We start from the raw sequence: 68,901 nt of genomic DNA, 5'->3' as shown, positions 1-68,901 counted from the left end.
ACTGCGATTCCCCTAGCGTTCACCCAGCCCGAGGTCTCCTGCATTCCTGTGAGCTTTTCTGCCCGGCTCAGTTCTAGCTCCACGTCTGAGTTCTAGCTCCTGTCCGAGGAGAAGGGACTTGCACCCACACACGCATGGACCCCCAGCCCTGTATTGGGCCTTTGGTTCTGTTTCCCATGTGCAGCTGGGGCAGAGGAGATCAGGATGCTAGGAATTCAGGACAGAAGGGGTCCCTTCTCACCCGAGACTGCCTTCTTTCTTTCTTCCCTTGTGCAGGGCCCTGGGGTACCAGAGGGAATGGACACAGCCCAGGCTCTCAGAGAAGCTCCCAGTCTAGTGAGGGCAGGGATCTCCGATCGGGCACTCACAGCCAGGGCACCAGAGGCCGCAGTGGGGAAGCGTAGGGCAGACTCATCTGACGCAGCCTGGGGGAAGCCTGGCTGACTCCCTGTAGAAACTGATGCCTTCATTCCTGCTAATGGTTGTGCCTGGCTCAGTTCTAGCCCCTCGTCCTCCCAGATCCTGACGGAGTCACCCTGTCATATGTGCCCGCCCAGCTCCTGGCTCATGCACAGGGTGCACTGAACAATTCCTGGTGCCTAATCTAGGACCTCATCTCCGTCCAGATAGGGGTGGGTGGATTGGGGGTCCCCCCCTTGGGCTGGGGGCAAGCTTTCTCCTCAGCGGCACACACTCCCTCCTGTCTAGGAATCCACCCTGAGTGATGACTCCACACCCCCCAGCAGCAGCCCCAAGATCCCGAGCGGTCCCCGGCAGGAGGCCAAGTGCTCCTACCCCTATCACACGCTGTCCCAGTCTTCGGATGAGGTGAGCGAGCTCTGGCCTCTGGCTCTGCCTAGTGTGCAGGCCACGGGCTGCATCCTCCTCCTCACCCTCCTCGGTTTCCTCCCCAGTTCCTGGATGAGCCCCTCCCCACTATCCACCACTGGACCAGCCAGCAGGTGGGCCAGTGGCTGCACAGCCTCAACCTGGAGCAATACGCCGCCGAGTTTGCCGCACGGCAGGTGGATGGGCCCCAGCTGCTGCAGCTGGATGGAAGCAAACTGAAGGTGGGTCAGAGTAAGAAAGCCCCAGCCTGGCCGGGGCCTGGGGCAGCCTTCAAGGATTAGGATCCCCTCAGCCTGACCTTGTCACTCCTCTGAACCCACTGCCCCTAACCTCTGACCTGTGGGCAAGGTCCTTGGCCTAATCTGTCCTCTGGCATGGGTCCTCAGTCTGACTTAAAACTCAAGCCCAAGTCTTCAGTTTGACCTTCAAGCTCCAGACCTTGACCCCTAGGACTTGGTATCATCTGACTCTTGACTCTGATGTGTCCTCTCGTCATGAGAGGTGTCCCGGGAAGCAGGCCTCCTCCTGATCACCTTGTCTGAGTCTTAGTCTTGGAGGTGGGTGGCAGTGGGGAGAGGTCAGGGGGGGCTTCTGGCCTCCGTGCTACAAGGTTTCTGGTCGGTTTCTGCCTTCTCCTGGTTGCTTGGGGAAGGAATAGAGAGGAGAGTCCCCCCAAGAAGTCTCCGGTGTGGGGAGGGGCCTCACCAACTGACCAGCCATGTGACTTTGGGCAAGTTGCTCCCCATCCCTGGGCATCGGGGGTTGGCTGGGTATGCCCAAACTGAAGTGAGTACAGGAACGGGAGCCAAGGATTATGGGAAGTGGGAGGTGGTCAGCAGTGGTGGCAAAGGGCCTGGTACTCTCCACTCATCTCCCTCAATGCCTCCCATTCAAATTCTTGCTGAGGGTTCTGATCCACTGGCAGGTCTGGGAGGAGAGGGCAGATAGAGCTCCAGAGAGGGTACAGCTGGGGCACAAAGGACCCGGGTGCTTCTGGGGTGCTTCCCCTCACCCTCGGTTTCCTCCCTTAGAGCCTGGGGCTCAGCAGCTCGCACGACCGGGCACTGGTGAAGCGGAAGGTGAAGGAACTGGCAGCAGCTGCTGAGAAGGAGCGCAAGGCCCAGGAGAAGGCTGCACGGCAGCGAGAGAAGCTCCGGCGCAGGGAGCAGGAGGCCAAGAAGAGCTAGAGGAGAGTGAGGCGGGCACAGCACCCAGGCAGGGGCAGCTTCCGGCTCAGCAGGCACAGGCCTCCCCAGGGAAGCAGGGCCTGGGCGCCCAGCGTGGGCTGGCCTGGCCCCACGCTCTCAGGGGTACTTGCCCTCTCTCACCTTGTCACTCTGGACCAAGATCCCCCAGAAAGGGAGACCCCAGGGAGAGGGCCCAGTAATAAATCAATTTCGAGGACTCAATCAGCACAGAGTTCCTGGGGGAAGTAGCAGATTATGGGAAGAGGGCAGAGAGGCTAGGGCTGAAGCCAGTCTGGGAGCCCAGACGCACCTGGGTTGATCTGACACTCTGTCCTGGGGTCACCGTGGTGTGGGGGCGGGCAGTGAGCTGGGATGCCTGCCTGCCTGCCTGCCAGAGGCCAGGGACCCAGGGCTCAGAGAGGTGGCTGAGCATCTCAGCAGGAGTGGGCGGATGGAGTTGTTTCTCTCCAGCTCTCTAAGGTGGCTGTGTGTGGGGAGAGCTCTGCTCTGTTCCCAGGGAGGCTGGTGGGCACGGCAGCAAGCTGCACTCAGAGTAGACACCCGGACTGCCTCCTCAACAGGAGAGCAGAGGAAGCAGCATGGTCATCCCACTTGGCCTTTGTAGGACTTCAGGAGAAGGGAGAGTGAAACCCTCCTCCTCTTCCCCTCCCCTATCCTGTGGTCCCGACGGTGAGACGACACCCCCAAGGGTCTGCTCTTCCTGGGGCCCCGTCAGGCCGTCAGGCCTGCGCCTTGGCCCACTAAGGCGGGCCCATTTCTCCTCCCGCTGCCCTCAGAAGGTACCTGAGCCCTCCCTGGGAACAGAACTTAGGAGCTGGTAGAGATGAAGGGACCCCCTTCCAATGCACCAATGCACCAATGCCTATGTGGGACTGCACTGAGGAATCCTCACTGGAGTCAGGCAGAGGCAAACCCAGGAAGGGTTCGCCAGCCCTCCCCCACCTGCCCTTCTCCCAGCGGGGTCTCAGTGAGCTTCAGAACTGGAAGTTGCAAGCTCTGACTACAAGGAGGGGTAGGGCCAGCCCCCACCTCTGTGGGCATGGAGTGTATCCCAGCAGCCCGCGGGTGGCATCTGTCCTTGTGGGGAGGGCCAATCAGGTATGGTGTTGGCCGGCAGCTAGCTTCTGGAGCGCTGGCCAGAGTTACCAATGGGGCCTCTGATTAGAAGCCCCCTCCATCTCCTCCCATCAGCCCAGAGCAGCAGACAGGACCCAGTGCATGCTGACTCCCCTCGTTCCTGCCCAGGGCCTGTGGTTTGAGGGCCACCTGTCCCTGAGACCCAGCCCTTTCTTCTTCTTTGCCTTCTGGGCTGGGAGAGGAGCTTTTGAGGGGAACTGAGATAGAGGGAAACTGAGATATGGGGCCACCGGCGTGACCCAGGCCTGGTGGAGGGGCTGGAGGGAAGGTTGGAGGGCACCCAGGTCCTTGCAACTACTAGGAGCCCACGGGTGCCCGCGTGCATGTGAAGGGGGGAGGCAGTACTGAGTTTATTTCAATAAACACTTATGACGTGCCAGTGATCTGTCTGTCTGTCCTAGGCAGGGGCTGGCCTGGGTCGGGACTACGCTGTGCCCCGAGTGTGGCGGGGTGACTGTGCTGTCGGGTGTCCTGAGTGGGCGGCTGTGCTGATGCTGCACTTGTGGTGCTCCGAGTCGGGCCCCGAGCTGCTCTGGGCGTCCTGAGCGCTCACAGGTTACATGCTGGTCACAGGGACCGCAGTCCGCTTACATTGGTCTTTTGTTGTGGGTTCCCCCGCCCCAGGAAGGCAGCCAGGCCAAATGCTCATTGGCTCTCCTCTTTACTGTGGATGTCACTGTCACCATCACAGCCACTGGGAGGGGCACACAACTTCAACCCCCCCTGTGCTAAGGGGAAGGATGGGGGCACTCAGGGCTATAAAACTAGCTATGTACACGGAGCATTCTAGGGAGAGGGCCCTCCCACCCCATGCACGCATGTGTCCGGGCACGGTGGGAGTTGGGGTCTGGCGCTCAGGTGGACGGTGGGGATGTGAGGTGGGCAGGTGGGTGTGTGCACGTTAGGACGTTTGCAGAAGGGCTTGGGGGGCTGCGGAAACACTGCTGGGGCCCCCAGCAGGGCTGCAAGCAGCCCGGCTGGGTGCACGCCTCCCGGTCCTCCCAGGTTCCGTCACGTTAAGGGTGAGGTCCTGATAAGAACTCCCTCCCTCCTAATCTTGACCTGAAGCTCAGAGTGGAGAAAGAGGCTGGCGCACCAGGCCCCTGCCCAGGGTCCAAGGGTGCAGTGCCTACCCCACCGGCGGAGCGCCTCCCTAACTAACACTGACACAGGACCGGGGCTGGGCTGCCTGGGCGCACTAAGGGAGTAAGGCAAGTAGGGGCATCTGTTCGAAAGGCCAGGCTGTGGAGGGCAGTGAGGGGGACCCAGGACCCCTGGCAGAAGAGTGGCAGCGCTGGTCTCAGAGAGGAGGACTGCCATGGAAACGTATCTCTGGGACACCCCAACAGGGTAGAGACACCTCCCAGTCCTCAGGGACTGCTCACAGAGATTGGACACTGGGGAGACCACCTAAGGATCTCCACAGAGACACAGATTGGCACTTAGGGGCCACCACGGACTGGCCACTGCAGTGATTTCCAGTCCGGGGAGTGTCCCCAACCTGGGGTGGGGTGGGGAGGGTAACCATGGTGGCCTGTCCCGGAGACGGCAAACAGTCCATCCTCGCAGCTGCCGAAGAGCAGAGTGACTTCTAACTGACACGGTAGGTGGACGTGTTCTTGGGCTCCGTGCTGGGCACACACCAGTCGCCCGCCTCCTGGATGGTCTGGTAGTGGCGCCAGGCTGACTTGTTGTAGACGGGCAGGCGCTCCACTGAGTCCGTGGACAGAGCCTGGGGAGTGGCAGGCTCAGCCTCTCCCACGGCCCTGTGCTGCCCGCCCCTCAGCACGTCGCCCTGGCCCCTGGATGGGCCGCGGCAGCCCGACGAAGTGCGAGACCCGGGCTGGGACTACCAACCCTGGCCCAGGAAGGCCCTCGAAAGGGTCTGTCCCTCTGAGTCTTGCTCCCGCCCACTCAAGGCAGCTGCTCACTTAAAGGGTCAAGGAAGGAGAGCGAGGAGGCTGGGCGGTGTGTTCCTGAAGGTCACCAACCCTGGGCCTCCATCTCCTCCTGAGCAGAGTGACGAATTCTCTATGGTTCCCCTTCCTTCTGGGTTCCCAGAACAGGGGTCTGAGTCATAGACCATGAACTCCGACATTGCCTGCCAACCAGGGAGCGCCTGTGGCGCTCTGCACCCCAAGGTGGTTGGGGACTGCAGCTCTGCTCTGAGTCTCAGTCTGGAATTGGGAAAGGGTCGCAGGGATGGAGAAGAAATCTGCCAGCAGGCTGACCCTGCCTGACCTGTCAGCAAACCCCGTGGGCCGCAGGCAAGGCCCCTCACCTTGAGATAGATGACGGCGTCCGTCCCAAAGCCCTCCATGGAGAAGAGCTGCAGGTCCCCCTGGAAGTACTTGGCATAGAGGCGGGAAATGGGGAGCCCGTAGCCGAAGCCAGCCTGCAGGGGGCAGGAAGGGGGTGTGATGAGGAGGCTGGCGCTGCAGTGATGGAGTGTGTGGGGGGGGGGGGGGTGCCCAGAACTGGGTGGGGCAGGGGAGAGGACACAAGAAGGGAAGGCTCTGAGGCAAGACGGAGCCGTGGGATGAAGGAGGTCAGTGTGGGGGAGGGGGCAAGCTGAGAGGCACAGTGAGGGTGGGGGGACATTAGCAGGGCAGGGAGAGGGCATCTGGGCAGGTCACGGGCTCCTCTGAGTCTCGATCTCCCAGACCCAGCTCTACTCCTCGGTGAACGGACAGGGAGATGTTAATGAACAACGATCAGTGACTTTGTGGGGAGGGAGGGGAAGAGTAAGGAAAGGTCAGAGACAGACCCCCGCAGACACGTGGGGCAGGGAGGTCCAGCCCGGGAGAGGTGACTGATGCCACACAGACACATGAGAATGGAGAGACCGCAGGAGATAGGAAGCAAGAGATAGGGAAGAGTGACAATTGAAAAGAAGAAATGAAGAGACAGGCGGGCACCCCGCAGGAGGCAGGAAGGGAGTGGGAAGGGAGCCACCTCACCAGCGGGGTCCCCCCAGTGCCAGGCTGGGGGGTGGGTGCTGTGGAGTACATGTAGCTGAAGAGTTGTTCAATCTTCCTCAAGGGGACACCCCCGCCGCGGTCACTCATCTGGGGGCGATGGACACATCAGGGGCTCTCCAGACCTGCATTCCACACAGCTCCACCCCTCAACCCCTTGACCTTTTCCCTGGTTCCCTAACCCTCAGGGTCCTCCCAAGTCCATCTCCTGGCAGGAAGGAAGGCCACCTCCCACCCCGCCACTGCTCTCTGGCCTCCGAAGTCAAGGGCCACATACTTTGATGGACAGATCCTCCTCGCCCAAGGCCACCATGACCTTGACAGGTGGGAGAACGAGGCTGGACTCATGGCTTTCCACAGTCGCTCGCATGGCATTCTGGGGAGGGAAGGAGTAAGAGAGGAGTGAGGGAAGCCCAGCCCCGACTGACTGCCCCGACCCCACCCTGCCCCCTCCACGAAGCACCGTCCCCCGGCCTCCTCACCTTGAAGAGTTCGAAAAGCATGTGGTAGAGGTGGGATGGGACGTAAACCATGTGAATTGGCTGTTTGGAGTCGGATGCTGCCAGGAGTCAAGACCAATGATCAGGAAATTGTCAAGAGGCCAAGAGGCCACCGGTCAGCATTCACTCACTCAGCATCTGGCGCCCAGCACTCAGCCACCATCTATTAGCTACCCATCTGCTCATCCATCCATCCAGCATTCACTCGGCCACTTATGCACTCACTCAGGGTCCATCAACCTTCTATCCATTATACGATGTCCATCCGTGCGTCCATCCATCCACCCATCATGTCCATTCAACATCCATTACCTCCTCTGTCTACCTATCCAGTGTCCATTCAACCATCCAATGGTCCTTCGGACTGAGCATCCGTTCAGACATCTACTCTTACCATCTGTCCATTCATTCAGAGTTGTACCCATGCTTCCATTCATCCACTGTTTATCTATCCATCTATTCACCATTTATACACATTCCAAAAGAGCCTGTCTACACTCTGTCCAGCCCACTAGCATTCAGCGGGACACTAGAATCCCCTGGAGAACTTCTGTGCCTTGGTGGGGCAGAGAGCAGGGGTACTGCACAGGGGATTCTGACCCCTGGCTCCTGCTCCCCAGGACTCGCTCTAGCCTGGAGTTCCTTCGTGTTAGGGACTGTTCCTTCCCAGTGTCTGGCACAGGGCTTTGTAGGCACCAGGAGCTCAATAACTAAGCCATGGATCAGTGAGTGAAGGAGTCTCGAGCCCTGTGCTGGGCAGTGGGGACACAAAGAGAAACAAAATTCAGCCCTGCCCTCTCAGAAATTCAAGTCTAGAAAGTGGCCTGTCTCTGCCCTTCAGTCTTGGTCCCTTGCTCCCTTCAAACAGTGCAACACAGAGGTGCACCTGGGACAGGAGGGCACCCACCTGTCTGTGTCAGACACACGCACACACACAGAGCCTTGCTCACCACTCACCACTGATCTCCTGGATCTCCAGGTCAGGTGAGGCCATGTAATACTTGTCACACAGGAGCTTGGCCATGTCGTAGGCATCTAAGAGGAGAGAGGGGACACTCAGGGAGTGGGGTGGCCCGCCCAGTATGCAGTCCTCTCGGCAGCACCAACAGTAAGCCCATGGGGACAAGGCCCCAACCCGCTGAAGAACGGGCCACCTTCCGGTCGGACACACCAGGGACGGCTTACCTTTCACCACCTCCGAGATGTTGCAGTTGGGGTCAATGCTGCCGATGTGCTTGGGGTGGGCTGGGTTGGTGCTGCCGTCGAAGATCAGGGCTGCGGGGGGGAGGAAGGTGCCACTGCCAGGGCTGCAGAGCCCGCCCCGCTCTCCCTCCACCCCGGGGGCCTCTCCCCTCTCCACTTCTATTTCCAACGCCTTGACCCTGAGTGGCACCACCTGCCCACCCTCCCACTCTCTCCTCTAACCCTGACCCCTCCAATGAGAGCTTTATGACCACCACACGGAACCCTTTTTAAAGAGGGGACACGGTTTTGCATTCTGTCAACAGTCAAAACGGTGGCTTGCAGGCCCGCCGCCCGCTCACTGTGCTGGTTGATGAGCATGCGGATGGAGATGCGGCTGAGGTAGAAGCGGTCCAGGAAGTACTGGATGTTCTGGTTGGACACGGGGTCGTCGCCGTAGGCGTCCTTGTACTCCAGCACGCCCTGCGCCATGGTGGGCACCACGTCATTGTGGCGGTTCCGGATGGTGACCAGGGCCTCGGTGAACCTACGGGGAGGGCAGATGTTGGCCCCTACCCAGGCCCAGTTCTGGGGACGCCCCTCAAACTCTGTTCCACTTCTGACCCCCTCTGCACAGTGTCTTCACCCACTCAGCCCTTCCCAACCCAAAGGCGATCATGCGGCTCCCACCCTGTTCCCCGCCGAGGCCACCTTGACTCTCCCGCCACCTGCCTGAGAGCCTGGGGGCTCCCCAGGGGCAGGGGTCAGTTCTTTCATCTCGATGACACTTCTGCCCCCGGGACTGTGATCGCAGATGCCACTCGCTTACACCTGCCCTCCTGTCCCCGACCAGGGCCCTCACTCACTGGTTCAGGGTATGGTGGTCCTCTGGGTCCTTGTCCAAGAACTCCATGATGTCCAGGAGACTCTGGACATACCTAGGGGCAGAGGGGGACATCACCTCAGCTCTGAGCGGGCCCCCTGCCCACCTGACTCGGCTGCCCTTGCTCTGGCTGGGGCCCTCCTGTGGGCACCGCCCAGAGCTGCACCGGCTGGTCACAAATTCTTTCTCAGTCATCTGTATGTGGGTCTCCCTGGCGACACAGTGAGGCAGGCAAGAAGAACTCCGATGTGTTCATCCCCTAAGAGTGCCCTTGTCCCAGTCGGGGCACATACCGGGGTTGCAGGCCGGTTCCCAGCAGGGGACGCACAAAAGGCAACCACACATTGATGTTTCTCTCCCTCTCTCCTTCCCTTCCCCTCTAAAAGATAAATAAATAAAATCTTACAGAGTGCCCTTGTTTTGGAATCCCAGAATGGGAGTCTTAGAAGGGCCTTGCAGACCATCCCATCCATTGGGTCTCAGGGAGCAGCAGACAGGCCCAGACGGGGCAGGGGACGCTTGACCGAGGGCCAGCAGTGAGACAAGGCCAAGGCAAATCACTCTACCACCCCGAGCCCCGTCAGGGAGACAGATCTCACTACCTGTCCCACAGGCTGTTGTTGCAGGCTGTGGGCACAGCGGGCAGTGTGGCCAGCCCAGGGCTCCCCCAGAGCAAAGGCTCAGGGAGGAGGATGGCAGACCACACCCCTGACTCCGGACAGGGTGGGTTTGGGCTGGGCACTGGGTTAAATGGTAGGCAGGAAGGACCCGGGGTGGGGTGGGCAGGCCCAGCTCCGACAGGCCTGCGGGCTCACTGTACCAGCGGGAACACGCATGCTCCCTGCGCCTCTCCTTCGGGAGGCCTGGTCAGGAGGCCAGCTTCCCCAGCGTCTAGAAAAGAGCTGGCTAACCAAAGGGAGTGCTGGGAAGCCCTGACTCACGGACAGCAGGAGGCTGCCTTCTGCAAGGGAGTCAGGCCTACCCATGGCAGCTGGTGGTAACAACCTGGAGCAATTGTCCCCTGCCCCCCTGAGCCAGGACACCCCCTCTTCCCTGCTAACATGCCCAGCTTGCAGCTTGTCCTACTGTAGAAGGCCGGAGAGCTGAGCCTCTCGGGCAGAAACTTCAGACAACAGGAAGGAGCTGCCGCCTGCAGCCCTGAGCAGGGAGGGCCCCTGGGGCTTACCAGTCTCTCTAGAAAAGGCCCTACCCTCTCTCGGTTTAAGACAGGAGAGAAGAGGGTGAGAGGGCTCCTTTTGGAGCTGGCTCTGCTGGGTGCCACTCCTCGCTCTTCCACCTTGAGCTGTGTGGCCCTGGGTAAGTCATGCAACCTCTCTGGGCCTGAGTTGCCTCAGCAGGAAAAGGGAGGGTTTTAGCCTTACTGTTATCCCTGCTTTTTGGTGAGGACGGAATGTGATCAGCAGCACCGTGCTAGCACACAGTGAGCGCTCTCTAAAAGTCTGCTCTTGTTATGAACAGTGGTTCAAACATTGTCAACAGCTGAGTGCATCCTCCGAGTCCCCAGGTGCATGTGACACCCTCCTCCTGGTTGTACTGGGCATAGGCTCTGAATCACACCATGTTTTATTCTTTTCTAATATATTTATCAATGATGCTATTACGGTTGTCCCGACTTCCTCCCCTTTCCCTCCAGCAGTCCTCATGCCCTTAGTTCACATCCATGGGTCATGCATGTAAGTTTTTTGGCTTCTCCATTTCCTATACTGTTCTCAACATTCCGTGTCTATTTTGTATCTACCATTTATGTTTCTTAATCCCTGCACCTTTTCTCCCATTCTCCCCCTTCCCCCTTTCCCCTCCCAGCTGATAACCCTCCAAATATTCTCCATTTCTGTGATTCTGTTCCTGTTCTGGTTGCTTACTTAGTTTTTTTTTTTTTTTTTACATTTGGTTGTTAATAGTTGTGAATTTGTTGCCATTTTAATTTTATAGTTTTGATTTTTAATTTTTAAAGATTTTATTTATTTTTAGAGAGAAGGAAGGGAAGGAGAAAGATAGGAAGAGAAACATCAATGTGTGGTTGCCTCTCTCATGCCCCCACTGGGGACCTGGCCTGCAACCCAGGCATGTGCCCTGACTGGGAATCGAACCAGTGACCCCTTGGTTTACAGCCTGAGCTCAATCCACTGAGCTACACCAGCCAGGGCTGATCTTTTTTTTCTTAAGTAAGTCCCTTTGACATTTCATATAATGAGGGCTTGGTGATGATGAACTCCTTCAGCTGTATGTTGTCCTGGAAGCACTTTATCTGCCCTTCCATTCAAAATGACAGCTTTGCTGGACAGAGTAATCTAGGTTGTAGGTCCTTGTTTTTCATCACTTCAAATACTTCTTGCCAGTCCTTTCTTGCCTGCAAAGTTTATTTTGAGAAATCAGCTGACAGTCTTATGGGAACTCCCATGTAGGGGACTCTCTGCTTTTCTCTTGCTGCTCTTAAGATTCTCTCTTTATCTTTAACCTTTGGCATTTTAATTATGATATGTCTTGGTGTGATCCTCTTTGGGTCCAATTCGTTCGGGACTTTCTGTAATTCCTGGACTTATATGTCTATTTCCTTCACCAAATTAGGGAAGTTTTCTTTCATTATTTTTTCTAAAAAGTTTTTAATTTCTTGCTCTTCCTCTTTTCCTTCTGGCACCTCTATGATTCAGAAGTTGGTATGTTTGCAAATTGTCCCAGAGGGTACTTACACTATCCTCAGGGTTTTTTTTTTTTTTTTCTCCTTGCTGTTCTGGTTGAATATTTATTTCTTCTTCATGTTCCAAATCATTGATTTGAATCCCAGCTTCCTCCCCTCCACTGATGGTTCCCTGTGGATTTTTCTTTATTTCACTTAGTGTAACCTTTGTTTTTGCCTCTATGTTGTTGCTGTACTCAATGAGGTCTTTGAGCATCCTGATCACCAGTGTTTTGAACTCTGCATCTGAAGGTTGGTTACCTCGATTTTGTCCAGTTCTTTTTCCTGGGGCTTTGTTCTCTCTTCTTTCATTTGGGCCGTATTTCTTTGTGTCCTCAAGTTGGCAGCCTCCCTGTGTTTGTTTCCATGTACTAGGTAGAGCTGCTTTGACTCCCGGTCATAGTAGCGTGGCCTATTGTAGAAAATGTACCTGCAAACTGTGTGGGGCAGAGCCTTAGGTAATCGCCAGGTGGGGCAACCCGCTTCACCACTTCACGGCTCTGTGTTGGGGGAGGGCTGGGAGAGGGGACAGTACCGCTGCCTGGCTTCTGGAGGTTTGCCTGGCACTCACACCATTTCCAGTCACTTGCCCACTTTCCATATGCGGCAGGCACCCTTCCAGCTGTTGCCCTGGTGGCGAATCCCACAGTGGGTGGGTTTGCATATGTTCTAAGCCTGTGCGGGCCCTTTAAGCTGAGTCTCCTGAAAATCTGTCAGTTTCTTCTTCTAGCTTGGGGCTGGGATTGCTTGTTCCCAAGGTATCTCTCCCGATAATTCACCCACCCTACGAGAACGTGGGATCACCCATTCCGCCTCTGCCTCTCCCTGCCACGCAGAGCCTCCACACCTCTCTGCCCATCTCCACGACTCCACCCCTCCTACCCATCCGGAGGAATGTGTCTTCTTTAAATCCTTGGCTGTGTTTGGACTTCCATACAGCTCAATATTCTGATGGCTCTGGGTGTTATTTGTTTTGAGATCTAGTTGTAATTCTTTCCATGGCTGTGCAAGGAGGTGAAGCATGTGTCTACCTACACCTCCATGTTGACCAGTGAATCATACAGTGTTTCAATCCATCATGCTCTGGACAGCCACTGATGTCAGGAATGGCGCTGTCCCGGTCCTGGTGTGCCCTGTGCCTGATGGGGGGGCAGCGCAGTCACTGATGGGGGAAGCTCAGAGAGCAGGCGAGACTGGGTTCCCCTCAGCACCCCCCACCTTCCCTGCAGCCCTAGGCACTCCTAGCACCTCACCTCATGTCCCTGGAGAATAATAACAGCCAATAGTTACATAGTGTCCATTAGTGCCCACCTGTCTCAGAATCTACCCCAGGCCACTCATCTCTGGGTAGTCTTGATCAGCATACAGCCCAGTAAGTCTTCACTTAACGTGGTTACATTGTCTGTGGCTTTAAGTGAAACATGATAGCAAAACCAATTTACCACAGGCTAACTGATGTACGCAAGACTTAAATTCCTACAGCATCTCGTCAATGTTATAATGAAATGACATAGAATGAAGCAATGGCTTTCGAGGACCTGCAGTATGTCCCCCTTTATGCAGACAAGGAAACCAGCTCAGACAGGGAAGGTGAGATGGCCCAGGCCACATACTAAGCAGCTGTACTGGAATTCAAAACCAGGTCTGTCTGATGGCAAGTCTGCAACCACATGGCCAACTGTTCGCCATCTGTGCTGGTCCAAACAGTGATGCTGATGTTGATGGTCCTGTGCTGGTCCAAACAGTGATGCTGATGTTGATGGTCAGGGCAAGCAGCACTTACTGGGCACCAGCCTTGTGCCATGGCTCTGCTCCCTGACTTCCACCTCCACCATTACCCTGTAAGGTGGGTGCTAATGGTAGCCCCAGTTTACATGTGAGGCCTGTTAAGTGAGGATCTCTCTCTCAGGCATGTGTGACTCCTACGTCTTATTCCCTAATCATGCCCAGGATAAAGCTTGTGCTCATGTGATTCTTGGAGGAACAGGGGATTTGGAGAGAGGACCTACAAGTGTGCAATGCTGGGGGCAAGTAGAGAGAGAAAGGGGAGCAGACCAGCTGGGGAGTGGGGGTCCTGGAACCCCTTCCCAAGACCCAGAGGGCCAGCAGAGAGAGAGAGAGCGGTGGGAGCTAGGAGGCGCTGACCAGCTTGGTGATGCCTGGCCAGCTGCAGGGAGCAGGGCGGGGTCAAAGTCCCAACACCCAAGGGTGTGTGTGTGTGATTGTTCTCACTGCCAGCACCGCCCCTCCGTGTCTGTCTAATGAACATAAGAGGACAGAAACAGGGCCTGGTCACATGGCCAGGAAAGTTTAGCAAAGGGCACCAGGGTGGACTGGCAATGGGCAGTGCCTGCCGGTGCAGGTGTGGGGAGAGCTGCCAGCCTCCGCCTCGGGCTCCTGGGCTGTGAAGCAGGGTTTAGGGTCCTGGCCTCCCTCCCTCACAGAGCCATTCCTGCCAGAGAGTAGTTCTGGGTGTCCTCTCGGAAGGGGGAGCAGAGGATGAGAAGGATTTTCCCAGGGACCCCAGTCCTGGCCTGAAGCCCTGCCATGAGCTTGGCATACCCAAGGCTAAGGGCCAGACCTTGGTCGTAAGGGGAGGGCCTCTGGGGCTGGAGCCATACTGATTGGGCGGCATGGCCCCACTGAGGGCCAGAGACAGAACAGAAACGTGGGAGGCCTGAGAGCAGTGGTGCAATGACAGATGAGTCACTTCAGGTTTACTCGCCCTGGGCAGACAGAGCAGGCAGCGGGGCCCTAACACTGTGCATGCGTGGGGAAGGCCTGGGCCAGCCAACCTCACAGTAAGCAAGGCCTCCCAAGGCTCCCTGGGTGAGATCTGGAGCTTCCTCCCACCCCCACCCCCTAAACCCTGCCTTTTGAGACTTTTGAGCCAGTCCAGAGCCCTGCACTGGGGAGGCGGGAGGCGTGGAATTCCGGGACAGAGGAGGAGGAGGGAGCGTGGGCATGTGTGTGTGTGTATGTGCATGTGTGTGTGTAGGAATGTTGGAATGAGTATGCAGTGCGGGGAGGGGGTACGCAGAGGCTTGGACGGAAGCAGGAGGGAGCACTGAGTAACTGGGGGCATGTGTGTAACCTGTGTGCTCACAGGTGTCTGCGAGCGTGTGTGCACCGTGCACCAGTGTCCACGCCACTGGGACAAGGGTGTGGACAAGGCAATGGGGGTACGAGAAGGGGAGAGGTGACAGATGTGTCCTGCATCTGGAAGCCACTCTGTAGAAGGGTGGTGTAGAAGGGAAGGGGACCCTGGGTCAGGCACACTGTGTCCCACAGCTGACCGGGCCCTGAAGAGGCCACTGAGCCACTCGGGTCCCCGTGTGTAAAAAGGGTCCACAGCAGTCGGCGCTCGGCGGAGATGATGCACGTTGCTGGTCTCCACTCTGATTATGTAAGGAGTGGCTGAGGGAGCCAATGGGAGGGTTTGGCTGACACCCCAGCTCTGTGCCTGGCGGAGCAGGCTCCGGACGCCGGGAGGCTGTGTGCAGATGGTGCTTATTCTTCCTAAGGGCAAGGGCTCGTTCCTGCAGGGTGGGGCGGGGGTCCTGCCTGGGCAGGGCTTGGGGTCCACACATCTTGCTGGCAGGTGAAGAAGGCTCCTAAGAAGGTGCCGACCGTGTGATATGGCCCCCCACCCTCTCCCTGCGACCCCTACAAACACTCTTATTAGAGACAGGAGTGATTTGCAGTGACTGGGTTCTACTCCGCAACTCTCCCCCCAGCCGACCCCCTTCTAGAAGCACATTCCCACCGAGTCCACATCCTCCCTCAGCTGCCTCTCGCTCCTGGGAGGAGTCAGAGTCACCCCTTTCATGCCCCAGCGACACCAGCCATCACACGAAACTCTGTAATGTGAGTCCTACTTTCCCACGGACCTGTGACGTGGGACCTCTGACTCCAGGCCACTGCCCCAGCACGCACTGCTCTGCCTTGCCCTCTGGTCACAGGGCCTGGGTTAGAATCCCAGCCCCTGCTGGCCCTCTGAGTGATCTCAGACAAGCCTCTGGATCTCTCCGAACCTTGGTCACTCATCTATAAAACTGGGGTAGTAGCACGGCCTGCTCCATCAGGCTGTTGTGAAGGCGAAATAGTTAATATGTGGCCACACTCGGGACAGTTTCTGATGCGCAGCAGGCCCTCCAGGCACGTTCGCTTGTGCCGTCATCACCACTGTTATTACTACATCGTCCAAGAGAACTTCTTCTCGGCCACATCATCTCTGACCCGGAGGTGCTTTGGCCCAGAAGTGATGCTGGAGACATCACTTGTGTTTATAGACTTCCCGACACTTTCACACTGAGCTGCGGCATTTGGCCCTTGGAAAGAGCCTGGATCCCCATTTTACAGACGAGGAGACCGAGGTTCACAGAGGCCACACGGTTGGCCAAGGATTTAGGGTCCAAGCAGCAAAGCCAAGACTCAAAGTCAAACATGCCGACGCCACACCCGAGGCTCTCTACCACCGTCCAGTCACTCCTAAAAGAGGGTCTCTCTACACCAAGTTTGTCCAGTTGAGATAACATCAGGTTCACTTACAAGCAGGAATTCTCCACTTGCTCGCCTGGCTCCTGCCCAGCACCCCTCCGCAGCTGAGCAGAAAATGCATTAGCTATCACCCCACACTGCCTATTAACCACCACTACGGGCAGTCATGTAGGACTCCCCCATTCTCCAAAGGGGAGGTTTTGTTCCCTGTTCACCAGACTCTGAGCCAAGGCCCTCGTGCCAGACTCCCGAGGAGGTCATCCCCCTCCTCACATGCACACTCTGCCCACCTCCACTGCCTTCATCACCCAGGCATTCTCCTGGAGAAGGAGGGCTGCACTCTCTGCGGGCAGCTGCCTCATCTTTGTCAGGCAGTCCCTCCTGCCCTCACACCTCAGTCTCTCTGGCTGCAGCGAAGGCCCATTCTGGAAACAATGTTGGCTGGCTATCTCTTCAGTGGGTCAGACACGCCAGCAATCCCTTCGCCTGTTCTCCTCTAAGCAGAGTCTCCCACTGGGAAGTGTCCTCTCTTGTCTAACTTCACTCCCTCCTGCTGCTGGCTGACATTACTGAGAGAGGAATAAGTCAGGCCGAGCCCCGATATGTGTAACGTTATTAGGAAGGGACTTTGTGGGGGGTTGAGGGACATCATGGACGGTTCAGCAGCTCCCTGCCCCACCCTCCCCACAGTCTCCTGGTTCTCCCAGGAACACTGTGTCCACAGAGGAGCCTGAAAAGCCATGTCCTGGAGTCAGGGACCAGCTGGAGAGGCAGCCACGTCAATCAGCCAGACAAAGCCAGAGAAGGGACAGGGAGAACAGATGGCACCTTCTGTCTCCTTTCCACGACTGCCACCCCACCCCACAGTGGGGAAAGCTGGTCAGTGCAGAGGTCTTGTGCCTGTGAGGGACAGGGCTCAGCAAGGGGTGACCTGGTTGGGCCACGTGGAGATCACCTCTGCCCCCCCACCCCACCTTCACAGTTTTCACGTACAGCACCACATCCACAAAGCAAGTTCCCCGATGCCCTAGCTGGGCACGTTCCTGCCCCCACACCTCTGCACAAGCAGTGCCTTGGGCCTGGAATGCCCTTCCCTTTCTTCTCGGCCTGGGCTCACCAAGGCCCTGTGCGGCCCAGGGACACATCGCGTCCCCTACGCATTTCATACCCGTTTCAGCTTGCCTACAACTTTCTGGTTCAACTGACATTCGCTGCACACAAAACGCTCTCCTTCCAATATCTCATTTAATTAGCATGCTGTGCGTATACAGATCCGTGCATAGAAAAAATGCTGGAAGGGCACCAACAAAACTTACGGGAGCCTTAACAGTGTCTGGCTGGTAGTGGTTGGCATTCCCTTCTATCTGCTTTTCTTTGTTTTCCAAATGTCAGAGTGAACGTGTTACGCTTCCTCAATGAGGAGGAAAAAACCCAATCAATGTTACTTTTAAATAATACTTTTATTCTTAGTTTAAATAAAACTAACTCTTCGGCAGCTCACCACTCCTACCACTGTCCACTCGGCACTTAATCCGTCTTCTCTTACTCTCCCTTGGACATTGCGGGCTCCCCCAGTCTGCCCTTGGGCTCAGAGGCCACGTGGCGTCCTGAGTCCAGAAGGAAACCCAGCCAGGCCACACCCACCACAGCCAGAACCAGGAAACGACTTTTGCACAGGTGCCACTAAGGGCTGACCATGATTAGCCACGAGCACACCTGGTTATAGAGTAAATGTGTTTGTTTTTCATGTGACTGGCACAGGCTAATGTCATCCAGTTACTTAACCCTGGACAGAGTTCTGGAGTGAGCTTTACTGAGAATTTTCCTCCACTACTGCCGCCGTGTGCAATAAACTCCTGATCTTTGCCCTCGAAAACTCTTCAGGCGTGGGTGCTCTGTCTATGTGAGTGCTTTCTGACGTCCAAAACCGTCTGACTCACAGGCTGCATTGTAACGTTTGAACATTTGCTTCTTCTTGGTTCTCTGTTTCCTACAAAGTTGCCTCAGGTAAATACTACCCTGCAGAAGCTGGGTTTTCGGGCCCAGGGCCCAGGGCGAATATGCTGACATGAGCCTGCTTTGGGGTTTTGGCTGTGAGAATGATTTTCTAGGTGGATCTGGGGTTTCCACAGAAAGGAGGGTGGTGAGTGTGGGCCCATCCCCCAGACACAAGGCTAAGAGCATGATCTTCATCCTTGCTCTGGCCTAGCATTTTGCTTGACTTTGAGTCAAGCCTCCCAAAGTCCTGTGCCCCCACTCTGTCCCTGCCTCTGTCAAGGCTGCTGGGAACCTGGAGACTCCATCTCTGAGCCCAGGGCATCTGACAATGGAGTGGGAGATGTGGGGACCTAGCCAGGGGTCTCACCAGCTCTGCACCAGCTGCACCGAGGGTGTGCTCAGCACCCGGTCAGGAAGCAGGTTGATCTCTTTCATGATGTTGGCCAGGCGCACAGGTAGCTCTTGCCGGAGGAAGGTGAATGAGGTTTTCTCACAGGCATTACTGGACCCTGGGGGGGAGAAGGGTGAAGGGTGAGCCCACATAGCTGCAAACCATCAAAGCCAGAGGATATCTCAGGGTTCGGGTTGATTAAATCCTTCACTTCCTGAGGGTTCAGAGGAGAAGTGACCGGGGGCACAGAGCAGGCAGCTAGGCCCTGCAGTGTTCTGACCTCCCCATCACCCAGTCTAACTCTTTGGGGAGTTGCATCCTTTCCTTACTTCCAGCTGAACCCCAATTTCCTGCAGCCCTAGGGGCAGAGCTACTCCCAGCCCCTAAGTCACCTCACTTCTTCTCTTTGTTTCCCACCTAGCAGACACCCCCTTTGGGGGAGTTGATCCAGGAAGCAGAGCAGCCTGGGAAATCCCTCCCTCCCCAGGGCTGGGTGCTGGTTGAAGGGAGCTAGGCCCTGGGCCACCGCAGCTGCAGGCTCTCAGCATCATCTCTGGCCCAGCCCATCTTCATCCAGGCTGGTCTTGATGCCCATGGTAGAGCTGCCCGCCCTGTATTAATACGCACCCACCTGTGAGGCAGACAGGGCCAAAGGATGGTAACCCATATACCCTGGTCCTCAGCCTGGCTTCAAGATGAAGAGGGTGATGGATTGAATCAGGCCACAGGCCAGGGTCAGGACACTTAGGTTCTGGTCCAGGTTCTGCTTCCAACTCTGTCACCCAGGACATGTCACTATCCTTCTAAAGGTCTCAGTATCCCCCACTGTACTATAAGTGGACCAAACTCCACTGTGAGCCCCTCCCGGTTGTGATACTTCTGTAACTGGGGTCCATCTAATCTGGACTAATCAGCAGCTGTGAGTGGGCACAAGAGGCTTTCCTACATGGGGGCAGCTCAAAGAGGGCAGAGGGCAGGTGGCCAAGTACAGGGAAACAGGTACTCTGTGTCCCGGCTGCTGCCTCCCTCTACTCCCATCAATGACGCAGCTGTAACCTGAGCCAGACCCTGTCTCCTCAACTCTGGAGAGTCCTGGGCATCCCCTCCTAATCCCCAGGTGGCACTATGAAAATAGCATGCGAACAGACAGGGTCCACACAATGTCTGTTCCAGTCGCCACACTGGCACATCCTTGCTCCTGCTCCAGAGCCACCCCCAAGATGCCGATGGTGGGTGATCCCGGCTGAGGAACCCAGGGGCAGTCAAGGGTGGGTACAAGCCACCTGACTCCATCTCATGATGCCCTGGGCCGCTGCCCAGCTGAGGACAAGCAGTCGGGACTGAGGGAATTTGATCTTCAAGTGTCCTTGCCCACTGTGACAGCTGGGGGCTGGCCCCTTCAATGGGTGGAGGTGTCCTGGTCAGGGCCTCTCTCCTGGGTGCATTTTCCCCAACTGACCCCTTGGGGGCCCAGCCCAGGTCTCCTTCCAGGTGGCTGCACCTACAAGGCTGCCTTATTACTCTCACCAGTAATCCCCTTACTTCCTGGGTCTCCTACTCTTAAGAGTCCACAGGACCCGTTATGCCTGGGCACATCCTACTCCCTTGCTGCCCTTAGTAACACCACTTCGCTGACGCCTCACTCTCCATGACGCCTCACGAAGCCCAGGAAGACACCTCGGAACGCTCCTATGCAATGCCCCTCGCTTCCCATTAATAGTCCAGTGGAGAGTTTGTACAGCCGGGGTACCCCAAACCGTTTCAGGCCCGGGGATCCTTTCCTCCCGGTTAACCCTCTCCTGCCTGTTCCCCTCCAAGTAACCCTTCCTTGTGACTTCCCCGTTCATCCTTCTCGGCCGAGATCCCTACATTCGCCCCATCCAGGCCCCCATGGGGCCCGGCGTCCAGGCGCCCCCTGCCCACTCCTTACCGAAGTCCAGAAACTGCTTCATGGACAGCGGGGAGGGGGAGAACTTGCTAAAATGCTCGATGTACTTGGGCGCCCCTGCCAGGGACGCATTCTTCAACAGCGCGCGGATCCAGCGCATGGCGGCGGAACCGGGGCTTGAGTTCGGGCTCCGGTACCAGCGCAGGTGGCTCTCGCGCCCGGCTTGGCCCAGCCTCGCCTGGCCTAGCGGTTTCACCGCCTCCTCCCCTCCCGGCCCTGGCCATCCTCCAAGACCTGACCAATCGGCTGGAGGCGGCTCCCCGACGCCGCCAATGGCCGCTCACAAACAACTATGGGACAGCCTATAGCCTCCCGCTCCGGCACGTGGCTTCCCCAGGCCCACCCCCTTAGCTGGGGTTGGCTCGAGGAGGCCAGTTGTTTTCCTGCGACCCGGCGGAGAACCCCGCCCCCCTCGGCTCACTCCGCCCTCTTCCCCACCAGCCCAAGGTTCAACCAAGTTAACCCCTCCCTTCCAGAAGCCTATTATTACTCCTGCTTTTACACTTCTTATTTTCCTCGCTCCCTCCCCGAATCTCTATCACTTGCCTTCCCTTCAATTGTCCTGGTAGCTTTCTTTTTTTTTATATTTAATTTTATTTAGTTACTTTTCAAGTACATTTTTTTAAATCTATTTCTCCCATCCCACCCCACCCCCCCCCCGCCCGGTCTTCCCCCCCCCATTCCCCCCCCCCAGTCCTCATCTCTGTGTCTTTCATACTTGTTCCTCAAAATCCCTCCCCCTTTTTCCCCTTAAGTTCCCTTCCCTCTCCCCTCTGGTCGCTGCCTACTTGTTCTCTATTTCAGTGTCTTTGTTTTTATTCTGTTTGCTTGTTTGTTTTATTCTTTAGCTTCCTGTCAAAGGTGAGATCATATGGTATTTGTCCTTCAATGCCTGGCCTATTTCACTCAGCATAATGCTTTCCAGTTCCATCCATGTTGTTGCAAAAGGTAGTAGCTCCTTCTTTCTCTCTGCTGCATAGAATTCCATGGTGTATATGTACCACCATTTTTTGATCCATTCATTTACTGATGGGCACCTAGGTTGCTTCCAACTCTTGGGTATTATAAATTGTGCTGCTATGAACATTGTGGTGCATAGGTTCTTTGAAATTGACGTTTTAGGATTCTTGGGGTATAATCCTAGCAGTGGAATTGCTGGGTCAAAAGGAAGGTCAATTTTTATTTTTCTGAGAAAATTCCATACTGTTTTCCATAATGGTTGTACCAGTCTGCAATCCCACCATGTCCTGGTAGCTTTCAAAGAATCTCTGTGCTCCTCGAGGGTCCTGTGTCACCTGTCCTGGTCCCCTACCTGCTCTGCTTTAGTGGGTTCCCAGTACGGTGACAGTGACTACGAATGTTTCTAACTTCAGGATCAGGATGCAAGCCCATGTACTCTCTCATATAGACTCAGCCCACTCATTCCACAAGATCCACTCACAAAGGAAGGCGGAGTGAGCCTCTACCATCAGTGCTATGAGTGCAGTTTTCAAAACACCTTTTATTATTCCCTAGCTCATTTGACCTGAGAAAGCAACCTTCTCCTCACTGGGCTCCCTTGGAGAAGGGTCCTAAGAGCTGATTTGTGCTGAAGGCCTGGGAGTCCCCCTTTCCCCAGCAGCACCTGCTCTCCGGTGGGAATGCCCAGTGCGCCCTCTTGTGGTCAGACGTGGTATGTCTCGTCCTGTGACTCGCCCTTTTGCTGTTTTTGCTGTTTCACTGTTGAGTCCTCCACGGGGCGGGCACTTGCCAAGATTCTAATGCGTGCCAGGCTTTGTGCTGGGAGCAGGAAACACATACAGGATTAAGACACGATCTCTTCCTTCGATCCTGTCATTTGGAAATAGCTGCATAAGTAAATAATTAGACGAATCGTTATAACAGTGTGATTATAGACAACACTGAGCTATGTTCAAGGCTTCACATGGAAGAGACTAACTGAATGAATAATAACCTATGTGCCAGGCACTAGTGCATTTCTCATTTAATTCTCCAGACAGCTTTACTGCGGTATTAGTATCTCCATTTTATGGATGAGGGGAGTGAGGCCCAGGAAACAGCAAATCCAAACTTGTTAACTTCCCTTTTGCTGACAGCCTTTCAATGACTCCCCTCCCCCTCCTCTCCTGCCCACCACCCCCACTCTCTCTCTGACCGTCCACTTTTTGCTGGAGCCTTTCAAGTTCTCACATGATCTGCTTTGGCTTCACTCTCCAGCTTCATTTCTCCACATTCCCTTGCTCAACTCCAGGCCATGCTTCTCTACTGCCTTGAGTCAGCCTTCCGCCTCCAAGCTATTGCAAAATGCTGTCTCTCCTTTCTGGATCATTTTTTTTCCTCACCTTCAGCTTCCCATTCTTTAGGTCCCTGACCCTACTGGCCTGGGTTATGGGCTCCCTCCAAGGGTTCCTTAGACATCTTGAACTTCACACCCTTTGAACTCTGCCCCACTAGATTTTGAACTCCAGGAGGGTGGGGCTGTGCTGTCTTCTTCACTGTGCTGTCTCCAGCATCAGGCACTGCACCTAGCACAGAGATGGGCAAAGAGGGTGAAAAAAAGAAGTTGGGGTCACCAGGGAGACGCGTCACAGAGGTATGGGAAGGACACGCCTCCAGCTAGCAATTCGGTCATCGATGATGTTGGTGAGTGCAGTCTTGAAGTTGCCCAGAAGAGTAAATGAGATACTGTATATAAAAAGCCCAGCCGTGTGCCTGGCTCATCGTAAACAACCAACAAACGGCGGTTATTACTATCACTGTCAAAACTGAAGTGACGAGGAAAAGGCAGTCATCTCAGAGGTCAGGCGTGGGAGAGGGACAAAGGTTGCCCGTGATCCTCCCCTCAGAGCTGGACTTCCATGATGTGGGCCCAGGGCCTCGATTACAATTCCTTCTGCAGAGATCACTGCAGGGTGGTAACGGAAGTGGTGCGGTGTGCTGGATCGGCCAGCTAGCTAGGTTAGGCGATGCCGAGGTAGCCAGCGCCACCTCCGAAAGCCCAAATTCCTGACTCCGTGTACAACACGGGTTGGGACTCAGACCGACAGACGCTTTGTCTCAGCGCAGGCCTTTTGGCGATATGAGAGCCGAGACCCTCTTCTGGGACAGCTGGGAGGTGCTGCAGCTCCAGGGAGCTCAACCAGCTGGGTGTCACAGAGGGTCCTGTTGTAGGAAGTGGGCATCGTTGCATGTCTGCCATTATGTTTTTTGCATAAAAGCCCAGTGGCACCAAATCCGAAAGTGAATAGTTATTCTCCTGAGAGAGTGTGTGTACGTGCGTGTGTGACAGTGTGTTCTCATCCAAACAGCTGCTCACAGGAGACCGGGGCTGGGCCTCTGAGGCTGGCCAGAGGGATACATATAGATCTCACCTTTTTCTTAAGAGAAGGTGGCTGGGAAGGACTGGACTGGGTTGGCGCAGCTGGAGCTGGACTTTGATGACCTATAGGTAGTGTGGTTGCTGACCGAGGGAGTAATGCAGATTCTGGAAAACAGGTGGAGACCTCCGCTCTGGGTGGGGGCTGAGGTTTTCCTTTCCTAGAGGAACAGGGCGTTCCACTGTCAGCCAACCCGGGGAGGAGCAGATCCCAGCACAGCAAGAGGAGTGGGCCGCTGGGCCCATGACTCTGTGTGAGGTGGGCTCTGCGGAGGGGGCAGAGTGCAGGCAGCAAACCACGTCAAGGCGGCCTGGGAGATACCCGGGCAGACATCAGGAGCAGCTCCTGGGAGACTGGTCTAGGTCTGCGGGCTCTCTCAGAGGAGCTTAATTGAAGACCTGTCTCTAGACATCTCTGGGTAATAAAATCTTGCCAAAGGTCACAGCCTTGGGGAACATTAATAGAAGGACCTGCTGCCACTGTTTAGGATGAAGTCATGGGAACAGCGGCCTTGCCCCATTCCCTAGGCCTGAGGGGACAACCTCGGCACAGAGCAGGAAATGGAGGGCTTGCTCCGATGATGGGGGTGGGGGGGCTCCGTGGGCTCAGAACTGAAGCTTCTTGGCAGGAGTTTCCCGGGGACTAGGGTTCCGGGCACTCCCGCCTGGAGGCTGGGGAACGGAACTGTGACCTTTTGGACCTTCCAGCTAAAGAGTCATTCAGTCACCTTATGATTAACTATCTACTCACCAAGACACCTGCAGGTAGTGGTGGAAAATGAGGCAGAAAAGCTGGTTCTTACCAGAATTCAGCCACCAGGCCAGGACTCTTGGCTCCCCACCCTGCACCTAGTCTTCCTCCACCACCATGCAGAACTCTGATTCGACAGAAAGCAGCTCCCTGCCTCTTCCCGACCCTGCATATCACCCTCTCCCTTCCTCCTTCCCCAGAGCCAGCTCACTGGCCACCAAGAAGCCACTTTTGATTCTATCCAGTCTACTCAGGTCTCTCCCCTCATCCTATGTTCTGCATATTAGTTCCCTATGGCTAGCCCTTAGACTGGGGCATCCCTGAGGGCAGGGGCCAGTATCTCCTCCATAGATCTCCACCCTCCCAACATCTAAGCCCCCTCCATCAGGCTTTGTCCACCTGGGGCTCAGCCGGACGTCATTATCTGTCAGAATGAATGAGGTTGGTGAGGGGTGCAGGGGTAGAGGCAGATGCAGTCAGTGTGTACAAACCGGGAGCTGTTTATTGGTCCATGTGAGAAGCCTATATACAAAGGCACGAGGAGGGGGAGGGAGCTCCCCTGCTACAGTACCGTGGAGGGGGTAGGAGGCCCGCCGGCAGGCAGCGGGCAGGAGAGGGTTTCTGGAACCAGCTTCAGCTTCTAAAATGGGCCTCAGGGCCCTTCCCATTGGGGAGAAGGCAGAGCCAGTTGGTGATGAAAGCCAAGGACAGCCAAGAATCCCACTTCCAGGCTTCTAACCCATGGTCGGTGGGGAAAGAGTGGAGTTTGGCCAACAGGACAGGGACAGGGCTCCCTCCCCGTCCTACATTCAAGTGTCGCTCCCTCTGTGACCTCCTGGGGGTCTCTGCAGGCCCTACAGAGGCCAGGACAATAGTGGTAGGTGAGCAGTGCTAGTTCCTCTGGATCCTTCCAGCATCTCCTTGGCCCAGGACCAGCCCCCTCCTCTGCTGAGGGTTCCACTGTGCTCCCAAAGTGGTCCCAGGGCGGCATGTCCCGGCTGTCTCGCGGTTTGTCCCTCTTTGTTCCTTTAGGCTGCATTCCCCACCAGTGCGCGCTGTGGCTGAGGACAGAGGCTTCACAGCCATCCGTGACACGAAGTCGCCCTGGGGACCTTCTCTGTAGTTCATTCCGCCTTCGAGTCTGAGCAGGTCAGGTCCTGAGAAAACTCGGGCGGACCCCTACCCCTGTCCTCCAGCATGGGTGCTGGGAATTGCAGCTGGAGGCCCGAGGGCTCTTCCATGTCAGTAGTTTCATCCTGAGAGCAGAGTCCATCCAGTGACTGTGGCTCAAGACAGGGCCAGTGTAAATGGGGGAGGTGTCACCACTTTGGAGGCCTTTTCCTCCTGGCTCTGGCAGAGGCCCTTTGGCTTGGTTTTGGCATAGGTGACGGTGGGGACACGCATGTCCACACACCATCTGTGGTGCACAAGTGCAGTCCACAAAGACTGGGACCCACCTTTGTCCACACGTGTCCAGCACACAGGGCTGTGGCGTGCTCGGCATAGCGAGGGCCACGGCCCCAGCCCTCCTGCAGGGGGAGCCCGTGACCAGGGGGCGTGTGCAAGTACTCAGAGGTGTGTATGCCGGAACCTACCGGTGCCAGCCAAAGGCAGTGGCCCCTGTGGGCTGTCGGGGCATAACTTATGATAAACAGGAGACGGGGACACTGGGGGCGCAGGGGTGGGATCTGGGAGGACATCAGTAGTATTGATCCCATGTCTGCCAGCTGGTCACCCAGTGCTTCTTGGGGGGCAGGGTCCCCCCTGGAGGTGGGTAGCGTTCCTCCTCCCGGATCCGCACCGCATGGTACTTGGGCATGATCTGGTAATAGCGGGTCCGCTTGAAGAAGTCACACTGGAGGTGGGGGGAGAAGAGGAAAGACATCAGCATCTGGCTCAAGAGCCAGTGGGAAGATACGCGCAGCTCCTTTCTCCCCCTCCCAGAGGTCCTCAAAGCCAGGACCCCTGATGCAGACCCATGGCTGAGACAGGGAGGATGAGGTTCCGTGCCCAGTCCCCAGAGGAAGGAGGAGTTGAGGAAGGCCGAGAGGAGAGGGGGAGGTAGGGGGCAGCCGCTGCGGTTGCTGATGGGATGGCTAGGATGGGTGGTGATCTATCCTGACCGGGGTGGCGACGGTCAGTTTCACCCTGGTGCGGGGTTCCCAGGAGGAAGGATTCTATGAGTCCCTTCCTTCTCTGGAGGTGGGAATGGGGCTGTAGAAGCGCTCTGGAAATTTGCCTTGTGAACTACAGAGACGGGGTCTAGCCTTGGTCCTGACACTCTTCCAATTCCCAGAAAGCATGGGGAGGGTTTTATGGCTACCTCTTCGGGTCCTAAGTCCTTGAGGAGCTCAGTGGGGAGGCTGGTCAGAGAAGACACCCCAAGCTCTTAGGGTACGGAAGGGAAACAGAGTGGCCTGCTCTTTGGGGTGGTTCTGGGGTCAGAGTGAGATACAGAGAGGTCCCATAAAGGAGGAGGAGCAGACAGGACAGAGTCAGAGGCCCCAGCCAGCTGGGGGGCTCAGAAAAGTGGGCCCAGAGGCCAAGTTACCCAGGTGGGATGGGGGCAGGGGCTGCCCCCCTCAGTAGTCTTCGGTCAGCCTCTCTGTCTCTGACGGCTGGCTCTTCATCTCCGCCTTCTGCCTCTTAGCTTCATACAGAGCACGAGTGCGGGCTCGCTTGAAGAAGCCGCACTATGGAGGGGAGGAGGTGGGGAGGGGCCATCAGGGGGAGCTGCTGTGGGGGTCCTTGCCAGCAACACTCATGGACTGGGGCTTAGGGCTGGGGAGCCTGGAGGCCTGGGTTCCCCTTGCCAGTTTGCAGGTCCCCCATCAACCCGGGTGGAAGCATCCCAGTGGGTGAGGTGAGGATGGGCAGGGGGCGAGACTAAAAGCTGGGGGGAAGGTAGGAGGACATGGGAGAAGGGTGGGGTGGGATGGATGTGAGCAATGGGATGGAGGGCGAGTTGCTAAGGGTCTGCCGGCAGGAGGTCCCAAAGCAGGAGTCCAGGAGGGGGCTGGGGCCTGACCTTCCACAGCAGGAGGATGATGACCCCCAGCAGCAGCAGCCCGGCACCCACAGACACAAGCACCAGCCACAGCTCGATCTCAGCTGGCAGCTCCTCCACCAGCTCAGAGTCAATGTCCACCGAGAACTGGAGGGGGTGAGAAGGGGCTCAGCCCTGTGTCTGCCACTGTAGACCCCATGCTCTTCCTTCCTGTCCCAGACTGGTCCCCAACACTGCCGTTTGACCTGCTGCCAGCAGGCGGTACTCAGGGACTGGGAAAAGCTCCTGTCTGACCACTGACAGCAGTAGATTAAGTCATCCTCTTGATTCTCTGAAGGGGCAGCCTCAGACCTGAGAGGCAGCCTGGAGCCTGGGTTTGTGAGCCACCATCCAGGATTGGGTACCAGCTCCACCCCTGACCAGCTGTGTGACCTTGGACAGGTAATTTCACCTCTCTGAATTTCCACTTCATGGTCTCTGATAAGGGTATCATAATGCCTGCTTCATAATATATAACCGAGTAGCCAAAAGCAGGTGTTCTGGAGCCAGACTATCTGTGTTCAAGTCCCAGCTATGCTATTCACTAGCTGTGTTTTCTTGGTAAACTGCTTAACCTCTCTGCTCATCTGTAAAAGGGGGATCTGGATAATAATACCTACCTAATAGGTTGCTGGGAGGATTAAACACATTTAACATGAGTAAACTTTTCTGAGTAATGCCTGGTACACAGCAAGCAGTCCATAAATATTTACAAGAAAATAAAAAATGCATAGTATGTGGTGCTGCTTTTTTCTTCCTCTACAATGGAGATACATATGGAATATATTTATATGTTACATGCATTGTGATGTACTTTATATAAAAATAGAAAGTTTTGCCTGACTATTCATGATCATTTCTTTAAAATTACTTTGATTGCTATTTTGTAAAATACAGATGCTTGTCCTGCCTGGTGTGGCTCAATGGATTGAGCTCTGGCCTGCGAACAAAGGGTCACTGGTTCAACTCCCAGTCAGGGCACGTGCCTGGGTTGTGGGCCAGGTCCCCGGTAGGTGGGGTGTGAGGGGCCCTTTGGAATCAAAACAGTGACCCTTTGGTTTGCAGGCTGGCAATCAATCCACTGACCCACACCAGCCAGCGCTAAAATACAGATGCATTAAAGAAAGTCAGATTGCTAGCAATTTTATTCCTGAGAAATAACTATCTTCAACATATTAGCGAATCTCTCTATATTTTTAAAAAGATTTTATTTATTTTCTTTTTAGACAGGGGAAGGGAGGGAGTAAGGGAGGGGGAGAAACATCGAACCAATTGGTTCCCTCTCACATGACCCCAAATGGCCTGCAACCCAGGCACATGCCCTGACTGGGAATCGAACCAATGACCCTTTGGTTCACAGGCCCATGATCAATCCACTGAGCCACACCAGCCAGGGCTCTCTCCATATTTTTAATGCATATGTTAAATACATACTTTTTTCTTCCACATAAATGGGATCTATGTATATAGTACGCACTGTTCTGCGACCTGCTTCCCTTTTCACTGAATATCATTGTCTTTTGATGCCAAGTAATAAAGGTCAGCCTAATCTCTTCTGATATCTGTATAGTCATTTAGATATGTACCATAATTTACTGAACCAATCCACTGAAAAACACTGACATCGTTTCCAATTTTATGCGATTATAAACATTTTGAAATATCCTCATATATTTATATTTATGTTCACATACTTGTCCTATTAGCTCCTTAAGATACATTGTCATGTGCTGGTTAAAGGAAATGGGCATCCAAAATTTTAACAGATATTGACAAACTCGTCTCCAAAAAGAATCCATCAATTTACGCTCCAATCAAAAGCATTTCTTTCCACCTCGTCGGCACCAGACAGTGACACCCCCTCTCATATCTGCCAGCCCAACAGGATAAAAACGTCTTGTCGCTGTCATTTCTATTTCTCCACAACCGAGTTAGACGTGTGTTTTGCAACATGTGCAACGCCTGTTTACTTTTATGTTGCCCTTTATGTGTTAAATGTATATCAACACTTTGTCACGGGGGCCGCAGAGGTTGTAAAGAGCAGCGCATCGCTTGTCCTGGGAGTCTCCTCGCTGCCTCTGTGCTGCACAGGCTTCGTGTGCTTGCACCTCATGTTATTGGGCTTTGCGGGTATTTATTACTATTAAGTTTTTTACAAATGGAAGGTATGCGGCAACCCTGCCTCAAGAAGTCTCTCAGCACCATTTTTCCAACAGGCTGAAAGGACAGCCAGCATTTTTAGCAATAAAGTAGTTTTTAGTTAAGGTACGTACATTGTGTTTTTAGACACAGTGCTACTGCACCCTGAATAGATTGGTGCAAACATAACTTTCCTCCGCACTGGGAAGCTGAAATATTCATGTGGCTCCCTTTATTGTGCTTCATTTATCTCAGTTCATTTGCTTTATGGGCGTGGTCTGGGGCCGCACCTGCAGTATCTCCAAGGTGTGTCTGCGTATAGCTCTAAAATTTCATCTAGTCTCGTTTTTCAAATTTTTCCTCTGGGACTTCTGGGTTTAGTAAAAGAACTCCCTCTCCACATAATGAAAGATCATCATTAAATTGTTTTCTGAATTTTCTTCTGATAGATTAGGTTTTATTTGGTATTTTAAATATTCAATCTAATTCAAATGTACTTTTGTTTATGGTGTGAGGTAGGGGTTTGTCTTTACCTTCCAAATGTGTTCCCCTAACACGACTTAATAGTCTAGCTCTCTCTACTGATTAAAAATGCCAGCTGCGGCCCTGGCTGGTGTGGCTCAGTGGATTAAGTGCCGGCCTGTGAACTAAAGGGTCACTGGTCCAATTCCCAGTCGGGGCACATGCCTGGGCTGCGGGCCAGGTCCTGGGTTGGGGGCGCGCATGAAAGGCAACTCCATATCAGTGTTTCTCTCCCTCTATTTCTCCCTCCCTTCCCCTCTCTCTAAAAATAAATAAATAATTTTTTTTAAATGCCATCTGTATAATAAAATTAATTTCTATGCTGTTCCATCTTTCTGGCCCTTCCTCTAGTGCCTCATCTTAGGAAATGTATCATAACATATTAAACCAACCTCCCATTCATCTTCTATATGTATTTCCTATATATCTACATTTACATCCTTTTCACAACAAACTATTAGCAACTTTTTCATATTTATTCTTCCAGACATAACTCAGAATCAAGTGTGGGAAGTTTTTTTCCACGTTGCCTTGGAGACGGGACATCTTCATGAAGAAGTCGTGTGGATCACATAGGCTCAAGCAGAGGTTCTCAACCACAGCTGCCCATTAGAATGGAAGTAAGGGAAGCTTTGAAACAAGGCAATGGTACTGGACCCCAGCTCCATGGACTCAGATTGCACTGCTCAGGGCTGTGGTCCAGACACCAGAATCCTCCAGAGGAGTCCAATGTGCTGCCGAGACTGAGAACCACATACCTGAAGTGTGTGAAAGTGCTCTGAACAGGCGGCCTGCGCTCCCTTGCCCTGGCCAGTTAACACGCTCACTCACCGGCACGGTCCTGTTCTCCATGTTGATGGTGGGGATGCTGGTTCGGAGGAACAGGGTGGCCCAGCTGGCTACCCTGACTCGGTCAAAGTCTCTGTAATCCTGGAGGGAAAAGGGGTGGGTCAAAAGTAGCAGCTGAGCCTCCCTCCTGACCCTCTGCTTCCCATCCCTCGGGGCACCCTCCCACTGCACCGCACCCTTAAGCAGCATCCCGAGAAATCTGACAGCCAGACCTCTCCACACACAAATGTACAACATTCATTCATTTGCACATGGGATCCTGTGTTGGATGCTGAGGACGACAGAGATAATGAAGGTCACAGTCTAGGTCAGGTTTGTGGGCTAAATCTGGCCTACGACCTGCTTTTTTTAATTTATTTAATTAGAGAGAGAAACAGTGATTCGCTGCTCCACTTACATATACATTCATTGGTTGATACTTATATGTGCCCGACGAGGGACTGAACCTGAAACCTTGGCATGTCGGTCCGATGCTCTAACCAACTGAGCTACCAGGCCAGGGTCCATCTCCTTTTGTAAATAAAGCATTTTGGGCACACAGCCTTGCCCAATCATTGACTATGGTCTATAGCAGCTTTGTGCTACAACACAGAACAGAGCAGTTGCAACAGAAACTGTACGGCCCACAAAGCTGAAAAGATTTATAATCTAGGAGGAGAGATCATTTTCAGCTAGGAAAGACCTCGCTGGTGGTAAAGCACCTTAGGGGGACATTTAAAGCTGAATAGGAGCCCACACCTGGCTCTGGTGTGGACCAGTGGATTGAATGCTGGCCTGCAAACCAAAGGGTTGCCAGTTCAATTCCCAGTCAGGGCACATACGTGCATTGTGGGTCAGGTCCCCAGTTGGGGGTGTGCCAGAGGTAACCATACACTGATGTCTCTCTCCTCTCTTTCTCCCTCCCTTCCCCTCTGTCTAAAAATAGACAAATATCTTTTTTTAAAAACCTGAGTAGGAGTTTACATGGAGTGGTAAGAGGGGGGATCTGGCATTCTAGGGGGAGGGAGCGGTATGTCAGAGGCACAGAGGTGGGAAAGTCGGGGACACATGTAGAACAAGGGACACATGGGAGGTCATTTTGGCTGAGACAAACATGTCATGTCCACACACAGGCACACAAACTAACACAGAACAAGTGACAGGTGTGTAACTTCTCACGCATAAAACACAATGCTGCCCCTGACACATACACACACACACACACACACATGCATGAGACCTTGCTGTGACCCCTCTCCACCCGGGTGGTGGCAGTGGAGACCTCCGAACCCAGACACTGACCTCAATGAAGGTGCTGTTCCACACTCGAGCCTGCACGGTCACGTTGGTGATGACGGGGGCATCGGGAATGGGGCACTCCAGCCACACGCAGCGGGCGTGGACACTGCCGCAGCTCTGAGGCAGGCAAGGAACACAGCACATGAGACAGGCTGGGCCTCCAGATTCTTCACACTTCATCCCTTGCCTTAGATTCCTCCCTGGCTTTGTCTCACCCACGTCTGACTGCAGGGAGCCTGGCCCCACCCCTTCAGCTCAGCCACATGCTCCCCCCGCCGCCCCATACTTACGCACGTGAGGCACAGTCTTTGGGCCAAGTACATATGGATGCCAGGGACATGTATAACATAACATATGACCCCTGCTCATGGAATGGGGCCCAATCCACAACATCCTCTTCCCAGCCCCCTCCCCTGCTGGGCCCATGTTCACGCCAGCTCCCTCCACCGAGGACACCGACTGACTGCTACCTCTCCACCCAGCTAGGCCTCAACTTACTTCCCAGGCCTCTTCCTGTCTTGCCTTGTCCTGCTCTTCCCCATCCCCCAGCCCTAATGTCCAAGGCTTTGAACAGCTGTATCACCCCAACAGGTTGGGGCTCCTGTTGGGAACAGAGCCTGTGTCTCTTCCTTTGGTCTGTTGTACTGGCTGCTCTGCAAGGGCAAGGGCACTGAGGTACCCTCTGAGGGCAGGAAATGAGCCTGCTCAGCTCTGACTGGGGGTTCCCCAGGGCAGGAGGCACACCCCCTCATCAGATTGGGGTTTTCTGGTGAGTAGCCCCTAACCCCCTTGCTCTGTGTGCCTCCTGAGTATGTGGGCATAATCCTCTTCAACCTGGCCACTCACCAACTGGGTCTCAGACTTGGCTTTTTTGGCAGCAGCCAGAGTAACAGGTGGGGGGCCCTGGCCTCCCCCTGGGTCCAGCTGTCGCCGCCTGCGCTGTGGAGATGACCGTCTGTCCCCAGGGACCTGAAGAGAGAAGAGGAGCTTTGCTGGGCAGAGGGAAGGAGAGCGGAGGTGGGGAGAGAAAGAAAGGGCAAGGGGAGAGGCAGGCTCCCTAAGGGTGTGCGGGGAGGGATGGAAGACACTGGCCTTTCTGCCCTGTAGCATGCAAATGAGATACAAATGAAAGATCCCCGTGGGGTCCTTACAGAGAGAGTGAGGTTGAGAGGGTTAATAAGGTCTCCTGGTGGTCGGCAGGGCCAGGACCCATTGCCTTGGACGGTGATCTCCGTGGGGTACAGCAGCCACTTGCCATTGGTGACTTCATAGGGCCACTCCAGCCCTAGGACCAGGGTCCCCAGGGATGCCAGCCCATCTCCCATTGGGCCCACCTGTGGGTACAAGGGGTGTCAAGGCTACTGTCTCATAGAAAACCACCCCCATCTCACCAACCCCCAACCTCACAACCCGAGGCCCCAGACCCAGACAGAACGCCCCACCACCCTTCCCAGGAGTCTCCAGCCCAGGCTTCCAGAGGTCCCCTTACCTGGAACTCATACTTGAGAGGGCTTCCCACATCCTCCACAGTTTTCATGCCAGACTCGCCCATCACTGTTCCGCCAAAGTAGCTTTGTAGCCGGTGACTCACCCTACAGTAAGAAAGATGTGGGAGTCACAGGAAGCAGGAGGGGCTCTGGCAGAGGGGGTGGGCACCACCGCTGGTTAACTACCTCTGACATCAGGCAGCCGGGAGATAAATCCCAGCCGCACGAGAGCTGTGTGGCCCCAAGCAAGCTATTTATCTATTTTGAACCTCAGCTTCCTCTCTGTAAAAGGGATTTAGCCCTGGCTGGTATAGTTCAGTAGATTGAGCGCAGGCCTGTGTACCAAAGGGTTGCTGGTTTGATTCCCGATCGAGGCACATACCTGGGTTGCAGGCCAGGTCCCCCGTATGGGGCGCATGGGAAATAACCACACATTGGTGTTTCCCTCTCTTTCTCCTTCCCTTCCCCACTCTCTAAAAATAAATAAATAAAATCTTTAAAAAAAGGATTTAATAATCATTGCTATATCTTAGGCTGTTGTAAAAAGCCAAGGAGAGGATGTGTGTAAAGTCCTTAGCACAATGAGCTGCCAAGAGATGGTAGCTCCACACTGACCCCTCATTTCCCAGAGCAGCCGATTCCTCCACTGCTACCAGCTTACAGGGGGAACGATCATGACAGTGATGGTTGTCATTCGGGGGAGGGATGACCCAGGAGAAGTGGAGGCCTAAGGACACCAGGCCAAGAGAGGTGTGTCAGAGAAGCTTGGGAGGTACCTTGAGGACAGGGAGGCCCTAGCCCAGGAAGAGCAGACTGGAGGGGTGGGGGTGGGGGGTGGTACCCACATGCTGAGTGAGGCCTGGAGCGTGTAGTCCACCAGCAGAGTCAGGGTCATAGGCCACAGGTTGTCCTGGTGACTTGACCTTGGAAGGAAGTAGGTAAGGAGATGTGGCCAATAAGGCTGGAACGGGGTGGGGGATGGGGTGCGCCAGGACACCTTAGCCCCAACACAGACTGGCTTTGCAAAGTCACTTACGTGGAGAGCTGCAGCTGCGCCTGGAGTTCCCTCGTGTGCAGGGTCACCCCAATGACCTCAAAGGCGATGAGCAGCTCCATCTGCCATGAGGGCCAATGAGGTTGGGAGGGGTATTTGGGGCCAGGAAGGGGTGATGCCATGGGGCAGGGCGGGGGGTGCTGAATACTATGCTAGAGAGTTGGTTCTCTGGCCTCCTCTTCCCCCACATTCTGCATGAGGAGTCTCCACCTCCCCACCCGTCTCCACTGTTTTATCTCTCATCTTTGCTTCCCTCTCCCCTTCTCTGTCAATAACATCTCTACTACTTTTGAGCTGCGTGACCTTAAGCAAGTTACTAAAACTTTCTAAGCCTGTTTCCTTTCTGCACAACATCATCTACCACCTCAGAAGGTTGTGAGAATTTTATCATATAGAAGAAGCAAAGTGCTGGGCTTGGGGCCTGGCATGTACTAGGTGCTCAGCAAAACTGGTTCCTCACCTCCACCTCCTCTCGCTTTGTGTATCGCTTCCTAGTGGCTGCATTTTTCTCACTCTTTGGATCTCTCCCCGCCCCTTACTTTACCTCCTCCTCCTCCACCACCCACTCTGACTCTTTGTTTCAAGGAAAGCCAGGAAGCAGGCAGGCAGAAGCAAGAAGTAGTCTGAGTGGGCGTGGCCAGGGCTTACCCTCTGGTTCTGTTTGAAGGGATTCCCTAGCTCACAAAGGATGGTCTCGTTGGCCTGGCAAGCTCCAGCCTGAGGAAGGAAGATAATCAGGTCCGGGTGATCAGAGTAGAGCTTGACGCTCCCCCTCCCTTTGGCTGAGGGTCTGTCTGAGCCCCAGAGGCTTGAGAACAGGACTCCCCTAGCAACAGAGATGCTGTAGGCATCTGAGGGGCCCAGGCCAGAGAAGAGGGGACACAAGACAAACGAGTAAATGATATGCATACAAGGATGCAAATACGTAGTGGAGCTCGGGTTGGGCACTCACAGGGCGCACTGCGGACAGCAACAGGGCGGGAGGAACTGCCAGGGTGAGCAGTGCCTCGTGGGCATCTTCCCCAGCCCGCTCCCTGCTTGGGGTGTTGGTCACGTTGATACTCAGAAGCAGTCTCCTAAGGTCTTTACTGTACTGGAGCCTGGAAAGAGAGGAGCCAAGGACTGAGACCAAAGCCCCGCCCCGGAGGCCCCTGGGATCAGTTAGTTCCCGCCCCTCGAGTCTACTAGGTCAGGAAAGCCCCTTCTCTGGACACCCAAGACCTCACCCCTCTAGTCTCACCTGGGGAAAAAAAAAAAAAAACAAACTTTTTCTAGTCAGTGAAGGTCAGCCTTACACATTCTACCTGGTCAGTTAAAGTCCAACCTCTTAGACTCGCCTCTTTCTGAGGCCCCGCCCCTTGCCAGTGAAGCCCCACCCCTCAGATCTTCCCCCCTCAATTCCCATTAGCCAATGAAGGCCGCCACACCCTTGGCCAATTGGTGAGGCCCAGAGTGCACCTGCTCATCTGCTGCCCCTGCTCCGACACGAAGGCCGCCTGCATCTGCAAGTTGCTGTCGCACTTGTTGTCCTGCCCGCACTCCTTCTGAAACTGGACCTGGGGTGGCCAGAGGTGTGAGGAGCGCACCACCCACAGCACCTTCTCCTCCCACAGCCCTTCCAGCCTGGCCCTGCTGGTCCCGGCCCCACCCACCTCGGTGTGGTTCTCCAGAGCCTGTGCCTGGTTGAGGACTGGGTAGGCGTCCAGGGACCGCGGCCCCAGCCGGGGGCGCTCCGGCAAATGCAGAGGTAAAGAGTAGTTCATGGAGATAATGATGGGATGGAGTTTGTCGCGGATGTTGTCCTGGGGAAGATGGCAAGCTGAGCCAACCTCTGCCCTGCCCTCCCTGCCCAGTTGAAACTTCACACCATCCTGAGCCCCCTGGGAAAAGCTTAGGCCCCCCCTCCACCTTGAAAGCCCCCCCAGTATGGCCGAACCTCCTCTTGCCCTATAACAAATTGACCCCCTTCCTACCACCTTGATCTACAAATGAGGAAATGGGGCTTCTCCTCCCCAGAGATCTTTCTGGAGAGGTTTGAGCCTCCCTTCATCCCAGGGATCCCCAGGTTGAACTCTCCCTTTCCACTCTGATGTCCCAGAGAGCAGCGAGGCTCGCTCGCCACTCATGGGCCCTTTTTCTCCAGAGCTGAGCTGAGTCTCACGACCCTCACTCTTCTAGGTGGTGAGGAGCCCTTTGCCCCATCCGCACTCCAAGGGTCTCTCCTCTACCACAGGCTGGATGCTGTGCACTGTCCCCCCTCAACACCTATAACCTTCCAGGCAACCTCCCCCATCTCTGTCACTGGGGAGACTCCAGTCCCTCGCCCTTGACCTGGGGGTGCGGTGCTGGCTATGTCTTGGAGGGACGGCTCGCTCACCATCAGGAGCAGCTCTAGCTTCTGGCAGCGCATCTCAGGCATGGAGAAGAAGCCGTGGAAAACAGCCGACTGGCTCTGCACAAAGCGAAGCCGGGGTGGGCGGCGGTCCCGGTCGGCCTCCAGAGTGTAAGCCAGGGCTGCAGGTGGAGGACAGGGTGGTCAGCAAGTGAGCAGGTGAGCATGCCCCGCCTCACCCTGCACCCTGGCACTCACTGATGTTTCGTCTGTAGCTGGGGTTCCCGGCACTCTGTTTGTAAGCAAAGCACAGCTCCACCTGCACACTGTTGGGGGTGGGGGGCAGGGGACACACAGTAGGACCTGGTCACAGTGGGACCCACATATCCAGGCCCTCGCTCTCACTCCCTTTCCCGGGCAAGGGGAAACAGGCCCCTTCAGGGGAAAAGGCAGGGGCAAAACTGGGGAGTCCACAGAACTGGTCTGGGGTGTCCCTGGCTTCTTCCCTCCCCATTCCCATTAGAGCCATAGAAAACAGGGATAGAGGTCACCAGTGGGGGAACCAAGGCCCTGAGAGCAGAAGGAGCTGCCTGAAGTGGTGGCCCAGCCCAGTCTCCAGTCCAGCTCCCCTCCCACAGCCCCACCGCTCTGCCGAGTCTCCCTCTGCCTTCTAATCCAATATCCTCATTCACATGGAGACTCTGAGTCACCATCTTAGCAACTAACCTATTTTGAGCATTTAAAGTATACAGGGTGCCATGCTAAGGGCTTTTTGTACATTATCTCATTTAATGGCCAAAATAATCCTTCGAATTGGTTGTTATTAACTTTGTTTTATAGGCATAGTATCTGCCCTGGGCTGGTGCAGCCCAGTGGATTGAGTCCTGGCCTGTGAACCAAAGGGTCACTGGTTGGATTCCCAGTGAAGGCACAGGCCTGGGCTCCAGGCCAGGTCCCCAGTAGGGGGCGCATGAGAGGCAACCACATACTGATGTTTCTCTCCCTCTCTTCCTCCCTTCCTCTCTCTCTAAAAAATAAATAAATAAATAAATAATAATTAAAAAAAAAAGAATCTGAGACTCAGAAAGATTAATCGTTTGCTAAAGTGGCTCTCTTCTTCCCTACATTCTAAATGTCTCCCTCGTTCCTCCTCCCCTGGGATCTCACCCCCAGGGCCCACCTGTACCCCTACAGTGGGCATAGCTGTAATTTGAAGCTGGAGGTCCAGAGCTCCCACTCCTAACCACCATGCCCTCCCCGCATCCGTCCATTACCTCCTGCCAGGAATTTTGCTTTTTAATGAGGTTGGGTAGGCTGGACAATGCTTATCCCAAGAACCAATCCCCTCATGGTGGGATACCAGGAGTTGCCAGGGGAGAGGTTTGGGAGCCAGGGCCCCTCCTGGCTTGTCCATACATAAGGAGGAATGGGTGGGCAGAGGAAGGACAGAGGGTCTCACCAGGAGGTGGCCGTGCAGAGCGCAGGGTCCAGCACAGACGGCCTGGCCTCCAAGGTCCTGTGCAGGATGTTGATGACAGGCCTGGCCCTGCCGAGAAGACACACAGATATCAGCACCTCCTGCCTGCCCCGGGCCAGGCCAGGCAAGGCTAGGGCTCAAGCTTGCATGGACCTGGTGATGAAGGTGGACAGAGATGGGGCTCCACGCAGGCAGGGCTGGAAGAGAGAACGGCCCCTATTCACCGTCGCCTTGGCTCACCGCAGCAGCACGATGCGGTCTGACAGGCTCCCTACTAGCAGGTCTGGGTAGAAGTTCTCGTCCACATCCATCTTTCCGCTCAGGGAGTAGCCAAAGGAGGCTAAGCCAGGTAGTCTCAGGTCCTCCCCGTGGATTACCTGGGGGGCAGGGGGAAGCACTGAAGATGGGCTCTAGGGCAGCTCTGGGGAGGGAGGCCCATGGGGAAGGAGGGGGCGAGTGAGCCAAAAGAGGGGAAGCCCCCAGTCCCTGTCCATTCATACCTGCTGGGGCTGTCGCAGGAGACCCCTGGAGCTGCTGTGGTAGATGTACACTGTGCCCAAGCCCTCAAATGGGGCTCCCACAGCGACGTCTGGGGAGGAGAGGCAGAAGGGGATCACCACAGGGACCGTGGGCCTCCTGTCTCCCCAACCCTGTGCTCCAGCCACGGAGCTCAGCATGCCCTTGACTTCACCCTGCCAGGCAGTACTCACACCAGCAGGGAACAGAGCTCTGTGGCTCAGATTAAAACCGGGACCATTGGGCCCTCAAATGCCTCCTTTTATATGTGGGAAAGTAGGTCCTGGAGAGAGAAGTGACCCAGTCACACAGCAGGGTAGTGTCTCGGGCAGCCACGCTCCAGATTCCTAACCACTGGCTGGTGTTCGTTTCCCCTTATTTTAGTGCCTGCCACCTCCCCGACCAGTCCCCCCCTCCAAACCCCTGATGCTTCTAGTGTCCTATACCAGCGGGGGCACAAAAGCAGGTGTCCCCATCGGTGGTTGTCAAGTACTTTGCCAGGTGGTTGTCAAGTACTCATCTCATTTAATCCTCACAAGAGTGCTGGTTGTGAGTACTGGTGTCCCCACTTTATGAATGAGGAAACGAAGTCACACGCTAGCGAGTACAGGACAGGCGATGGAAGCCCCTGGCTGTCTGTCTGACACGGGGGGCTGCGATTTTAATCAGCACACCATAGGGAACTTTACTTGTTAAAATGTCCAGACTTCTAAAATTCTAACCATTACTTCCACACGTAAATCCCAAATGTTTTAGCCTCTTAAACTTGACTCAACTCTCCGTTTGCTGCTTTTGACCTGAGGAGGCCTAAGTAACCAGAATTTGGCCAAGCTTGTTGGAAGAGTATGTTCAGGAAGAATAAGTAGGTCCTGAGCAGAAACCAATGACACTGTGTCAGAAGGCGCTTCATTAACTGAACTCTGTTCCTGTTTTGACTCTTTAGCGGCTCCATTGCCTCCCTTTGGTTTCCCGCTACATTCAGGGCAACTGAGGACACCAGAGAGGTGACTTCCCAGTAAGCCAGGTGCTCGCATGGCAACCGGGCCCGGCCCCTTGATCTGTCCCTCTCCCTGACACCCGGGCCTGATTGGCCCCGAAGTGCTGCAGAGTTCTGATGGTTTCCTCTGTACCCAGGGCTCCCACCTTGTCCCAGCTCGTACCTTCCCCCACTGGTGCACTACATCCTTGATGTTAACACCCCAGCCTTGCTCCCCCATCCATCCCACTACTCTTTCCGGAATGATCTTTCAGTGTAATGAGGCACCAAGCTACCAAGCTATCATATCATATCCTTGCCCCCAAACCTTCTCTGGACACCCCTCTACCATTACCCAAACAGAAAGCCCCAGTTCCCCTGCCTGGCTTTCAAAAACATCCACCCCACCCCCACACTCCCTCTGTAGCCTCATCTCTGAAGTGAACACCCCACACTCACTAGATTTGGGCGCACCAGGCAAGGACCCCACCCTCATATTGTGCCCCTTCTGCTTGCCTTCATTGTGCACGCTCAGCCCAGCCTTTGATGCCCAGCAGAAGGTTTGCTCCTCACCCGTGGGGGTCCCTCTACGCATCCTCCTTTCTCTAGCACGGCTGTGAGCGCCTCGGGGCCTGGGCCCCCTTCCATCCCCTCTTGGAGCCCTGTTAAGCCTGGTATGCAGGGGGCACTCGGTGGGGGGGGCGCTGGGGAGGGAGTGCTAGCTCATACCCTGGAATCCATCCTGGTTGATGTCACCAATGCTGGCCACGGAGAAGCCAAAGGCGGAGCGACTGGGGCCGTGAAGAAGGAGGTTGGGGTGGGCAGGAAAGGAGGTGCCTGCCTGGTTCATGAAGACGTAGACGGCGCCCCCCACCTCCTTCTTCCGCTCAAAGTAGTAGGGGGCACCCACCAGGAGGTCCTGCCACCTGCACGAGAGAGAAGGAGGGGGAAATGGGAGCATGAGCCGAGCCTGCAACAGGCAGCACAACTCCTGTTTAGCAGGCACAGTGCGCCAGGGCACACGGCTGTACAAACGGCACCTCTGGCCACGGGTCTTGGGAAAGCGAAGGAAATGTCGGCACGACCATCTAATAGAAAACACAGGGGGGAAGCCACATAGGTACAGATCACACCCAAACACCCCACATCCACTCGGGCCATAGAAATGACGGACAAAGACAGAGATGTAAGTGTCATGCAACTGACATGCAAATATCCAGAAACCCGTAGGGTCCGATGGCAAATCAATAAGCACAACTGATTTGCAAACCCCTGCAATAGCACGCAAACAGATGCACAAATGCAAGCCTCCATATTGCTGCCTTGGCAAGCCTGTCCCCATCACCATTCTCCCTGGCCCCAGAGAATGTGCCTGGATTCTCACCCATCATTGTTCAGGTCTGCCAGGGCAATGGCGCTGCCAAAATAGGCGCCCACCTGTGTGCCCTCCAGCACCTGCCTCCTCCGCAGGTCTCCGCCTACGTCCTGGCTCAGCAAGAAGACTGCACCCATATGCTGGTGCCGCGGGGCACCCGTCACAATGGTGATGTCTGTAGGGTGCAGGATGGCGCTTCCCACCTGCACCGTGTAGCCTGGGATGGGGGGAAGGTGGTCGATCAAGGCCTCAGTAAACGTTGCTGCTTTCTACTCTGGACCCACTCCGGAGGGCACCACCCCCTTATCCTCTTCTCCTCTATTCTAAGTTGGGCCAAAAAGTGACTTCTGGATGCCCATCCCCAGTCCTCTCTGCACACTGGACTGTGAGCTCCATGAAGGCAGGGTCTTTGCATCCTGGTGCTCATGAAGTGCTAGCTGAACTAAATACCACCATTCGCACTTGCACCCTGGCCTCACTACTCCACCCGGCACCGACGGTGAGAGGGCCAGCATGCCGGGGACTGAGCACCGCCTCCTCTTCCACGCATCGGGCCGCCACAACGGGACTCACCAATATAGCGGTTTCCTTGGTCCTCAGGGTCCTTGTAACTGTATTCGGATAAATCCCAGTCCTTCCGCTGAATCATGTAGCTGTTTCCTTCGCAAAGATTTGGGGAGAGGGAGTGTAAGCTGCCACCCCTTTCCTCCACCATGTCCAGGCCCCTCTCCAGAAGATATTAATGACCTTTTTAAATATTTGTGAGCCCTCTGTCACGTTCCTCTTTCCTCTAACAATTTTGTGAGGTAGAATCATGGCCCTTAGTTTGCAGATGAGAAAAGTGAAGCTTAGGGATGGGGAGCTAGTTGTAGAGACAGGGCGGGAATCTGGTCATCCAGGCTCCTGGCTGCTAGATGAGACCCTCCCCCCCCCACCCCCGCACTCTAGACACTGAGGCCAGACTTCTCCTGGACCTGCCCCCTGGACCTGCCTTCATGCTCGGGCTGCCTCCTGGGCCCTCTCCCCTGGCAGCTGCTGTAGGGTACCTGCCACTCTGCCAAGGTTCTCAAGGACCAGGAGGGGGAGGCAGGATGCTGCAGCGAGCGGAGGCCTCAGCCTCAAGTGGGCCCAGAGCTGTGATTACACCTTTGTCAAGCGGATGAGGCTCTGGGCTCCCTCTACCTGTTGCTTCTACAACAGGCTGCAGTTAAGGTATCGCTGTTGCTACGACCTGTGTGGCGGAGAGAGGCAGACATGGAGGGGCGTGTGCTGTGGTTGTTACAAAAAGCATGGACCTTGATACAAGGAAACACTTCACAGCTCCCAAAGGACTGCCCTACAAGCATGGACATGGGGAAAAAACGGCCAGGGTGCATTGAAAAGTGAAAAGAGAAAGCAGAACAGCATGTTCAGCATGATTCTCTTTGTGTGTGTGTTTAAAAGTACCCATGTATTCTTAAATAAGTTCTGGATGAGCCACAGGACACAATATACACTGGAAGATGGGACAATGGAGACGGGAGGGAGAGGCAGGGGTGGGAGAATGGGCGCTTTTCCTCTTTATTTTGCCACGTCCCACCGGACGGTTTAGTAGTGGCTCCAGGAGCAAGTTTGACTCGCTACCTCAGTTTTTAGTGGTTAAACTGGAGTCACATGGACTTGTGTTATAATTCGCGTTTCATAACTTGCTCTTGGCTTGAGCAATTTACTTCACTTCTCTGAGGCTCAGTTTTCTGCAAAATGGGTATAATGATACCTGCCTCACAGAGTATTTGAAATTTAATAAGATGATACGTGTGAAGCCTCCAGCATCTATGAAGTGCTTTCAAGTAGCAAAAGTCATGGTGGTCGCTGACATGGGCAAGAGGGTCTCGTCTCTTCTGCCCTCCCCCTGCCCGGTGTGGAGAGTCTCGGCCAGCTGCTCCAGCAGCTACCTGGGGTGGGCAGTCTCTGCTCCTCCTCTTCCCCCACGGTCCTCACCTTTCCAGTTGTAGGCCCCGGGAGCGCCGAAGTACACAGTGTTCTGCGTGAAGCCGCCGCTGGTGCCCAGCTGGCACATGCCGGTCTCCAGGTAGTCGGTGTTGCTGTTGCACATCTCGTTGTGGTAGCTCTGCCAGTCGTCCGTGGCGTCCAGCTCCAGGTCATTGCCCCGCACGTAGCACTTGCCCACCATGCGCCGCTGGTCCTCCGACCCCGACCACAGCACCTGGGTGTAGCGGTGGGCGCAGACCTGGGGGCCCCACCCCAACAGGCAGCCTGAGCCCGCAGCAGGGACCCAGGGCCAGCGGTCTCCTGGGCCCTGGGCACCTCTGGCTTTGCGGGAGAGACGTTGAAAGGCGCCTCCTAGCTTTTCTGTCTTCCCGCTGCGATGCCTGGACCTGCAGCTCCTTTCCAGAACTTAGAAATCTGCCCTGAGAGTTGGAAACACCTTTTGGAAGGACAGAAGTTACTGGACTGGAGAGGGGCTCAGAGATCTTGGCAAAACAAAATGGGAACAGATGAGGCAGCGTGGGTTCACCTCTCTGGTCCAAAAGGAGCTGGATACCGAGTGAGTTAGGGAACTTGCTTCTCTGCTATCTCCCCATAACCTTGCTCTCTCTCTTTTTTCTTTTTAAGATTTTATTTTTCAGAGAGAGGGGAAGAGAGGGAGAGAAATCAGTTGCCTCTGGGGACCTGGTCGGCAACCCAGGCATGTGCCCGCACTAAGAATTGAACCAGCAACCTATCAGTTCGCAGGCCAGCGCTCAACCCACTGAGCCACACACACCAGCTCAGGCTTAACCCTGCCGTCTGAATGAAAGGACCACTAACAACAACAACAGCTAAAACTGAGTGCTTACTACACACCAGGCACAACTCTCAGCTCTTTATATATTAACCTTTTCAAGCCTCCTAACAGCACCGTGGAGTAGAAACAACGGCTTTCTCCCTTTTAGACAGGGAGACTGAGGCACCGAGAATAAGTCTCTGCCTAAGGTCTCATGTCTAAACAGAGGCAGAGAGTGTTCAAGCCAAGGCCATCTGGCTCTGAAATCTAGGCACTTCCGCACTGGGCCGGGCTGCCTGTTGAGCACTTTTCCCTGCACATTGGAGGAGCTTGGTAAAATGTTATTGGGCAAATCAGTCTGAAGAGGGTATTTGGAAAACAGTCAAGGGCCAGGCAGAGATCCAGAACCAGGCTCGGTTCTTGCTGGCTCACTTCTTCTGCCCCTTCCATCTGTGAGCTTCACTCCCACCAGCTGAGCCTCAACCGTTGCCACTAAGTTCCTAGTGCTGGCAGGGTGCACAGCGCACAGTAGATGCTCACTAAAAACTTGTTAAGGGGCCCTGGCTGGTGTGGCTCGGTGGACTGAGTGCCAGCCTGCAAACTGAAAGGTCGCCAGTTTGATTCCCAGTCGGGGCACATGCCTGGGTTGTGGGCCAGGCCCCCAGTAGGGGGCACTGGAGAGGCAACCACACATTGATGGTTCTCTCCCTCTTTCTTTCTCTCCCTTTGTAAAAATCAATCGATCTTAAAAAAACTGTCGAAGCAATGAGCTGACAATGCTGAAGGACCCAGGGCCTAGAACTGCCTCCAGTGGGTCCTGGACACACACCATGCATAACTGTGGCCCGAAAAGGTATCTGAGTGAATTGGTGCAAACCCGGAACTTAAAAGTGTTCCAATGGGACAGAGCACAGCAGCAAGGGTTGCGTTCCGGCTACGGGAGTGAGGATTGATTGAAAGTGGGCATGCTTTGTAGAGTGATGTACATATGCTTTTTTTTTCACGGATCTTGGTTACACAGGTGTATACTTTTCAAAACTCATCGACACCTAAAATCTGTACATTTTGCTCTATGTAAATTTTACGTCAATTTTTAAACATTGTCTGTCTGAGACTCAGAAATGGAGACTCCCCCCCAGGGGCCAGCACTGGAAAATGCGGGCAGGAGGTGACAACTGACAACACACAGTGGCCCTCAAACCCAATCCAAGTGAGCTGGGGTCAGGAGGACTGTGCCTCTTCGGGCCAGCCAGCCTCCCAGGAAGGGATGAAATCAGGCCACACCGCCTGGGGCCCCATCTGCCCTTTACTCTTACAGATCCAGCCCCTCAGCTCAGCTCCTTCCCACGAAGGGTGAGCAACTCAACCGGTAGCAGGGGTGGAGCCGGGAGGAAGAGTGATTCAGACACAACCCCGGCCATACTGGGTCTTGGCAGTGTGCCAGACCGCCCCCCCCCCACCACCACAATAAAGGCAGGACTGAGGGACACGGCCACAGAAATGGACGTTTACAAGCCTCCAGCTCATGCACCACGGAGCCCCTCTGTCCTCTGCTTTCCCTTCAGCCCCAGGGAGACGAAGGAGAGAGGGCTGGAGGGGGTGGGGAGGTGACTTGAGTGCCCACTTACCAGGACTCTGCCTGCAGGGCCCTGGCTGGCCACAGTCACCCCAAGCCACATGTCCTCAATTATGTGATGGTCAGGGTCACCTGTGGGAGGGATCATGAGCCAGGGCACCGCATCCCCCCGGTGCCTAGAGCCTCCAGAGGGCGGGGGCTGCTCCCCCCGGACCCTGCCCCCCAGCACTGCAGCCATCCCTGCTCCTCTCCTCCAGCCCCTCAGAGTCTGAGCTCCACAAACCCCACAGGGTCCCACTCTCCTCTGGGACTCCCTCTTCCCATCTGTTCAAGAAGTGACCAGAAACTGCCAGGAGGGCCTTTTAGCTCTCCAGGTCCTTTTTCTCTCGACTACCCACACCCCCCAGGCTCCCAGTCCGGCAGTGACCCCCAGCCCCTTCCCCTCACTTTTCTCCGTGATGTCCATCCTCTCACAGTCGTCCTTGTGGGCAGTGAGTGGGCACAGGTACACGGCACCAGTCCGGTTGGTGTAGCCATCAGGCACGGCGAGGTCCCGGGGGGCACCAACCAGGAGCCTGGGGGGCAAGGAGGTAGGGCACAGGGCTCAGACTTCACAAAGCCCATTTCAAACAACTTGCTGTTCAACGTGCACTCACTGAGCACCTGCTCTGCCAGGCTCTGGGACTGGGAGGTGAACGGATCCCAGCCTTGGCTCTCCGGCGGCACCCGGGTGGGGGAAGGCCGGCAAGGAAGCAGCCCTCCGCTGTCGGTGCCTCGTGAGGGGAGCGGAGAACCAACCAGCCAGACTCTTCGTGAGGAACAGCCAGGGAGAAGGGACCTGGCCTGAGTCTGATGACCAGGATCCACCGGGGAAGAAGGGGAGGGAGGGCACTTTGGGCACAAGGATGGCGTGTGCAAGGGCCAGGAGGCATGAGTAAGCAGGGTGACGCAGGGATCTGCAGGGCTCTGAGACTGCTGGAATCCAGGAACACGCAGTGGGACAAGAGGGCCGCTGGGAAGGGCCACTGTGCAAGGGCATGACGTGGTCAGATCTGAGTTTTGGAAGGAATGCTTTGGCCTCTGAGATGAAGGTAGACTAAAAGAGAGTAAGCCTGGAAGGATCCTGGCACAGGGTTCAACTTCTAGGCGACCCGAGGGGACAACATATGAGGGGTGGGGCGGGGTGGTGTGTGTTCTTGGGACCCTGGGTCCTTCTACTCTCAGCCATCTGAGGACTTAGATCTAGGAGACATGGACCCCTGAGTGGTCTGGGTGATGTGTACCCCCCACACTGCCCCCTTGAGACAGGCACACAGGTACTGGGTGGGACTGGGTGCTCGACATTTTGGACAATGTGGCCCCAGGGCAGTGTTCTTGGAAGGTGGGCGTGAGAGTGGGGATGGGTGAGGACTATCGCCTTGTTCCCAGCCTGTCCACCTTTAGAGACATTGGCTACAAGTTCCTACAAGGTTGCTTAGGGTCCTGGCAACCCAACCCATACCAGAGAGGTAACCAGAAGACAGAAAGGGGACCAGCCTTGGAATAATACCTCTAAAGAGTCCCCAGACCACCAGCACCAGAAATCCCTGGGATACGTGTTAAAAGGGCACAGTCGTCAGCCCACCACGGGCCACCTGAACCGATCTGGCACGTGCATTTTCAGCCAGCACACCCAGTTTGAGAACCCAGGTCTACCACTCCTTGCTCTCCCAGCATCACGTCCTCTCTTGGCAGCCTGTGGACCTTCTGCCAGGATCACCTCCTTGATCCTGCAGGGCCCAGCCTCCTGGGGGCAGGCACCTGCTAAGAACCCCTCCAGCTGGCCCCAGCAACGCTATCACCACGAGGCTCCCAGCTCAGAACTCGGGCTCCAGGCCGCCTGCCAGGTCTGGAAGTGCCGAGCCGCACCCCGCCTGCTGCTCCTGCCTGGGCCCTGAGAGTGAAGGTTGCAGGGAGTGGGCAGGGCAGGGGCCCAGGCATGCCAGGGCCTGGGTGCCTCCGCCCACTGGGTGTCAGGAATGCACGTCCTCGGGGTGCAGGGAAGGGGGCGGGGCCTCTGCCTGTACCTTACACCTCTGCTCACACCTCACTCTGGCCTGGGGAAGGCATTGCTAGGCAGAAAGGCTGGTGGGGGGCCAGTGTGGCAGCCAGGCCCAGGTAGGCACCCTCTGCGAGGCTCAGGAGGGTGCCTGGTGAGTGGCTGCCTGACCCCTGGACAGCCACCCCTGGGGAGCCTGACAGGTGAGAGAGGGAAGACCTAGGAAAGAAACATCTCAGCCTAGAAGCCTAAGGTCCTGGTTGTAAGGTTTGTTCTGCCCCGAGGGGCCCTTTCCTTTCCCTCCCCGAGCCCTGAGTGCCTCATCTGTAACACAGGACTAGCGGCTGTCCCTATGATCTCCAGGGCTGTTGGGGGGGGGACATGGGTTCTTTCTCTGAAAGGGCTGTCTGACCACAAAGCCATGGTCAACATGAACACCGTCATTCTGATTCCCGAGACATCAGGACCGGCCCTAAGCATAGCCCTAGGTCTCCCTCCGGGAACTGAGGAATTTCTGCTGGCCCAGGTGAGGAAGTCTGAAGCAGAGGGCGAACAGCAGATGACTCTGGTTACTTAGACGGAGCAGAGGATGGGACACGGTAGCGCTTCCAATGCCTAAGGAGAGGAGGCCAGGCAGTCACTAAGGTGGGCATGCTAGAGTCGGTTTATGGTGGGAGCTTCGAGTTGGCTGGAAGTAGAGGCCAGAGGCCTGCTACAAGGACCGTGGAGGGGTGGGTCCAGGCCTCAGTGGGTGAGAGGTGCCCAGGCTGCTTCCCAGGGCGTGCAATGAAATGGGAGTGTTGCTGCTCCCACTGCCCCTGCCCAGGATGTCCGAGGGTGTGGGCTGAGGGACCCCTCCTCTTAGCCTCCTGGGGAACCGAGCAGGCAGAGCTGGGCACAAATGGCAACAGGATCGAAATAAACCCCCTTACCGTCCACAACCCTCCCTGCCCTTGCCTCGTGCCTACTGATGGGCAGCGGGCAGGGCCGGTGCCCTAATCCCAGGCCCACATCCTCCCCAGCGCTTCCCTCCCCAGAGATTCCACAGGGAGCAGCCCCCTCCACCCCCCTAGAGTATTTTTAGCTCCAACTTGGCCTGTTCAGAGGCCCTTTAAGGCCCTCTGGCTCCCAGCCCGGGATCCAATGGATCTACAGCCAGAGGGCTAGGAAGGGATGGGGGAAGATGCGGATGGGATGGTCCAGTTGCCTCCAGTCACAGCCAGGTGTGGGGAGAACCCAGAGGGTGGGAGAAACCTTACAGACATGAAAATTAATATGCAAATGAGGCTGCTTACTGTCGGATCTGATCCAGATCAGAGAATCCAAAAGCTGATCTGTTCTAGACCACCACTGAGCCCAGCCTCCCAGCAGCAGTCAGAAGGAACGAGGCTAGGTGGGAGGCTTTGCCCAGCCCTTGGAGCAAGGAGGAAAGATCAGACCAAACCTCTCCTGGAATCAGGTTGAGCTGCAGGGGGTGGGGAGGTGGGCAGGAAGCCCCTGTGGGAGGTAGGTAGATGGGTAAAATGACCACTTAAGGGCTTTCAAACAGCCAGCCTCTCCTCTGACCCCAGCCAGACAGCCCCTCCTGGCCTCTGGGGGGCCCACTGAGCTCCAGGTTCTGGAAAGGCACTTCATCACCCGGCCCCATCACTCAGTTCAAGGCTAATAAAACAGCCAAGTAGAAAGCAGTAGAAGGGGAAGGGGCTGGGGTACGAGGCCCATGGGAGACAGGACAGCAGACTGGCTCACCCCAAAGAGAAGGCGGCTCCCTGGGGGCACAGGGGTGGGGTGATGCTCAGAGAAACAGCCTGTAAGAGTTAACCTCCCAGACTCTTAACCTCAGGGAGGACTGGTGCAGCTCCAGTTAACCTGGAGAGGCCCAGGGGGTCCAGCACTCCAGCCAATGGGCCCCCGCATGCCTTACTCTTCAGGGATCCCTTCCGCCTCAGGATGGAGCGCAGGTTGGGGAAGGGGCTGCCCCATTTCAGAGCCCGGGGGTGGGGTGCTGGCAGTTCTCAGATGCCTGGATCCCAGCTCTGTGCCAACCCTGCTGCCCAAATTAGACGTCTCCCCAGAGGCTGATCCTGTGGTAGCTGAAACTGCAGCCCTCCCCCTACTTCTCATGCTGCCCACCCAGCCCCCTCTCCCCTCTGGTGACTCAGCCCTAGAGCCAGAGCAACAAGCTGGAGAAAGCGATAGAATGAGAGAGAACAGGAGAAAGGCCTCGGCCGAAGCCTCAGATAAAAAAGAACAAGGCTGTTTTTCTCAGTGCTTCTCCCTCTCCCTCGCTTCTTAGTATTTTTTCCATATTTGATCCCTTAGGGCATTCTTCATGTCATCTAACCTCAATTCCTCCTGCTGCCATGGACACCCTCTTCTTCCTTCGTTTAGCTCTGACCAAGCCCCTTTCTTTTCCTACAAGATGAGGCTTTCCCCTGCCTCCCACCCAATTTAAAGCTCCTTGGCCTGGACTGGTCATTGGAGAGCGTCAGAGGAAAAGGCCACTGTGAATGCAGACCTTCTGCCTGCAGCCACAGCTGCTCTGCGCATTTCCTCGGGAGGTGCCAGGAGGCTAGTCCGCCCAGGGAAACATGTTTTAGGAGAGCACAGCAGGTAATCCTTGTTCCTGCCTCCCTCGCATATGACCTCATCTTCCAGGAGCCCCAGCCACCCCCACTGCAGACTTCCCAGAAACCCTCGTGGCCAGGCCAGGGTGAAAGGGAGAGAGGGCCTCAGAGGTTTCTCCCATAGCCCAAAAGGTGAGGCCAGACCAGGGCACCTGGATTCCTAGGGGCAGGACTAAAGAACAGGTCCTGGGGCACGGGAGTCAGTCAGTAGCTATCTCCCTTTGGAACAGTTCCTCTGCTTCCCAAGGGGTCTTCGTGCATCTCACCGAGAAGCCCAGCGCACCTTCATCCCCTGCCCTACTCATCATCCCTCATGTCAAGAGACAGAGAAACTGTATAGCCTGGGGTGGGGTAAACCTCTGATGTCGTGGGCAGGGAACCCCAGTCTGGAGATGGGGGCGATGGGGAACAAGGAGGCCCACACCTGGGCTTTTAAGCATTTCTGGAACGAGGCCTTCTTTGAGAACATGTTGAAAGCTATGCTCTCCCCTGCTCCTGCCACGGGAACATGCACAGACACAAGTGATTTTCAGGGGTCCCTACACCTCCAGAAAACCTCCTGTGAACCCCAGGCTAAGAGTTTATTCGGGGCCATGAATCCTCGCCCTTTTCCCCAAAGGGACTCTGAGGCTAAGAGGTATCCAACTGCGACCTGAGTTGCCGGTTCCCCTGATCTGTGTGCTCAGGCAGCTGTTCACATCTGCCTTTGCAGCTGGCTGCAGCTAAGCCCAGCTGGGCCGGTTGGCTCTCCCAAAGGTCCACGGAGCAGAATTCAGTGAGACGAGGAGATGAGCCAAGGTCTAGAACCGCCCCTGGGAAAGACTGAGAGTGGCCCAGAAGTCTGTCTAGAACTACCTGCCTCTCTGAGGTTCCTCAGTTCCAGAACCTCTGGGCTCTTATCAGGCCTAATGCCATCTCTAGCTGCCCAGGAAGAAAAAGGAGGAATTCTCTGCTCAGCCGTCTTGGGCGAGGCCCATGGGTAGTGAGGGTACATCCAGGTCCTGGCTTTGGTACAAGAGCCCTCGCATGTGCCTTGGCATATGCAGAGCATTTTATACACATTATTACACTGAAGCCCCACTATCGCCCCATGCAGAAGGTGTGTTGTTCCCCTTGCCCCAGCATGTGAGGAAATTAAGGCTCAGGTATTGGTGACAATTGGCAATGGAACACTGAAGCTTCTTCTCTCTCCACAATGCCAAGTTGCCTCTTATAGGGCAACTGAGGCAGGAAGGAGGGGACAGATTCAGGTCCAACCCCTCTTTGGGGAAAACCAGTCCAGAGAAGAGAACTACCTTGTTCAAGGTCACATAGCAAAATCACCCCCCCCACACACACACACACACCTTCCTCTTGCTTTCTTCACCTTGTCTTAACACTGTGTTGCCTTAGAATGGAACACCTTTTTCTGGAAGGGGGCAGAAAGAGCACTAACGTAGGAACTTGTGTTGATGGTTACTTAGAGCCTCCAAAAGATGGAGGATTGGTCAAGGCCAGACCACGCTTGTGGGGCCAGGCTGGGAAGGGTGTGGTGGCCCTAGCCTCTGCAGGAGCTAGATGGAATTGAGGCCAAGTTCAGGTAGGTAGACTGGGCAGGGCTGGGCCAGCAGGGAAGGAGCCAGGTTTGGACTTTGGGCATTCCAACCTTCCTCAAGTTTCTGTAGGCTCCGGCCAGAGTTGGGAGAGGTTTCAAACACCATTTTTCTGACCAACCGTATCCTCTTGGTCCACGGGGGTCAGACACCAGTTGGGGGCAGCTAGCAGGTCACTCAGCTCAAAGTGATACGGCCTGCTTGACCTGTCCTAACCACCTTCCCTCGAGGGACAGCCTCACCTCCCCCAGCTGTCCTTTTCCCGAACTGCTGATCTCATGAATCTAGGCAGAGAAACATCTGACACCTGGACATACCCCTCTGGGCGTAAGTGTGTGTGATCACAGTGGGGGGCGGGGGACACAAGCAGCTGGATGCCGTCACCTTCCCCTCACTCCCCTATGCCTAGCTCTTCCCCTCTTTCTTGCAGCTGTTGGGGAAGGAGAAGAGAAGAAAGAGAAAAACACCACTTCCCTCTTCAAACTAAACAAACACACTCAGGGTTGAAGATCCAACATGAATCTGTGGAATGCAGGAAAGCTATCTGGTGGGAGGGTGTCACTGCTGGGTTGGAGGGGCAGGAGATGAGCAGGATTTGGGACAGCCCCTGCTCTCTCTTCTATTCCCCTGCCTCCGGGATCAGAGGGAGCCCCTGGACAGCTCCAAACACCCAGACTCATCACCTCACCCTCCAACCACCAAGGGCTGAGAACCCCTCCAGTCTGGCTCTGCAAAGGGTGTGGCTGACGTAGCCGCAGACTAAATGCGAGGTGTAAAGGGAGAGAGCTTCAATGCATGTACCCATAGGTTCTTCCCAGGAAACGGGGGGGGGGGGCACTATGTGTTTATCTTAGTTTCCCCCAGCTCCCGTCCCCAGAGAGAAGAGGTACTCAATTCAGAGAATGGAAGTCGGCTTGGGAAAGCGGGACCCCAGTGCTGCTCTCCAGACGGGGTGAGTCTAGGCAGGTTCTGGCTGGGTCAGCACTTGCCAATGATTACTGCCCCCCCCCTCCGCCCACACCTAATCACTCCACTTCCCGCCAAAGGTCGACAACGGGAGGGCGCTCAGGTCCCCGCCCCTTTAATCCTCGCTCACAGTAGCCCGCGGCCGGAGACTCACCTCCGGATCCGCACCCAGCGCTCGTGCTCTCTCTCTCTCTCTCTCTCGCTCTCTCTCACCCCACCCCCGCCAGCCTCACTCACAGGTAGCGCAGCTTCTGCTCCGTCTGCCGATGGAGGGCGACCGAGTAGCCGAAGAGGCTGCCCGGGTTCCCGGCCTCCTTCACCACCAGGAATCGGGTGTCCAGGTTGAAGGCGAAGGCGAAGTGACCGCCAGGGGCCACCGTCAAGGCGAGCGCGCAGAGCAGCGCCCGCAGGACGCGGGTGGTGCGGCGGGGACTGGAGCCCATGGCTGGGAGCCGGAGCGGAGCCGGGGCGAGAGAGCGTGAGGACGTGGAGCGGGAGTGAGGACCTGTTCACCTGCTCTCGCCACCACTGGAAAACACTCTGGCCCGCCGCGTCGTTAAGCCCCGTAACGCTGATAGTTTCTGGCTCCCAGCCCTGGTCGGTTTCACGTCTGCTCAAGGTCTGCGCTCTCAGATTCCCCTCCGAGATCCGCCGATCTATTCTCCCGCCAGTCCTGCGTTGGGTCACCGCGCCCCCTCCCCGGACACCCTGCCCCACAGCCGTCGCGGCCGCACCCCCTTGGCTGCACTGTCGCCTTCGATCCTGGCTCGGTGGCGGATCTGGCTGGGCAGGCAGACCGGTAGACCGCAAGGAGGGCGAGAGGGAGGGGTGCCCCCCGCTCGCGCCCCGCCTTTCCACGCCCAGCTCCGCACCTCCCCACCTTGCGCGCCCAGCCGCGGCTCCGCTCTCCTTCCGGGGAAAGAGAAAAGGTCCCGGCTCCGCCACCGCCTCTTAAAGGGGCAGCACCGCCCCGCCCTCATCCTCCCCGAAATGGCTCCGCCCTCTCCCCCAAACACCTGTCCAGGGCCCCCAAAGGCTAGGATTTCCCCTCCCCGCCCCTTGCGTCTCCCGAGAAGCGTCGCATTTTTTAGCAAAATGGATTGGACAGGCGGGGCCGGGATTGGTATTTGTCCAGAAGGTTTGCTGCGGCAGCTACTGCTGCTGCAAAGGCCGTTCCAGGAGCGGCCACCTCGGCCCGCCTGGCTGGAGAGCGCGAGCGAACTGAGCTCCGCGCACCGCTGCCTGGAATATCCTCTTGGTCTCTGCAGTGCTGTGAGTCCCTGAGAGGCTGCCGGAGGTCTCTGGGCATTCTTTCTAGCACGCAGCTCTTTCTCTGTTCTCGTCGAGATTTTTTTTTTTTTTCTTTTGCCCACCCGCCCCCATCCACCCTGATCCCAGCTGGGAATGGTCCCTCCACAAAGCCAGACTGATATTTAGCAGTCGTAAGTAACCAAGCATTCTTAGTATTAGCAACAAGACAGCGTTTCCCCCAAAGCACCCCGCTTTCTGGCGTCCCTTGTAAGCCTATCAGTGTGGAAATGAATCCCTTCTCCTCAGAGTGCCCTGCGTGGCCAGGGAGCTGGACCCAGACTGCAGCCATTTCTCAACCACCCCTGCCTCCAGGGACTAGCCCAGCAGAATCCCAAAGCTGCCCTTCTCCCACCAGGGCTCAGACTGAGTGGAGACTAGGTGGGGATGCCAGCACGGACAGGTGTGTAGTGGGTGGTGCCAGTTGGAGTTAGGTGGGCGGGGCCTAAAGGTTATTCGCAGAATAATCAGCTGAAAGGGAACTTGAAACGGTCACTGTGCGGTCTAACTCAGCTGTCCCTTATTGCAACACGAAGACCCATTTCCCCCGAGAGCATTCTGTTCACTACGCTAAAGGAGCTTTCTTATTTTGGTCCAGGAGTTCAGCCCTCCGCGCTCACTCCCTTCAAATTCAGTTTAGTATCCCTATCTCTGAGAGTTTGTAATCATAAGAAAAATGCCGCCCTGGCTGGTGTGGCTCAGTGGATTGAGCACCGGCCCCCAGACTGAAGGGTCTCTGGTTCAATTCCCTGTGAGGACACATGCGTGGGTTGCGGGGCCACGTCCCCAGGGGAGAGGATGAGAGAGGCAACTGACTGAGGTTTCTCTCACGTGTCAATGTTTTCCTCCCTCTCTTCCCCTCTCTCTGAAAATAAATAAATAAATCTTTAAAGAAATACTTTAAAAATCAAAACAGAGAGACACTCGCATGTGGTGTCCTTATGCAGCCGGGACTATGCCAGCTGCTTTACAAATAGGACTGAATCGAATCCTCACAAGCACTGAGTAGGTGTTCCCGCTGCTGTCCGAGAAGCACAGCGAAGGAAGCTCCGGGAGGTTAAGCAACTCGGTGAAGGCCACAGGGCCAGCCCAGGTTGTAATCCCATGTCATCTGACCCTGGAGCTTTTCTCAGGCACTTAAGCTAATAATTAACGTTTTTGTATAATACTCGGGGCTTGTACAATTTGGAGCCCTCTTTAAAGAAAAGAATGAAGAATTAAGAGTCCAAAATTAGATTCAGAGCTCGGGAAGGGCCAGGGCCCAACGTGATGACTCATTTCACACGCAGACTCTTGTTTCATCCTCCCGGCCTCCCTGTGAAGTCAGGGTTATCATCTTCGTGTGATTTACGAGGGAACCTGGATGTCCAAGATCACGAGGCTCATGGGAGGCAGTCAGGACGGGAAACCACTTCCCACAGCTGTGTCTTCAAGAGGCAAACTCCAGGCAGATGTTGATCTGACAGCCAGATATGCCTAAATTAAAGCAGCTGAGATAATAGTGTTCTCAGTTTTGAGGTTCTTCTCTGCCCTTAAGAGAACTTTTGTTCCCAAGCTGTGACCCCCAGAAGCACCCAGCCTTTCTCCATGGTCCACCTGTGGCCAGGCCTCCAGGAGTTAGGAGATATTGAGGGTCAAGGAACAGGAAGCTGACTTGGCTGGAAGTTGAACAATTAATTTGCTCTCCTTCTGGCTGGCTGCTGGGTCCTCCACCTTGTCCCAGGAGAAAGGGAGTCAGCCAGGGCCGGGAGCTCAGGGACCAGGGTGGACACTCAGGGTGGGCAAGGGTCCTGCCTGAAACGGCTTTGAGAGCCCTGGGATGACACCACAGGCTCCATGCCAAACCTTATCTCTTCGGCCATCCCCAACAGGAATGGCCAGCATGTCCGATCCCAGGGCCGGGAGCAGGAAAGGGATGAGGGATGGTTTTTCCACTCCAGGGGAGTGTCCAGGGGGAATGTGGGAGCGGGAGCTGGGGCACCTGGTGTGGGGGCGCGGAGCTGAGGAATGCGGGGGAGCATCGGACAGATCTGAGGGAAGTGGGATGGCGGAGAGAGACTTCAAGACTGGAAAGGCCTCTGGGCTGGGGAGTCCATGCCAAACACCTAAAATGCTCTGGTTTCAGTGGTATCATCCCTCATCTCATCCCTCACCTCATCCCCCGGTGGCTTAATCCTGTCAACTCTTCCCCACGGAGCGGGGACTCACCTAGAAACGTAGACATAGAGAAATAAAGGCACACTAATAAAACGTGTAACGAGGAGTCTCGGTCCAGTTTTTGATGTCTGACTGCTGACGGCTTTTAAGCCGTCACCTCTCCCTCTTCCCCTGTGCCTGGCAAAGCTGATGAGGCCTGGGTGCTGTGCTCTGTCCTTTGGCATCCATGGGAGGTTTGAACCATGCAAGCCCTTCCCTCACGGATGCTCACCCTGACCTCATTCTCTAACCACCATAAAAATCCCGGGCCGATCTCCTTTCTTGGCTCTCTCCAGCCATTTAAGACCTGCGGGAGAGGCCGGCTCTGCTCCCCCACAGACCTCAGTAATGTAAATAAAACTCGTCACACACTCTTGGTATGTATGTGGCATCATCAGTCTTGACATTGAACCAAATCTTGGATGGGGCCTGTCTACCTCTACAGGTGACCATGACAACATGCAACTGTGGATTCTGCTGTGGGGTCAGGGAGGCTTCCTGGAGGAGGAGTATCTGGACAAGGGAGAAGGGAAGGACCAGCAAGAGGGAGCCACAGGAAAGAAGGAAACAGATCTGGGGCCTTGTTGGGGGTGAAGTTTTCCCAGTTGCAACAACGACGTCAAAATCCCACGAAGGCACCTTTGTTTCTTCAGTGTTTGCCGTGTTCACACCAGCCTGCCTCTGCCCGCCTCCCCCATACACCCCATCTCACTCTCCCAGAGCCCCGACCATGCCACTTGCTCACTCAGTTCTCACAGGAAGGCCGGGGTGTGGATGTGATGTACGCAGGCAGTTAGTGAACAGATGGTGGAAGTTCAGTGCCACGGGGTGGGGGGGGGGGGTCGAATGCGGGCTACCTGCTGCCCTCCCACCTTGGGCATGCCTCCTCCATGCCTCGATTTTCTCATCAGTGAAAAAAAAGGGCTAAAAATGTTTTTTCATTATTTCCCTAACGGTATCCTTTGTGTCCCAAGTCCCCTAGTATTTGTTGAACTCAGTGGACCAAATAACTTCTGTTGAAGTAAGACTCAGGTCTCTGTCTCTGACTTGAATTGAAAATGCAAATAACTGAGGAGATAAGGAGGAGCTGTGAAGCTTGAATGGGTTTATCAGATTTCCTCTTTCCAGTGACCCAGATACAGGCCTGAGGTGGGTGGGGCAGGTGCTGCGTGCTGGCCACTTCCCCGCTCAGAACCTGTCAGCTTCAAAGCCTCACTGACAAGCTACTATCTACCAGCACGGAGCTGGGGACCCCCAGCGATGTCAGAGATGAACCAGAGCATGTTCCAGAGGCCGGGGTGTCATCCTGGCCTCGAATTCTGAAAACTCAAATTTAAAGAGGCTAAATCCACATTACATGGTATTTTAGGGCTGATGCTGGTGGGCCAGTGGACAGTGTTAGAAAGAACATTTTGACTACAGCGCAGAGTTAGCATTGCTAAGAGAGAGCCAGCCAGCAGCGAGGGGCTGCTGTAATAACTTGGGCAAGGGATGGAGGGAGAGAGTGTGGGTGAGAGGGCCCCAGGTCAGATTTGACTTGGACTTCAAGTACAGGTGTGGTAGGGCATGTGGAGGATGGGGAGGGAAAGAACAGAGGGCTTCTGGGAGAACATAGGCAGTGACCCCCCAGAGGGACCTGGTGTGCAGGCCCCAAATATCAGTAAATTTCCATGCCAGCCAATAGCTGAGTTGTTCCCATTGTGAATTCATGCGTTCATTGGTTGATTCTTGTGTGCGCCCTCACCAGGGATCGAACCTGCAACCTTGGCATATCGGGGCAATGATCTAATCAACTGAGCTACCAGGCCAGAGCCAGGTCCCGGGCCGATCTCCTTTCTTGGCTTAATTCAGCTTTCGCCAGCCACTTGGCTGGCCACCCTCAGGCTCCTCAGATTCTGAGTGTCCAGAACAGGCTCAGCATCTCGGCCTCGTCCCACAGCCTCCTCTCCAACCGCGGAACTTCGTCTGCAGCAGGATTCCACCGATGCACCAGGGCCAGTCATGTCACATGATCTTTTCACATGCTGGTCCCTCTGCCTGGAGTGCCCTTCACCCCCCTGTGTACTTGGAAAATATCCACTTGTCCTTTGAAAACTTTCGTGAGTTTTCATATTCCTCCCGCACTCCTGACCCCCACATCACCGGCACTCCCCCACCCCGCTGCTGACACAGAGTGCCTCTGGAAGATTCCAGGCCTTGCACTGACTTGTAACCTGGGCTTTTAGCGTGATTATAGACCGGCAGGGCTGTGACCTTGGACAAGTCCCTTCACCTCTCTTAGCCTCAGTTTCCTCACTGTAAATTGGACCTAAAGATGGCAGACTACAGGTATGTTGAGAAAGAGAACTAGGACCCGGTAGTTACACTCAGTGTTGATTACACCTGTATTTCCGGTAGCTGTGACGTGCCTTCCTGCACAGTAGGTCTGCAACTACTGTGTATCCAGCTGAATTCAGCTGGCCATATACCCTTTATGCTCCTAAAAATGGGAATGCAGTGGGTGAGTGGGAGGCCACCTCTGCCTTTTAATAGCTTCTTGCTCCCATCCCCCCATCGCATGGGATCCTGTCGGGACAAATGTCTTGGCTCAGTGGGTTGAAAAGGAAAGTCAGGGTTCCAAGGCATGAATCGCTGCGCCCACTGACTCACTTCCTCCTCCCCACCCGCTCCGGACGGACAGACGGGCCAGGGCCCTGAGTAACACAGGTTGTAGCTTCCTCTCTACCCTCGCCCCTCATCCTGGCCCCCCCACCCCCAGCCCTTCGCTGCAGATGTCCCCTCCGAGGGACCAGCAGCAGAAGGGGAGTAAAGCCAGTTGCCATCTATTCGAAACCTGCTTGTGAGCTGAGGACTAGTTCATAGGGCTGCTGGGGAAGTACCAGCTCCGCTCTCTGATGAACAAGCAGGGCACCCTTCTGGAATTTGATCTGGGCAGGGACAGCGGTAGTTACCCCTTCTTTTCCTGTCGGGGATCACAGAAATTCTCATGGTTGGCCAGTCCTCCAAAGTTTAAGGCTTCCTCCCCAGACTGTTCCTACTAAAATGCAGGCAGCCCTACCTGGCAGGGGCGGGAAGACTATAATGAAACCAGGGCCCCAAGGTATAAATGACTCAGGCAGATGTGGAGCTGGGGGCGGGGAAGGAAAGGGTGCTGAGGGAAGAGCAGGACAAGGAATGATTTAGTGCAGGTGGGTGGGGCGCGCAGGGGTCCAGACAGGCTCTGGCCCTGCCCGTTCACTGTGAACGTGACGGGTGTGACATGACGGACGGTCCACTTTCCTGCCAAGCAAACCCCCAGGGTCTTGGCCTGTTCCCTCTGGGGTCCCCTCCCCCCGACTTGTCCTGTACATTAGGGGTTCCTCTAAGGGAAGGAGTCAGGGGCTTGGGGTGTCACACCACTCATTCTGTGGCAGAACTGCTCTGGGCGGCCCAGGACAGGCATGGCAGTGAGGCAGAGTGAGGGTGCAGCGCCCCCTCTGCTGCTGAGGAGGGGATTCTGGGGGGGGAGGGGACGGCCAGATGCGCTGAGGGCACAAGGGGGCAGTGAGATTGGTGCAAGGGCAGTGGGGCAGCAATCACAGTGTGGCCGGCTGTGCAGAACGAACGGCTCAGGAAAGCCCCGGGGCCAGGAGTTAGGGCTTCAGCCTGCTGGCCTTGGAACAGACGGAACTGATGGGTTCACGCCCAAGAGTGAGTAGATAGGCTTTGTGGGTTCAAAAGCTTTCTCTGGTTGGAGTCAAGGAGACCCATCTGAGGACTAATGCAGGGATGCAGACGAGAAGGAGGGGGGTCTGCCCTGTTGTAGAGCTATAGATGGACTTGAGAGGTATGCGGGAGAGGGGTGGGGGCAGAAGCTGGTGGCTGTAGGATGCAGGGGACAGGTCAGCATCGAGGACAGCTGGTGAGTCTTGGGACCCCTAGGGCCTCCAGGGTGGAGGTGCAGGTGTGGCTGGTAAACTGCCTGAGGCTCCAGGACAAGGGTAGTGATAGATAAGGCGGCCAGAGCCCAGGAGGGGTCCAAAGTGATACCCCCCAAACCCATGAACCGGAGCACCAGCCTTGGCTTTGATGTTGACCAGAACATACCAGCCTGGCTCCAGATCCAGGTGGACCCACAGCTGGCTCGCCCAAGATTGCCCCTGGGGCCCCAACTCCCATGGGCTGCCCACTACCTGAACCTGGGCTCCAGCCCCTCAACTCTGCCCTTCCTTCCTTCCTTCCTTCCTTCCTTCCTTCCTTCCTTCCTTCCTTCCTTCCTTCCTTCCTTCCTTCCTTCCTTCCTTCCTTCTTTCTTTTCTTCCAGCACCATTGTTGCCCTCGCTTTTTTTGTGACCCGGATATAGTCCCAGGGGCCTCACTTCATTGACCCCATGCCTACCCTCCTCTCTGCAGCCACAGATGCACTGAGGGGACCTCACAGCACTGTACGCCCCCTTTCGTTGCCAGCACGCAAACACAGCTTGGGCCCTGACCTCACTCCAGAGAGTGGGGTCCCCCCACCTCAATGACTCTAACTCACCTCTGGTCAGATACGAGGCCCAGTTTCTTTATTTGTAAGGCAGTGATGATGGTGCCCAACCCTGAGAACTATTGGAAGGTTAACTGAGATCCTGTAAGGAAGCAGCAGGCACCAGGCTGCACAGTGTGCCCTTCCCTCTCTTTCATGAGATGATCTCCTACTTGCCTCTGATCTGACTCCACCCAAAACCCAACCTTGGCCAGCTCCTTAGTGCAGGGCCTGAGCTCCTCCACGACTGCCTGCTTACCTTCGGCCCTTGCCCTCTGCACCGCATCCTCCCCCTACAGCCACGGGGTGGGCCATCATCCCCCAAACATCCGCTGGCCCCTTTCTCAAGGCCTTTGCCTGCAAACAGTGCCCCAGCTTCTTCCTGTCCACTGACAGCTCCCCTTCCCTCTTCCCAGGTTCCCAGGTGCCCGGGTTGCAACCCGTGCTTTTTGCTCCAACAGAACCCCATGTCTCCCTCTGACAGAACATTCGTCCCATTCGGCCAGAAGCCACTTTTTAGCTCCAGCAAAGTTGCTTAAGCTCTCAGTGCTTCTGTTTCTTTATACTTAAAAGTGAGTTAAAAACTGTACCCCAGCCCTGGCCAGGTGGTTCACCTGGCTGGAGCGTCACCCCGTACACCCAAGATTGTGGGTGTGATTCCTGATCAGGGCACAGACCTAGGCTGAGGGCTCACTGCCCAGTTGGGGCACATATGAGAGGAAACCAGTGGATGCCTCTCTCTCACATCGATGTTTCACTCTCTCCCTGCTTTCTCTCTAGAATCAATGAACATATCCTTGGATATGGATTTTTAAAAAAATTTTAATGGAACCCTAATCATAGAGCCATTGTGGAGAGTAAAGGAGAAGCTGCACAGTGTCTGCCACACAGCGATGGCTCAATCAACGTTATTTTTATTGGAGGGCGGGTGGCAGTGGCTGCAGAGACAGCCTCCACAGGCCTGTTCTCCGGGAAGAGCAAGCTCAGACCCCCCCTCTCCGCTCTGCCGACAGCTCCCATTACAGTGCTCTGCTTGGAGTGGGGGCCAGTGTTATGCATCAAATTGCATCTGGTCCATTGAAAAACTGATGAGGCTCCCTGAGGACCCTCTTTGGTCCCATTCACCATGGGACATGGGCACGTCTATGTCAGGCACGTGGACATCCAAGAGCTATGGGAAGTGTCAGCACCTGGGGAATCTCATCCCCATCACAGGTGTCTCCCAGGGTTCACACTGGGACCCAACACGGAAATGGGGAGACAGGGGAAAGTGGGCATCCTGGAAGACTTCCTGAAGGAGGAAAATGGGGAGAGCTAGGCTGAGAAAAGGGATAACGGTTTATATTGGGAGTCTCATTGTGCTAAGCCTTTTATGTAAATTATGTCCTTTATTCTTCATGATATGCCTGGGAGGTCAGTCTATTATCCACTTTTCTAAAGAGGAAAGAAAGGTCCAGACATGCCCAAGGTCACACAGCCGCTGGGGGGGAGAGGATTCTCACCCAGGTCTGTCGGGCCCCAGGGAGAGGGCCCAGCTGAGAGGGAGCTCCAACTGAGGATGGTGGGGAATTCCAGTCCTAGGCCAGCTGCCCACTCAGCCAGGGAGGCTGTGGGAGGGGCGGAAACAGCCACCAGAAGCCAGGGGCACGCGGCAAACAAGGGTGCCAGGAAATGAACCCTACCCAGGGCCCTTCCTCCCGGCCCGCCCTGTGCCCCTGGCTGGCTGCTGGCTGCCTCCCATTCCCAGTGCTCCCTCCAAGGGAACAGTGACCTCCCTGGAGCCCAGAGGATGGCCCTGCATGGGGGGCAAATCAGGAAGGTCTTGTAGGCCAGGAAGACCCTGCCCGGCCTAAGTCTGCTGTCTCTGAAGAGAGAGACAGGGCAGGGCTCCAGGGTTCTTGCTCTGTTTGCCTCAGACGGAGCTTAGATTGGGGCCTGGCACAAAGAAGAGACTTAATAAACGTGAGTTGAATGGAGATGCAGCAGGCGGGGTGTCCGAACCGCCAGGCGGGAGGGAGGCCTGACCCTGACATGGTCCCCGCACCACCTCGCGACCCCGGAGATGCCACAGAGCTTCCCCTTGCATCAGATCGAGCCGTTACCCTGGAATGTGCCTCCGCTTGGGTCCTTTCCAGCCCCAACAATGCAGTTCTATTAATTCTTTTACTCACTTGCTAACTTGTTATTTCAGTGAAACACGCGGTAGAGCTCAGTAAATATATTTTGGTAGCAATGAAGTGGCGAGCAGAGTGGTGGCGAAAAGCAAATGTTGACAGCAGGGCAGGGATTTGCTGAGAGCAGGGACACGCTGGCGTCAAATACTCCCTCCATTACTTGCTAACTGTGTGACCTTGAGCGAGTTACTTAACCATGTTGAACTTCAACTTCCTCGTCTGTAAAATGGGGGTAATAGCACCTGGGTTAGTATACTACAAATCCAGAGCTTATGAAAATGTCCGATACATAGGAAACTATTACTATTCCTTGGAGGATAGTGGATTTCATCAAGCGAAGGTGGGTGGTGTTGGGGGTGGGTGGGTAAAGAGCGTGGGAACAAGGCAAGTCCACGGAACACCAAGAAGCCGGTCCAGATAAAATGGGGAAAGGCGAGTTGGGGGCAGATCTTGAGAGGCCATGCCTAGACTAAAAACTTGGACCTGATATTGTTGGTTGGCATCTTCCAGCTGGCGTTCCGTGAGAAGCTACTGGAGGTTTTGTAAACATACAAGGGAGGTGTGGGGAGGACTGCCTATCCACACGCAGAAGAATAAACTTGGTTTTCTACCTTAGATCACATACAAGAATGAACTCAAAGTAGATCTAAATACAAGAACCGGACCTGTAAAACTCTTAGAAGGAAACGTAGGGCTATTTATTTTTATTTTTGTTGATTGATTTGAGAAAGAGAAAGAGAAACATCGATTTCTTGTTCTACTCATTTATGCATTCATTGGTTAATTCTTGTATGTGCCCTGACTGGGGATCGAACCTACAACCTTAGTGTGTTGGGCCGATGCTCTAACCAACTGAGCTACCCAGCCAGGAATAGGGCTAAATCTTTGTGGTTTTGGATTTGGCAATGGATTCTGAGACGTGACACCAAAAGCATAAGCAACAAAGGAAAACATAGACAAACTTAATGCGATGGTCTGAATGTCTGTGTCCCCTCCAAATTCACATATTGAAGTCCTAATCCCCGAGGTAATGGTTTTAAGGGATGGGGCCTTCGGGAGGTTATTCAATCCTGAGAGCGAGGCCCTCAGGATTGGGGTTAGTGCTGTGGAATCTAATGAGCAAAATAGAAGCAGGGGCATGAATACGTGAAACAGGCTGACAGCTATCACAGGGGAGGGGCGTTGGGAGACTGGCTGAAAGGTGAAAGGATTAAGCAAAACAATTATATATATATAATTTTCAAGTCCAAGGCCCAGAAGGCTCTCACCCAGCCCTGCCAGCACCCTGACCTTGCACTTCCAGCCTCCAGAACTATGAAATATAAATTTCTGTTATTATAAGCTATAATTTTTATTGCAACCCAAATGAATTAAGACACTAACTTCATTGAAATTTAAAACGATTGTGCTTTAAAAAAAATTGTGCTTCAAAGGACACCTTAAAAAAAGCTCCAAGATAACCCATAGAAAGGAATGAAACATTTATAGATCATACCTCTGATCAGGATTTGTGTCTAAAATACATAAAGAACTCTTATAACTCATTAACGAAAAGACAAAGAAAACCCAGTTTAAAAATGGGCAAAGGATCTGAATAGAGATTTCTCCAAAGAAGACATACAAGTGGCCAATAAGCACATAAAAAAATGCTCAACATCACTAACCTTTAGGGAAGTGCAAATCTCAAAACCACAGTGAGATGCCCCCTCACACCCACCAGGACGGCTAGAACCAAGAAGTCAGATACATGAAGACAGGGCGAAACCGAGGCCCTCATTCACCGCGGGTGGGAATGCAAAATGATGCAATTGCTAAAAAAAATAGCCTGGAATTTCCTCAAATAGCTAAACACGGAGTTACTGTTTGACCCATCAATTCCACTCCCAGGTATACACCCAAAAGAATGAAAACATGTGTCCACACAGAAACTTGTACATGAATATTTATGGCAACATTACTCACAATAGTCCAAAAGTAAAACCAACCCAAGTGTCCACCAACAGATGAACAGAGGAACAAAATGTAGTCGATTCACACAATGGACTATTATTTGCCATTAACAAGGAATGAAGCCCTGATACACGTTACGATAGAGATGACCTGTGAACACACTTTGCTGAGTGAAAGAAGCCATTCACAAAAGGCTGCCTATAGTATGATTCCATTGATGAGAAATGTCCAGGAGAAGCACATGTAAACGGAAAGCAGGTTAGTAGTTGCCTAGGGCTGAAAGGGAGACAGGAGGGGGTGCAGGTGGGAAGTGATAGCTACTTCCCACCGGAGTGGAGTTTGGGGTGGAGGGGTGATGAAGATGTTCTAAAATCGCTTGCAGCAATGGTTGCCTGACTCCCAATATACTGTAGACCATTGAATTGTACACCATAAATGAGTCTATTATTGGTATGTGATTTGTATCTCAATAAAGCTGTGAAAAAGCAGATACAAGGGGAGGGGTATGACTTTATCATCACATTCACTTGGGAAGTGCTGGGTTATAGAGGGGATTGTTTTGCGGGGTGGGGGGGGCAGTGCTTCTCTGGGCCAACACACATTGCTAAACTCCTGGAGTGGATTAGAATATGCAGTATTTCCAAAAATCTTGACTGTTGTTTGACTGTGGAACCATCTTCAGGGGAACTTCTCCCAGCCTCTCACAAAACATTGTCCACGGAGCCCAATTTGTCAGGTTTGGCTGCAAGCCGTGGGGAGTCACTGGGGGCTTAAGCAGGGGATTAAGGCCCTGGCTGCAGCGGCAACCGGAGGGAAGAGGGGCTGCAGTGGGAAGAATGGGGCGGGGAAGACGGCCTAGTGGCCTGATTCCAGCAAGGTGGTTAAAAAGCATTTGAATAGATGTTTCTCTAGAGAAGATATATAAATGGCCAATAAACACTTACAAGTGTTTAAAAAGTTGGTCCACATCTTTAGTCATCAGAGAAATGCAAACCCAAACCATAGTGAGGTCACTTCATACACACTAGGTATGCAGGCGGGGATGGCAGGGGTCTGGGCATGAACGTTGGGGTTACCACCCTGCCCCCTCCCTCCATAGCTTCTAAAAGGCTGCTCCCCCGTCCCTGGGCTCCATCACCCAAGACCCAGGAACTCCCAGCCTCTCTCCCTGACCCAGACAGCAGCCCTGACCACCCTGCTGCTTCCGAAGAGGATGCTGGGGGCTCTCGTCCATCTGATCTGTGTGAGCTGTGTTTACATCCCTCTTCCTGGAAGTGGGATGGGCACCAGCCTGGCCAGGCTGGAGGAAGCGGGGTGGGCCCATGAGAACCCAGTGGGCAGGGTAACAGAGGACTGGAGCAGTTTGGCCTGATCAGGGCCAGGCAGGTTGAAGCAGGATCTATCTGGTCCCAAAGCACATTATTTCCCACAAACCCTTCCTTCCCCCAGGCATTGAAAAACACATTCAGAGTTCAGGGCCGAGAGGACTTGGACAACGTGACTTTTAAGTCTTAAAAGCCTTCATCATAAGGCTAACATTTATTGAGCACTTACTCTCTGCTTTCTCCCACTCTAAGTGCCCTGCGTGCATCATCTCATCCAACCCTTCAAATAATCCTGTGCAGTAGGTACCGTTACTATCCCCACTTTACAGATGAGGAAACTGAGCCCCAGAGGATTGCAATAACTTGCCCTGATGTTACACAACAAGCCACGGGAATCTCATGAAAAGAGATTGGATATCCAGTCGTAGACCAGGGAGCAGGGTCGGAAAAGCGGCCGACTGCTTTCTTCCCAGTCCCAACCCTGGCTTACCTGCTCCAGGGACTCTCCCCAGGCCCTGGGAGTGGGGGCAGCAGGCGGCTGGTGGTTCCCTCAGATTCCCAGCTTCCTGGTGAGCGAGCTGTTCAGACATCCTCAAAAGACAGCCTTGTCTCAATCTGAGCCTGCAGGAGAGCGGAAAAATCAGGGAAGGTTAAGGTTAAGACCCCTTCAGGCTCCTGGTGGGACGGGGAAGTGAACCCCCAAGCTGAGCCCTTTCAGAACCCGTGACAGCCTTGGACAACACCCCAGAAGAGCACGGTGAGGGTCACTGTTAACTTTCCAAAAGTTAGACAGGGTTTGTTTCCGTCCCAACGCGAAATACAGGGGTCTCACCAGGACAGAAGCTATGTTGCAGAAAGAACTTCCCTGAGGGTGGGTTCTGTGCCTGAAAGACAAGGCTTGGGGTCCCTGGGTGGCAGCTGACACTCGAGGTAGGGGGGTGGCTGGAGCGGAGCTGCCCTGGGCGATGAAGAAACGGTGTTCCGGTCGGTGGCCGGACCTGGCTGAGGGCCCAGCAAGCTGGAACCCAGGGTCTTTGATGCTGATCCCAGCTCAGTGGCAAAGGGACGGACTCATGGCCTCCTTCCCCCTCCACCCCCTGCAAGCCTTCTGCGCCTGCAGGAAAGAGTCGGCTGTGTGTGGAGGGGTGGGCACCATGCACTCCCCAAATATTTACGGACTGTGTTCCTAGTGCTGGGCCTACAGCCAAGGCCCTCGGGTCAGGCCCTGACTGCGTCCATTACTCTTGTCTCACTCAGTCAAGCAGGCCCTGGACACAGGGAGGGGAGGCGGTGGGGGAGGCGGGAGCCTGGCTCTCCCTGCCTGGGGGATGGGAGATGCAGAACAGTAGCCTAGCCTGCTGATCCCTCCCACAGCCCACCCGCCTGGCAGGAATCTGGCTGCATCCCAGAGGCCCGAGCCTGCTCTGGGAGGAGAGGCTGAGAAACTGGAAGCAGGGAGGAGCCCTCCCAGGCGCCCAGGATGGGGGTGGGAGCAGTCGCTGGTCTTTCCTCCCCTGGTTCAGATTATCCAGCCCCCCAAGAGCCGGACTGCCCCAGGTCCAGGCTGGGTCAGACAAGCTGTGGCCTGCCTGACATCCTGGGCGGGAAGCAGTCCCTGGAGGCAGAGCCGACAGGAAAAAATAATCAAGGAGCTTGACAGGGGTGGGGGTTCTGCCCTGGGCCTGTCACTCCCTCGCTTGACAAGCAGCCACCTCCCAGAGCACACCATCACGTCACACACACACACACAGCAGCTCTGAGACACACACCCAGGGCTACCCGCGGGTATAGAGTTAAGATACCGTCTGGGCCACGTACAGGGGACACCCTGTGTAGCTCCCTCTCTCTGGACCAGGACACAGGCAGACTGCCCCACTCCCAGGGCCCTTCTGGAGCCTCCTCCCTTGCCCCTTCCTCTGCCCCCTTGTCTTGTCTCCCTCTGTCTCTCCGTCCTCTCTCCCCTTATCTTTCATCTCTGAACAGACAGGCTAGGACAGGAAGGAATCCAGGTACTGCCCACCTAGAAGGGGTTTGGTGGGAGGAGGGGTCTCGGCCAGGAGAAGTGGTTGTGTCCCTCCTACAGTACTGAGAGCCCAGATCATCAGCCTTCTGTCTCCTTCCAGTCCTCGCCCGCACCCTGAAAGGTTTGGGGAGGCAGCGTAGGAACAAATGCGTTTCTCTCCCTCTTGGTGCGGTTCAAGCAGCTAAGCTTGAACTTCAGCCAAGCCTCTCCCAACCAGGTAAACATCTGCTCCCCTCTCTCCTAAGGCCACACTTCCCAACAAACACCCCTGAGGACTGGGAGGGAGGCTGCCCCACCTGCCTCTGGCAGAGACTGCTTTCTGCTCGCAGCAGCCGGTGTGAGGAGGGGCTGTTGGCCGGGGAGACCCGGACCCCGGGGTCGGGGTGGAGGGTGGTGTGAAGG

General features: G+C 55.2%; 3 protein-coding genes across 3 annotated transcripts in view; 1 reads left to right on the top strand and 2 right to left on the bottom strand.

The window, feature by feature from the left end:
- SAMD14 (sterile alpha motif domain containing 14) overlaps positions 1-2,769 on the top strand; it is a 14,537-nt gene extending 11,768 nt beyond the window's left edge. The window contains exons 8-10 of the mRNA XM_037150004.2: positions 709-828; positions 915-1,070; positions 1,881-2,769. Of these exons, the coding sequence (XP_037005899.2) occupies positions 709-828; positions 915-1,070; positions 1,881-2,036 (432 nt within the window). The 3' untranslated portion in view covers positions 2,037-2,769. The remainder of the gene's footprint in view (positions 1-708; positions 829-914; positions 1,071-1,880) is intronic.
- Positions 2,770-3,839: 1,070 nt separating this feature from the next.
- Positions 3,840-20,479, bottom strand: PDK2 (pyruvate dehydrogenase kinase 2). Its single transcript, XM_037150005.2, has 11 exons — positions 20,255-20,479; positions 18,301-18,442; positions 8,721-8,792; positions 8,217-8,401; positions 7,858-7,947; positions 7,630-7,707; positions 6,655-6,731; positions 6,450-6,548; positions 6,155-6,262; positions 5,476-5,589; positions 3,840-4,926 (listed from the first exon to the last, which is right to left on the bottom strand). The coding sequence occupies exons 1-11, from the start codon at positions 20,370-20,372 to the stop codon at positions 4,786-4,788; spliced, it is 1,224 nt and encodes a 407-aa protein (XP_037005900.1). The 5' UTR covers positions 20,373-20,479; the 3' UTR covers positions 3,840-4,785.
- A 4,400-nt stretch (positions 20,480-24,879) lies between these two features.
- ITGA3 (integrin subunit alpha 3) lies at positions 24,880-53,925 on the bottom strand. Its single transcript, XM_037149915.2, has 26 exons — positions 53,254-53,925; positions 46,241-46,368; positions 45,846-45,925; positions 43,431-43,680; positions 42,024-42,110; positions 41,460-41,667; positions 40,805-41,001; positions 39,084-39,172; positions 38,824-38,960; positions 38,566-38,652; positions 37,365-37,432; positions 37,152-37,288; positions 36,427-36,576; positions 36,233-36,330; positions 35,727-35,874; positions 35,423-35,491; positions 34,757-34,836; positions 34,566-34,643; positions 33,723-33,825; positions 33,385-33,567; positions 33,080-33,202; positions 32,237-32,350; positions 30,938-31,036; positions 27,428-27,553; positions 26,951-27,092; positions 24,880-26,254 (listed from the first exon to the last, which is right to left on the bottom strand). The coding sequence occupies exons 1-25, from the start codon at positions 53,457-53,459 to the stop codon at positions 26,982-26,984; spliced, it is 3,156 nt and encodes a 1,051-aa protein (XP_037005810.2). The 5' UTR covers positions 53,460-53,925; the 3' UTR covers positions 24,880-26,254; positions 26,951-26,981.
- Between the last annotated feature and the right edge of the window lie 14,976 nt (positions 53,926-68,901).

Source organism: Artibeus jamaicensis, unplaced genomic scaffold, assembly GCF_021234435.1.
Source record: "Artibeus jamaicensis isolate MK-2021 breed Jamaican fruit bat unplaced genomic scaffold, CSHL_Jam_final contig_1998, whole genome shotgun sequence".
NCBI classification, from domain to species: Eukaryota; Metazoa; Chordata; class Mammalia; order Chiroptera; family Phyllostomidae; genus Artibeus; species Artibeus jamaicensis.
This window is presented reverse-complemented; position numbering and strand designations above follow the sequence as displayed.

Coding starts and splice junctions, on each gene's coding strand:
- PDK2 (XM_037150005.2), bottom strand. CDS start 20,372: ATGCGCTGGATCCGCGCGCTGTTGAAGAATGCGTCCCTGGCAGGGGCG. Junction 8,793..18,300: donor GTGCAGCTGGTGCAGAGCTG/GTGAGACCCCTG, acceptor CTCTGCCCCTAG/GTATGTCCAGAGTCTCCTGG. Junction 6,263..6,449: donor AGGAGGATCTGTCCATCAAA/GTATGTGGCCCT, acceptor CATCGCCCCCAG/ATGAGTGACCGCGGCGGGGG.
- ITGA3 (XM_037149915.2), bottom strand. CDS start 53,459: ATGGGCTCCAGTCCCCGCCGCACCACCCGCGTCCTGCGGGCGCTGCTC. Junction 45,926..46,240: donor GATGGACATCACGGAGAAAA/GTGAGGGGAAGG, acceptor TCCCTCCCACAG/GTGACCCTGACCATCACATA. Junction 38,961..39,083: donor TCCTGCGACAGCCCCAGCAG/GTATGAATGGAC, acceptor CCTGCCCCCCAG/GTAATCCACGGGGAGGACCT.